Source organism: Triticum aestivum, chromosome 5D, assembly GCF_018294505.1.
Source record: "Triticum aestivum cultivar Chinese Spring chromosome 5D, IWGSC CS RefSeq v2.1, whole genome shotgun sequence".
Lineage (NCBI taxonomy): Eukaryota > Viridiplantae > Streptophyta > Magnoliopsida > Poales > Poaceae > Triticum > Triticum aestivum.
This window is the reverse complement of record NC_057808.1, coordinates 380,089,744-380,161,832: the sequence shown is the minus strand read 5'-3', so window position 1 is coordinate 380,161,832 and position 72,089 is coordinate 380,089,744. Positions and strand designations below refer to the sequence as shown.

At 46.4% G+C, this 72,089-nt stretch overlaps 2 protein-coding genes, 1 long non-coding RNA gene and 1 pseudogene across 3 annotated transcripts in view; 3 read left to right on the top strand and 1 right to left on the bottom strand.

The window, feature by feature from the left end:
• LOC123120675 (F-box/LRR-repeat protein At5g02910-like) overlaps nt 1-119 on the top strand; it is a 2,756-nt gene extending 2,637 nt beyond the window's left edge. The window contains exon 3 of the mRNA XM_044540665.1: nt 1-119. This exon is cut by the window's left edge and continues 856 nt beyond it. Coding sequence (XP_044396600.1) covers nt 1-65 — 65 coding nt within the window. The 3' untranslated portion in view covers nt 66-119.
• Nucleotides 120-8,025: 7,906 nt separating this feature from the next.
• Nucleotides 8,026-9,122, bottom strand: LOC123125010 (uncharacterized). Its single transcript, XR_006461261.1, has 3 exons — nt 9,026-9,122; nt 8,674-8,775; nt 8,026-8,196 (listed from the first exon to the last, which is right to left on the bottom strand). It is a non-coding gene; the product is annotated as an uncharacterized lncRNA (long non-coding RNA).
• Nucleotides 9,123-14,330: 5,208 nt separating this feature from the next.
• Nucleotides 14,331-34,505, top strand: LOC123120674 (cytochrome P450 71A1-like; annotated as a pseudogene).
• Nucleotides 34,506-47,233: 12,728 nt separating this feature from the next.
• Nucleotides 47,234-48,888, top strand: LOC123125009 (uncharacterized). The gene is made up of 2 exons (XM_044545555.1): nt 47,234-47,613; nt 48,197-48,888. Exon 2 carries the CDS (start codon nt 48,246-48,248, stop codon nt 48,639-48,641), a length of 396 nt encoding a protein of 131 aa, XP_044401490.1. The 5' UTR covers nt 47,234-47,613; nt 48,197-48,245; the 3' UTR covers nt 48,642-48,888.
• Nucleotides 48,889-72,089: the final 23,201 nt, after the last annotated feature.

The window sequence follows — 72,089 nt, the reverse complement described above, 5'->3', positions numbered from 1 at the left end:
TTTTTTCGGTTGGTGAGGTATATTCAAAACTTCTTGATTTGATCGTTAGATGCCGGCGTCATTGATATAACAGTACTCATGCACTGGATATAATTACTGCATATCTGTGCAGATGTTCATCGTACCATCAGCACCTCTCAAATTCCTCCACCTCAAACACTTGGATATTTGTCTTGATGTTGAAAGTGAGGCATTTTCCCCAAATTCAGATTATTTTTCTCTTGTCTTTCTTTTGGATGCCTGTCCTATCTTGGAGAATTTCAAGCTGGAAGTAAGTCACTTATCTTGCATATCTCTTACCTATGTGCATAGAAAAAATAATTAATTAAGTATGGTGTTCCTAACTTCCTGTGCAGCTTATGCATGCTCGCATGAAACATGTTTCAGTTCTTGAAGATTCCTCTCATCTGAGGCAGATGCCGGGATTCTGCCATAGCAACATCAACAAGGTGGAGATCATCGGCTTCTGCTCCGCCAAGAGCATGGTCTAGCTAACCTGCTGTATTCTTGAGAATGCAACATCGCCCGAGTGCCTTACATTGGACACCATCGCATGTGGTACTGATATTGGCGATGTAGATGCTTCTATTCAGGATATACACAAACCAGATAATAAATGCCACGGTCAAGTTGAATGTTATTAAGCCCTGCAGCCGTTGTCATTTTGTTAAACAACGGCGACCATCCAAAGCTGGCAACTATCTAGTGTTTAGCTACCATTCTTTCTTGAACTAGCAGAATTGTGCAGAATAGTACAATCACATTTTTTTTAACACAATACAGACACAAGCGCTCATACATACACGTATATACTCACCCATATGAACGCACACACACATCCTATCCCTATGAGCATCTTTGAGAGACTGAGCCGGCATACCATCTTGAGATTTACGAAGTCATTGAGATTTACGAAGTCATCGTAGGCAGGTCGTCGTCGCCGGAAGTCCTGAAAAAAATCCTCCCTCGACGGCGTCCGCGCGCCCGTCCTTGAGAGACTGAACGTACAATCACATTGTTTTCTGTATTGGGTGACATGCGGGACCCACATCTCACAGAGGTGACAAAATCTTCCCACGTCAACAGGGATTTAAAAAATATATTTCGATGGTGTTTTTGAAAAAATCAGGCCACATGGCCCTTCTCTCTGGTCGAGCGGCTGACCGCGGGCCCCATGTGCCTAGTCAGCACATACTCCGTACATAAACGAGATAAGCACCGTATTTGCACGTTAATGTCAAGTTTTTGCACCACTTCAATGTACCCCACAACTTCTAGCACCAAAGTGACCATTTACGCTAAGTTGTAGCACCACCAGTATAATTGACTCTATAACAAATTATACTCCATACTTTCCACGACAACACAATCGGTGGGCATTTCAACTTTCCAGTCACTCCGTCTCTGGCTATCATTTGCTTGGTCAAAGATGAAGGAACAACTGCGCTAATATGATAAATCATGTAAAAATTTCCAACAAGTCAAATACCCCGGCCTCCTGGAACCAATTCCTCTTCCATACGGTGCCTAGAAGGTGCTAACCATGGACTTAATTGATGGTCTTCCACAATCACAGGTTTAACCCCATTCTGGTGGTCGTCAGTAAGTTCACTCGCTATGCATGCTTTCTTCCTTTGAACCATCCCTTCACAACCGCTAAAGTCGTTCACTCATAGACTGGCTAGAATAAAACAAGTTCATGCAGCAGATCCTAAGCAACACATGCACCAGGCGCGTAACATCATGAAAGTGCAAGCCCACAAGAAGCACACCGAGCGTACATTCAACATTGGTGACTCCGTCTTTGTCAAGCTCCAGCGCTACATTCAAGCATCCATTGAAAGACATGTCAACAAGTTATCATTTTGCTACTTCGACCCCTTCAAAAGTCTTCTTACTACTCGTCAAGAAAAGTCTTCTTCCTCCTCCTCCCGCGATGCGTCGCTGGTACGCCCTGATTCCTATGGCCTTTGAGACATGAAGGTGCAGAGGATCTCTATCCCCGTTGGCGCGAGGAACCACGATCTCGTTTTTAGTTAGGCTCAACATCTTTGTTGGGGCTGTGTGGCGGTCGTGATGTCCCTCAGTAGGAATAATGTCTCCCGCGTCCGATCCCCTCCCTGATGATGTGTATAGTATCGTCGGGGGGGGGGGGGGGGCATCTGGAGGTGTGTCTCCATCAAATCTCGCTAGATTCGATTGGTGTGGTCTCCGTTGGATCTATTTGGATCCAGTTTTCGTTCATGTGGTTACAGGTTTGATCTTTTCGATCTACGACTCTTTTCGTCGGTGATGGTTGCTGCTCTGGTGCATTGGTCCTTTGGGGCCTTAGCACGATGATTTCCCGACTGTCTATTGCAACAAGGTTTGCCCGGCTGTAGTGAGGGAGCGGCGATGATGACGGCGCGCCTTTGGCTCGCTCCAGTGCTTGTAGTCATTGCTAGGTGGTCCATGGACCTTGTTCTAATATTACCTCTATTATTCTCTGTACTGCCATGGTTGATAAATGAATAAATCGGAAATTTTTCTCACAAAAAAACATCCATGTACGAGCTTGACCTCCCCAATGAGTCCAAGGTACACCTAGTGTTCCACGTCTCCCATCTGTGCAAATTCCCCGCGCCTGGGATGACGGCTACGACATACCTTCTCGTACCATCATCAACACCAATGAGGCCGGTTGAGATCCTTGACAAGAGATGGTGCCGCACTCCCACTGGTCAACGTGAGCAAGTCCTGATCAGTTGGTTTGATCCATTCATTATCGACACCACCTTGGAAGATACTACAAACCTGTTCAAGCGCTGTCCGGAGCTCTTGACTTGAGGATAAGTTAGCACTCAAGGGTAGGGGGATGTCAAGACCCTAAATGCCTCGACAACCCAAAACGCAGCCATGGCAACCAACGCGGCTGACAGCGAAGCAGAAAAATGCTGCCATGGCAGCCAAAATCTGTGCCATGGCAACCACCGGAACCGATCGTGAGAAGAGGTGCATCACCACAAGGCTAACTAGGCCGGTACAGGAGATACATCGGCTTGGACTTGATTAACAACACCAAGGCTCGAGCCAACACGTCACCCACGACTACTTAAGTGAAGAGGAGTGAAGAGGAGGTCACCCACTTGCGAATCAAACTGCGGGTTTGTCATAAACCTGCTGGATTATACTGAAGAAAATCGTTTTCTCTCTCCCCTGGAACTTTGCCTCCATCACATTCTCATTAAAATCCTCCACCGCATCATCAGGGAGAAAATGATGTACTGGCGGATTCGATCAAAAATCAGATCGACCATCAATGGGGATGAAAACTCTAAGTTCTTCCATGCCTCACCCTCTCATCGGCACCGGCATAAAAAAATCACAACCCTATTACATGATGGGAATTTTCCTCTCACTGCGACAAAATTTCCCTCCTCCCGGCTTTCTATGTAACTCTCCTAGGCACCCCTTCGATTCCTACTTGGAATTTCGTGACGACCTATATTGTCCCCACTCCACCCCTTCAGTCCACCTCGACTCGCCATTCACCGGCCAAGAAATTTACGATGCATTTGCAAATATGAACCAACTGGATAGCCTTGGCCCGGATGGCTTTGCCCCTTTTTCTATGACAAGTTTTGGCCTATTCTTAAACCAAAAATCACAAACCTATTTCATAGCTTTTACAACTCCTCGGCAGACCTCTCCTGCCTCAATCGATCACTCATTGTGCTCATCCCAAAATCAACTACAGCCCCCTCTCCCGACTCCTTTGGGCCCGTCTCTCTTCAAAACTACCCTGCTAAAGCTATTGCTAAACTTATGGCCAATCGTTTAAAAGATGAGATCTCGAACCTTGTCCACCCTGATCAAACTAGCTTCCTTGCAGGCCGCACCATTTCGGAAAAAAATATACGTTGTTGATATCCTCCATGTCTGTGCTAGGACTAAAGCTCCAACATTTGTGGTTAAACTATACTTCTCTAAAGCTTTTGAGTTGGTTGTTGGACATCTCTTCTTGCGATCAAGCGCGCGAAGGGTTTTTCTGGCAGATGGCTACAATGGACTGAATCTCTTCTTCTCTCGGCTCAAACGACAGTCCTTTTAAATGGAGTCCCTAGACCGTGGATTAAATGCAAAAACGGCCTTTGGCAAGGAGATCCTATTTCATCCTTTCTCTTTATCATAGTTGCGGATCTACTACAACGTCTGCTTAATCATGCTTCATCCTCGGGTCTTCTGTGCCACCCTATTAGGAATAATCTGTCATGTCCAGTTCTTCAATACACGGATGGCACCTTGATTATTGTTAAAGATGAACCTCTCACTACTGCAAACCTTCGGAATATCCTTGATGACTTTGCCTTAGCCACTGGTCTTCAAATAAATGTTCTTGAAACAACTTTTGTCCCTCTAAACATTCCATCGGAGCTGGCTGATGCACTGGCACTGCAGATGGGCACATCCATTTTCCTCAAAAATACCTAGGGCTTCCCCTCTCCCTGCATAAATTACCTCCCTCTGTGTTTCAACCTGTTATTGACCATTGTGTCACCTACTTAGCTGGTTGGGTTTCTTTCTTTCTCTCACGCGGTGGCAGACTTGTCCTTCTCTCCTCGATCCTGGATAGCCTCCCCACATACTTCATGCTATGTTTCACTCTACCGAAGAGTATCTTGGAGGAAATAGACAAGCATGTACACGCATTTTTCTGGTCCAATGATGATTCATACTCAGGTGCAAAATGCCTGGTGGCATGGGACCGGGTTTGCTCGCCTCGGTCGGCAGGTGGTATAGGGGTGAAAAACTTACAAGCACAAATGTTTTGCCTTAATTATGTTGAAATTTGCTTACCAATTCCTCCACTCCTCCAACTTGCCTTGGAAAGATTGGATTCTTTGCCATTCCCCCTCCACCTAGGTCTAGGAAAAAACTCATCTTTCCTTGGCAAGGTTATTTTCAAACATTTGGACACCCTTAGAGATATTTCACAAGTCAATATTGGTAATGGCTTATCCACCTTCCTTTGGTTAGATCTTTGGCTGCTCCCTGAGCCTCTATGTACTGCTTTCCCTGCTCTTTTTACACACCATACCAAACCTACAACATGAGTGCATTGAGCCTCTATGTACTGCTTTCCCTGCTCTTTTTACACACCACTAGATGACCCGTTGCGCCAATGGCGCAAAGGCCGAGTGTAATCCAGGTATTGAAAGAGTGTGCATTAAAATATGTAAACAGAAAATAAAATATATATGGAAATAAGTCGCAAAGAGCGGGAGCGAAACAGGCTTTCAAACCGTGAAAGTTAGAATATTTAGAGACCGATGCCTACTTATATTGCCTTATGAATGTTACCATACTATTGAGTTAGGAGTGATAACAGGGTGTATTCTTCTATAGCTCTTTCCCCCCATTCCCTCCTATTTATAAAGGATAAGTAAACATGAGACTGGACATCCCAGATTGAGCATATCACAAGCATATTAGACATGGAAGTGCCATTTTTAGTACATGGCCAGCAAGACAGAGTATTAAAGACTAATATGATCAGCACCCAACAGGCATTGCTATTTAAAATGATAAGCCATATTATCTTGATGGTACATAACAAAAAAGCTCTAGAATTTCCCGCCAGTTATACTACTCCTTGCTCATCAAGCTTCTTGTTCTGGGAGAGATCACACCAAGCAAACACGATTCAGTTGAGCACAGACACGTAAAGATTCATGATCAAGAACAGAGCGCCCATAGCGCAAAAGGCGAGAGCGAGCCAAGTATTCAAACCATGTATATATGACCGATACTTAATAGATAATTGGTACCATGATAGACTAAAAGTAATGAGGTCACTTGATAATAGCATACTATGTAAGTACATTGCTTTTGTCAAGCAAGGTACATAGGTAGAGATGCATCATATAGACACCTTTGAATTTACTATATATGATTGGTAGTCTTATGACAAATATGTAGTAGTACCAATATAATAGAGGGGATACATCAATATTAGGAAGTGCTTGTTTACATTTAGAATACACGGCCACCAAAGGATGTGTGGCACATAGATGATTACGATAGTCTAAGGTCAATACATGTCTTGTTCTCGAGAGCAAGAACAAAAGGGTTGGGATATCACTAAACTAAATCCGGACTACGGTGCACATGAAACCACTAACCACAACTATTAATGAGAATTCAATTCATGTGTGCTATTTTCTAGACTGTGCGCCAAATTAGCAGATTTTAGTACGAGGAGGCATTGGTACCCATTACTACAAATTGATCCACTTCGATGCCCCACTGTAGAGGCAAGAGCATTAAGCACCAATTTTTCAGCGAACCTAGCACCTATCTGAGAAACAGATTATTACTTATATATCCTGTAAAGAAAACAGACTTGTGTTTTCTCACCACACAAAAAACATATCAGTTTTCTCGTTAAAGGTGGTATTGCAATTTAGTTAACAGAAGACAGCATGACAAATTCATAACTAACAGTAGAAGGGGTAAACAATCTTGAGAGCTAAGGAACCATGTAACATCCAGACCAAGCTATTCAGATATAGTTCCAGATCAAACTTCAATTAGGACATTACCGAGGAAAAGACACCATTATTGTAGAAAACGCCTTGGCTCAGATTATATGACCTATATCTGTTTAGGGCATCCACACATGCCCAACATCCAAGGGAAAGCAGTGGGGAGTAATAACAATTGCAGCCTGTACGTACCAAGCTGTAGCTTCTCCATGGTCGTTCCTGCTCCATGTGGCAAAAGAAGGGATATTGGCTGATTTTCCTCTACTTTGGCAAGGTATAATGAAAACCTGAAAGTGGAAATGATTGACACTGAAACACTCTCCAAGTTTGTGTACACTGGGGCGGAGCATCACATCTCAACATCACCATTATTAAGGCACTCTCCAAGTTTGTGCCCAAAGCTTTCTATCCCCAGGTCCACATCTAAGCAAGATCATGAAATAAAAATATATCGTGACCATTACCTACACAGCCTTTGTATATGTTATCCCGATTAACATGTATGGAAACAACAGAAAATACCAGGGGATAATTAAGTAACACCAAGTAAACTGCTAGCAGATCACAAACAATGCAATCTGACAACCAAAGCACAGGGTTGCCAATAGAAAGGCGCACTTACAGAGAGTTCGTCAACCAGATAGCAAGCAGAAAATATAACATAAAACTGAGGCATAATTCCCCTTTGTATTCTGATGTACATGCTTTTTTAGGGCAAACCATTTATCTTCAAAATTTTCCGAAGCATTATATAATTGAATGTATATAAGCTTGAAATGTACAAGACCTTTTTGTTCAGTGGCTTGGCCTTGAACTTGGGGGCTTTCTTCAATTCTTCTAGTTCCAGTTCCTAGTACTTTTCACCCTGTTAAAGCTGATGATGTTAGAGTCGAATATACAAGGTTGCAGCACAGTAAAAGTGATTATTGTTTTCTCAAATAAATGTACCTTGATGGCCTTACACGCAGTGCTGTCTCAAGTTGTGGCGGTTTCGCTTCAGTCAATTTAAGTGGCTTACTACCCTGACTCTATAAGATGTATTTAACATTCAGCAACTGCCACAATGAACATCATAACATGGCAAAACCAGGTGCTAGTATGCTTACCCGCATAGTTCCTACAGAAGAAGCTTCTGAACATGTGTCAGCATGTCGAGACGCTCTTTCCATTGTTTTAAGGTGAAACTCCTGTAGTCAATGCAAAGGCATGACTTGATTAGTGGACGGTCACTCGGTGAATTTGTTATGACAGTCAAATACGTACATTGAAATCGGGAAGCTGTGGAGCTGTCCTTGGAAGAGGAGGGAAAGACGGAGCTTCAGCTATCTAAAAGCAGAAGCAAGAAATTAGTTAGGCTTCATGCTATCTAAAAGCAGAAGCAAGAAATTAGTTAGGCTTCATGCTATCTAAAAGCAGAAGCAAAAAATTAGTTAGGCTTCATGCCCTGAAGCGTGCAATTAATTTAGTTAAACAGAAACACAGGAAACTTTCCCACCTTTTTGTTAAATGGCCATGCTCTGAACTTTGGGATCTTGGCCAGCATTTCCTCCTCTAGTTCTGAAGAGCTTTTCATTCTGACTGCTCGGACCCTGTGGGTAGTCTGAAACTCAGGTTCCTTTGGCCTTGTTAGCATAAGTTTGGGCCTTCTCTGTGAGGCAGTTGTTGCATCCTCCTGCATGGTGAGTCCAAATTACTAATATTTTTTTTCATGTACAAGTATTAAGATGTAATAAATGCGGCAATTCATCAAACTCTGGATTGCTAGTGGAGATATCCATATCATGGCACCAGGAAAAATAAATTAAACAACAGCAATTCACAATGAGCATACAAACTGCAATATGGATGTAAAGCTCCTAATCAACTACTAATACCGTTATCATCATCAAATATTCACAGATGGACGATAAAGGTAATGATTCTTTTTATCAAACTCCGAACTGCTATCAGCCCCAAGAATAACAAAAATTAAGCAACGTACACCGACACGCTATATGGAAAGTACCGTTTTCACCATCAAATATTCACAGATTAATGATAAGGGTATGTTTGTTTTTATCAAACTCCGAACTGCTATCATGCGCCAAAAATAACAAAAAGTAAGCAACATACACCCACATGATATGTGGAAAGGAGTAGTTAAACTTACATTAGACATTGATCTGCTGTAGTGGCTGCCCAAATCTCTAGTCCCTGACTCAAACTTCTCGACCATTTCAGCTGCCAAAATATATGGAGTCACTGTCACTTCCTGAAAAAGGGCAACAATTACAGTAAGTACAAGTTCACAAAATAATAAAATCACATTACACCTGCAGTTTCATATCTCTTCCCACTACGCAACAAAATGAACTTTACTATTTGCATATGTATACAACAAGAGGTGCTTTGCCAGATTCTGAAGCACACATCCATCGATCTAACCATCCATCCACAGATCCATCAATTCCTAAATCTATACATGAAACAAAAAAAGAACAGAGAGGGGGGCCGGTGCTGACCGTGGGTGGGGCGGAGGGGCCGATGGCCACCAGAGGCGGCGGCAGCGTAGGCGAAGACGGGCGAAGGTGCTGCCAACAGCGACCGCGGCCGTAGGTGGTGCCAGACGGCAGCGGCCCTAGGGCTCGAGCCGAGGAGGGAGCGCCATTGGAGGAGGGGTTGGGGAGTTGGAGGAGGGGCGTGGGTGCAGTAGCTCGCCTCCGCACCCGGGGTGGACGAGATGCGAGGGGGGGGGGCGGAGGAGGAGGGGACGACCGTGGGAGGAGGAGGAGGGGGCGGCGATGGGAGGAGGAGGAGGGGGCGGAGGAAGGGGAGAGGCAGCTCCCGTGCAAACCCTAGCCACCCCACCCGTCCCGCTCGCCCCTTGCCAGCCGCTCACCCCGCCGCCCCGCCCGTCCCGCTCGCCGTGGCCGATGACCCGCACTCGCGCCACCTCCCCAACCCTTCTTGCCCCCTCGCGCCGCCACCCTACTCGCCTCGCCTCTTCCCCCCTTTCTCCTCCAGCGTCTCCTCCCCATCTGCTCCGCTCCACCTCTCCACGGACGCGCCCAAGTCCGAGCGCGCCAAGTTCGCCGGCCCCCGCGTGCGCCTGCACCGGCTCCGCTTCGTCTAGCCCGCGCCACGCCGCGTCGCCTCCTCCTGCGCCCCGCGGGCTCCGCCGCCCCCGACCGCGCCCCTGCGCATGCCCCTGCAGCGGCTGCGCGCCCACGGGCCGCCCGCAGCGCCCCCCGCTCGGTCGCCGGCTCCCTCCGGCCGGCTCCGCTTCTGCCCATGCCCGGGGCGGACGAGATGCGAGGGGGGCGGAGGAGGAGGGGACGACCGTGGGAGGAGGAGGAGGGGGCGACGATGGGAGGAGGAGGAGGAGGAGGGGCGGAGGAAGGGGAGAGGGGGCGGCGCGAGTGCGGGAGGAGCAACGGCTAGGTCTTCTCCACTGGAGCGGCTCCCTTTTATACTCCAACGCGTGAAATGACGAAAATGCCCCCAGCGGGGCACCAAATTAACACGTGGTGACATTCGCGATTTAAAGACGACGTGGCCACCTTCCGCCTGCCTAGCGGTTCTCCAGGCTTTATAGGTTAAATACCAAACCTACGACATGAGTGCATTCAGTTATGATGATGGGGAACGATCTATGTTTGCGTAGTCGGCTAACTTTAACAGCCACTCGCGAGCTTGCCTCTTTGCGTTTATTGTTGCAAGATGTCTCACTGGGTCAAGCTCCGGATGCTCGTACACAACTGACTGGCTCCCCTTTCACCACCAAGGGGGCATGTGATGCTCTGAGTTCTCAACTCTCCGCCCCCAGCATGGAGTTTATTTGGTCCTCGCGCGTACCCAGCCGTGTCCATGTCTTTGACTGGTTGTTCTCGCGCGTACCCAACCTTCTTACAGCACGGAAATAGGGGGTGGACGCTGGCTCCGGCAGCCGCTGCAAAATATGACGCGCGCGAGAGCTCCAGCAAGCGCGCTAACTTACAGCGCGCGTGAGTAGTCGGCGCTTGAAAATAAGATTTTATATGTCCATTTTGACAATATGATAATGCTTCAAACATTGAACAAATGTGCAAAATAAAGACATAGCATAGTTCAATTGCACGGCACATCAACAATCATGCCACATCATCATCCAACCAAGTTTAAAATCACCCAACCAAGTTCATGACACACAAAAATTCACACAAACAAATGGCACATGAACAATCATGCCACATCATCATCGTCCTCCTCTTACTCCGATTCTTCATCCTCAATCCGAAGACGATTCGTTCTCCTCCTCTTCATTGTCGCGCGCCGCATCATGCGAAGGTATGTGAGGTTCACTCATGCCACCTGGAGGAGGGGTCGCGGGTGTAGGAAGGGGTTGGGAGGATGCCGGCGCGGCCGTCCATCGGGCGAATTCGCCAGCGGCGGCGCGTGGCGGGGCGGCCGGAGAGGGTAGCGGCAGTGCGGCGCGGGCGCTCGAGTGTGCAGCGCGTGGGAGCGGGCGTATGAAATAAGCGACGCGCGATGCCGTTTCGCTCCGTGCTCTAAACCAAATATACCAGCACGCGTATTTTGCGCGTCCGCTGGAGCGCCCGAAATGGCTGCGCGCGCATAAAAGTCAATTTTTTCAGCGCGGCATTAATATCGCGCGCCTATGCTCTAACAACTTATCAAATCCAGTTATCTGTATGAACTAGTGAATGTGAATGAATGTATCCTTGAGTGACTATTCGCTAAATCGGGTTATCCCCAGCCATCACATCCTTCCTTCCAAACATACGACATCCCCTAAAAATCTGGCTATCCCTATCCCACTGAGGGATAGCTTCAGAACCAAACGCCACCTAGATCGCGTCGGTACCTAACAGTTTTGGACTGCTGGATTTCTCGCGCTAATATTTTGTTTGTTCTTGCCTTGTCTCATCCAATCGGTTCTCCCATAACCACGGCCGGCGCCTACCATGTCGCGTCCCATCACTCTAGCCCACACGTCCTGCCGCCGTACATGACCATCTCTCCGACAACAGGGAAGACATGTGTTTCTTCTTCCGGATCAGAAAAATGCGGCCGCCCACCGTCTAGTAAATGCAAACTGGACTGGCCAGTGGTTGTATCGCTGATTTCGTTGCGTTCTCGCACATGGTACATATCTCCACGCAGACCTCACTGTTCAGCTACGGTTTCGGACCGCCGCAAATCCCTGGCATTCTTCTACGTATAGTTTTTGTTTTTGAAAACCACTTACCACTGGTCCCATCACCATTCATGAGACCAGCATGAATGCACATACGTGAGAATGGTAAAATAACGAGGACACAAACCACGTGTTCGTTGAGCGTTGCATACATCTGCACACCGGCCTGCCTCCACCGACACACCGTCGCACTATTTGCACTACTAGCATTGAGCCAAAATGTCATGACATGAACGTTTGGTTTCCTGGGAGTACATACATTCTATATGAAAAAATAGTAATTAAATAAAAATTTAAAAGTTCTGAAAATATTTTTGCAATAAATTTGACCTTCTATTGTACTCGTAAAAAAGCACAAAGAAAATGCCCGGTGACTTCAGGGCAAAAAAATAATTAAGCTCAAATAGGTGTTAATAGTAACATGTATATATTCGTCAAAAGAAGTAACTTGTACTCCTTCTATAAACTAATATAAGAGCGTTTAGATCACTACGCTCTTATATTAGTTTATGGAGGGAGTATATAGCAATAAATTTTGTTTATGTTTTGCCCAGAAGTCAACGTGGACTTTTCCTTCGAAAAATTTTATATACTAGTGCAAAAGAAAATCAAGTTCATTCCCAAAAAATCTGAGATATTTTTGAATTTTTAGTTTTCACGATATTATTTAAGAAAGTTCCATATCGGGGAGTGCAGCAATTCGGTGCCCAGGCTCATCTGCACCCGGTCCGAAAAAAATTCAAAAACAATACCAGAAAAATTCAAAAACTTCCAAACTTTTTTCCCATGGTAGACAATTTATTGCGTGAGACATCTTAGTAGCTCTCAGCAAAAAAAAACAAATTGGGTCAAAACAGTACATGAACAGTAAACTGTTTTACAGACCCTGAATTTGTCTTTTTTGCCGAGAGTTGCTCAGTTGTCCAAATAATTTGAAAATTAAGGCGGACCTCACGCATCAAATTGTCTACCATGAGAAAAAATTTAGAATTTTTTATTCAACACAGGTGCAGATGAGCCCAGGCTCAGAAAAGGATTTCTCCATATCGGGTATTTATACACTCAAGAACCAAAGGGCATTTCCCCATAATGACATAGATAACATGGGTGTGACGTGTGAACAGATATCATTAGGCCATCTTTAGCCAAACCTTTTAAATTTAATTTTTCAAACACCTCCTCAAACCTTAACTCTTTAATTCTTTTGAGGAGTTAAAAAAAATACGAACCCAACTAATGAACTCTCAAACTTAACTCCTCCAATGAACAAGATCCACATGAAAGCCTCTCTCCCTCTTCTCCCTTCTTCCTTTCACGCGGCTAATGACGACTTTTCTGCACTAAATGATTCCCATGAGCTAGCTAGTACCTAGGATAGATGCTCCGCTCATCGTGCGTGACATAAGCATGTAACGAAGTAGTCGGCAAAGTAATTGAAATATGTCCTCCACGGTCCATGGCTCGGCCTTCTTCGTCCGATTGAGTTCTTCCCCTCATCCTTCTCCTAGTGGCGCAATGGCATATGCACCGGAACGCAAGGATTCATCAGAATCCTCGATGGTGTCAGGCGACCACTTTTCATGTAAGTTTTCTTCATGTATGTGAACTTTTCCTCGGTGTAGATGTTCCTCCGCGTGTGCTGCAACTTTGCTCGTGGTCGGGGACAACAGGTGGAGCGCCGCCGGTCTAGGGCCATGGCTTGATACGACGGGAAATACGTAAAGATGAAGAAAAAATGACCGTGGATTTTCACCGGAATTTGGCGGCTAGAGGTCAGCAAAGTTGCGGGGTGTCAACCAGTGTGCGGGTTGCTCACCGGAGGCAAGGAACACGACGGGGGTGGAGCTGGCGTGCAAGTGGCCGAACTATGGACATTTGAGGAGTTGGTTTTGACTGCTCAAATTTGAAAGAGTTGAAACACTCCTTAAATATTTGAGGAGTTAAAAGTTTTGAGAGTTCGGCTAACTTATCCAAAGAAAATCATGTGCAACGGTTGCAGGGTGTCCCAATCCTATTGGGAAGACAGCGTGAGGTGGCTAGGGTTAGGACAACTGGCTGCGGGCTGCTACGGGCCGAACTGCCTTGGCGAGGCGGGCGGCATCGATAGGCAGCCGGAGCTTGACGAGGAGGACCCGATTGTAGTTTTTAATCTGTGATTTGGGAGCATCTTTGCACATGCCTAATAAACAAAGTACTTTTATTGAGATTTTTTCTAGATTGACATGTGGGCCCATCTGTCATAACGGCCAAGTTAACGATCCAACCTAGCAGAGTTAACTTTTTGTCACGTCAGCCCTGGCGAGTGGGCCATTCCTGTCATCATCGTGATTAGTTTCGGTGTAAATGATAACTAATGCAACTTGGTAGGCCTTTGTGAAAATTTACTTTTTCTCAGAGTACGCAATCGCGTACCTTAGCTCTATAGAAAGCAGAAAGATATGTATAAGATGTGATACAACTAAATTTTGTTAGGTCCCACAAAAGTGATAGTTGTCCGGAACACATGCCCCGGTTGTGATAGTTCATCTCCATGTGTAAATGACCATTTCTTAATCTTCTACACATTTCCACTGGCCTATAAAATGCACCCGGCCACCAGCCAACCTCGCACACTCCCACCATCTCCAATTCTCCATCTGCACTACTCAGAATGGAAACCACTACCACGAAGCCATCCCCCCCACCGCTAGCCCCACTGCACGTCACCATGCCCACGCTAGTCCTCCTGGCCGTCTCATGCATTCTACTGCTGCTAGTGCGTAGCATAACGCGAGCCAGAAAACCTCCCGCGCACCGCCTCCCACCGTCCCCGCGGGGTCTCCCGATCGTCGGTCACCTCCACCAGCTCGGCGCGCTCCCGCACCGCGCCCTGCACGCGCTCGCCGCGGCGCACGGGCCCGTCATGCTGCTCCGCCTCGGCCGCGTGCCCACCCTGGTCGTCTCGTCCGTGGACGCGGCGCGCGAGGTGCTGCAGCTGCAGGACCACGCTTTCGCCAACCGGCCCTCGCTCGCCATCCCGCGGCGGCTCCTCTACGGCTGCACGGACATCGCCTTCGCGCCCCACGGCGCCTACTGGCGCGGCGTGCGCAAGATCGCCGTGCTCTACCTGCTGAGCCCCGCCAGGGTGCGCGCCTACCGCGGCGTGCGCGAGGAGGAGGTCGCGGAGCTTGTCCGGAAGGTGGAGCGGCAGGCACACGCAGGCGGCGGCGTGGTGCGCCTGAGCGAGCTCCTGAGCGGCTTCGCCAAGGACGTGAACGGGCGGATCGTGCTCGGGGTGCGCGCCTCGGGCGGGGCCGGGTGGCGTGCCAAGGTGGACGCGCTGCTCGAGGAGGCCAACGCGCTGCTCGGGGAGTTCCACGTCGGCGACTACATCCCGTGGCTGGCGTGGGTGGCCGCCGTGGACGGGACGGACGCCAAGGTGAGCAGGGCGTTCGAGAGGATCGACCGGATCCTCGAGGAGATCATCGTGGCCGCGAGCGCTGGCACGGGTGCCGCCACGTCGAGGCGTTCGCGCATGTGCTGCTCTCGCTTCAGGGTGGTTCGAGCGGGGCTGGGTGGCGCTTGACCAGAGACAACGTCAAGGCTCTACTTGAGGTACGTAAAACTGCATGCATGGTGCATTCCTGCTGGAGGCTGGACACATACTTTTTTTTTACGGAAAGGCCTTCATGGCTAGCTTTATTAAACTAAATAACAGATACATTGTCTGCCAAGGAATTGGCAATGAAACTTGGTGGTGCCTCGATCTACAGAGACGGATCATTTGCACGGCCATATTCAGCTAGCGCATGAGCTGTTATATTTGACTCTCTATTACAATGCTTAAGAATAACCTTCCCTAAACCTCTTAGTAACTCTCTGCACTCTTCTAAAACGGGGGCAGCCACCATTGATCGTCCTTCATTCAGTTGTAGAGCGTTTACTACAATCAAGTTATCCATCCTCGCCATGATGTTATTGCAACCCATCGAAATAGCTAACTTCAAACCTTCCCGAAGTGCTGCAGCTTCAGCAGAGACTACGTCTGCAACGTGGTCAATACGTGAGGTAGAAGCTGCTATGAAATTCCCTTTGTGGTGTCTTATAATGGCCCCACATGACCCCGAATGATCCTCCTCACGGAAAGATGCATCAACGTTCAAGAGCTGTTGCGACGCCAGAACTATTGGCCAAGAGTTTATCCTCGGTGTTGGCGCGGGAACGGCCATCGCACGGGTGAAATTCAGAGCAAGTGCATGAATGGATTGTCCTGTTCGCGCCGGAGGTTGAACTACCTCCCCTCTAACATGCATCCTTCTCTGCCACCAAATATACCAGCTCGCCGTAGCGATAAGTTCAGGTAGGTCAAGCTGATCCATATACGCCGTCTGATGCACCTGATCACACAATAGAAATTCCAGTACTGCTGCTCCCGATCGGTCCACCAGTAGAGCATTAGATATAGTATTCCAAATCCCCAAAGACGACCAAACTGCTTTGGCTCGCTCACAACTAAAGATGGCGTGCTTAATATCTTCAGCAGCCAAACGACATATTGGGCACTGAGAGACGTGGCCGATGTGCCTGTTTGCTAGGACACCGAAACACGGAATTGCATTATGTAAGCATCTCCAAAAAAGATCTTCACTTTCCCAGGAACTTTCAAACTCCATAATTTCTTCCATACTGGGTGTGGCGCTGTCCCACGAAACAAGTTTGCTTCATTTGCCTCGCCTACATATGAAACCTCCCATTGTTTATAGTAAGCTGATCTGACTGAAAAAATTCCGCTCGTAGTCAGATGCCAAGCAACATAATCTTCTGTTACTTGTTGGTGCAAGGGGATCTGTAGGATGCGTTCTGCATCGGTATGCCAAAAAATTTCACGGATCAGTTGCTCATCCCATTCACCTGTAATCGGGTCTATGAATTCGATTACTTTTGTGAGCATTTGGTTACCCCGGACAGTGACCACTTTCCTTGAAAAACTGTTGGGGATCCAACAGTCACTCCAGATATTAATTTTTGCACCATCGCCAACCCTCCAAATACATCCTTCTTTGAATGTTTGTATGCCCGACCAAATGCTCCTCCAAATATAAGAGGAACCCTTCTTCAGTTCACAATTCAATATGTCGCCAGTGGGATAGTATCTCGCTCTTAATACCCTTGCACACAGGGACTCATTATGCTCAATCAGCCTCCAACACTGCTTGGCCAGCATGGCTAAGTTAAAACTCTGGACATCTCGGAATCCCATACCCCCCTTTTCCTTCGGAATACACATTCTCCACCAAGCAAACCAATGCATCCTTTTATGGTCTTCCTCGTCACCCCACCAATAATGCGACATTGCATCAGTGATCCCCTTGCAAATTTTCTTCGGGAATTTAAATACACTCATCGCATATGTAGGGATGGCTTGGGCCACCGCTTTAATTAGTGTTTCTTTTCCACCATAGGATAAAGTTCTCTCCTTCCACCCATTCACCATTTCCTGGATTCTTTCAATTAGATGTTTGAAACAAGTTACCTTGTCTACTCCAATCATGGATGGCAGCCCCAAATATTTGTCAGACAGCGACTCAGTCATTATATTCAGTATTTGACACACATCGACTTTTGTTTCCACCTCTGTATTGGGGCTGAAAAAGATAGAACACTTGGCCTCACTCACCATTTGGCCTGATGCTGCACAATAGTCATCCAGGATTCTTTTCAAGGTTTGGGCATTCCTACAGTCTGCTTTCATCAAGATGAGGGAGTCGTCAGCAAATAATAAATGTGAGATACGAGGGGAGTCACGGCACACCTGAACTCCTTGTAAATTCCCAAGGTTCTCCTCATGGCAAATAAGTGCAGATAGACCTTCCGCACACAACAGAAGCAAGGAGAGAGGGGATCCCCTTGCCGAAGCCCTCTTGTTGGTGAGAATGGCAAGATTTCATTTGAATTGAACCTTACCTTATACTGCACTGAAGTCACACATGCCATTACCAATTTTATCCATCTTGCATCAAAGCCAAGCTTCCCAAGAATTGCCTCCAAAAACACCCACTCCACTCTATCGTAAGCTTTGTGCATGTCCAGCTTCACCGCACATGTCCCTTGCTTCCCTGTTTTCCTCTTCTTCATTGTATGAAGGCACTCATAAGCAACAATAACGTTGTCGGTAATAAACCTTCCAGGCACGAACGCACTCTGGGTTTCACTGATGATATCTGGAAGTAGTAGTTTCAACCTTGCTGCTAGCATTTTTGATATTACTTTATAGACAACGTTACAAAGACTTATGGGTCTGAACTGGGCAACCGTCTCTGGGTTCTCAACCTTCGGTATGAGCACAATAGTGGTCATGTTCCACCCTTCAGGAATGATTCCCGTGTTTACTGCCTGCAGCACTTCTTTTACTAGTTCATCGCCCAATATTGGCCAGAATTTCTTATAAAAAATTGCGTGTAGTCCATCTGGACCGGGTGCCTTCAAATCCCCAATACTGAACAATGCACGCTTAACCTCCTCGGCAGTGTACGGTGCCAATAAAGCTTGGTTCATATAATCTGTAACAAAGTGTTTCACTTTATTCAAAACATGTACATTAGGAAGAGCAACTTCAGATGAGAATAAATGCTGAAAGTATTATGCTATCATAACCCTCATTGACTCATTATCCTCCACCCACACCCCACTATCATCCTTCAGTTTGCGGATATGGTTCCTCTTCTTCCAGGCAGTAGCAAAATTGGTGAAAAAGTGTGTGTTACGATCACCGAATTTAAGCCAGTTTGCCCTACTCCTCTGTACCCAGTAGATCTCCTCCTTTTCTAAGTTTCTTCAATTGCAATCAGCAAAGCATGTTGCCGATCCACCAACTCATTAGTGAGAGGGCCCGACCGCAAGCTTTCCAACTCCTCCTTAAGCTCTTTCAGGCGTCTGTGGGGCGCCTTCAAGATTTCCCTATCCCATACATGCATCTCTGCATGTACCGCAGCAGTACGTTCTGCCAATGTTGCATGTGGATTAGTTCTGTTCCATGCATCAGATACAAGCTGCTCCACATCGTCCTCCTTCAACCATCTCGCTTCAAATTGCTTGATTTTTGCTCTGAAATGATCGCTCGCCAAGTCACCATATGTGTCCAAAAGGACCGGTCTATGATCTGATTTAGTATGCCCTGTGTTGGTGATCTTTGCATTAGGGAAAAGACCTAGAAACTGTCCATTGCATACAACTCTATCCAGCCTCTCCCGTATTCTTCGTCGCCGCCATGTGAATTGGTCGCCGGTGAAGCCCATATCCTCAAGTTCACTATCGACCAAGCCGTCCCTGAATCTCTGCATCATATTTGTTGGTCGCGGCGCTCCACCTTCCTTCTCATGAGAATACAGAATCTCGTTAAAATCGCCTGCCACTACCCATGGTGCACGCGCTTGCTGATACAGACTATGGATGTACCCCCATGAAAGGTGCTTATCCTCCCACTTAGGTTCTCCATAGAAACCTGTAAACCTCCAAGTTTCATCCACTGAACCTCCCACGACCACATCAATGAAATTCTTTGATTTGTCTTTCACTTGTATTTCCACCGGGTTCCGCCAGTAGAGGATCAGGCCTCCACTAGCTCCCACACTCTCGACAACCTCCATCTTATCCATATTTATTTTCCTTCGAACCTTCTCTGCCTTAGCTGTATTCAGGTGTGTTTTAGACAGAAAAAACACATCTAGCCCAAACTGCTTCTGGACATCCAGAAGCGATCTCACTGCCGCGGTACTGGCCAAACCACGACAGTTCCAACATAGTATTTTCATTGATCCCGGCGAACACCCTCGAGGGGAGTCGCCGATGTGCTTGATGTTGGATCCTCACCCACACTTGTGGGCCTCATTCTCTTGTTGTCATGTATCTTTTGAGGGGTACTCAGCTTACTCTTATCAACTGGCTCCTCCTGACCACTCTCTAGCAAGCTCACTTTATCGTTGACAAATCCTACTGGTGGCATCAGCGAGGACACCACTCTTCCACTCCCCTGACTAGCCACCAAGCCATCTTGGTTCATCAATCTCTTCCGTACCATTGGAATCATTGCACCAGGGTTACGCTCTAGCTCCTCCCCAATGATCATATCACTTTCCTCTTCTTGGTTCGGGGCACCTGGGTTTCCTCTACCCCGTCCAAAGCCTCCTCCTCTACCCGAGTTGTTGCGTCCCAGGGCTCCCCCTCTGCCTGTCTTTGTTCTGCCCATGGGCGGATCAAATTTCACAAGGAGCCACTCCCCCCATTCACAAGATTCTGCACTGTGTATACCATCGCCACATTCAGTCACAACGTGCCCAATCAACCCACAAAAATCACAGAAATCCGGTAGCTTCTCATACTGGTATTTTTTGCTCTCCTTCAGAGTCAACGGGACAAAACACACTAGAGGCATATCAAGCTTTACGAACACCCGCGCTCTTAGGTATCTAGTTGGGTTGATGCGTCCTTCATTGACGATCACCGTAAGCGGCGATACAGCCACTTTCCTCGCTATCTTCTCTGCAGTCTCTCTCTTTTTCATCAGTCCATCAGGGACACCAATGATTCGTGCCCAAACCGGGATTCGATCTAGCTTATATTCTTGCACATCTGTAATTCCATCATATTCCTCTAGCACCACCGCAGCTTTACGGAAGAGCCATGCCCCCCCGTTCATGATTCGATTCCAGTCGACCAAACACATCACTTGGGCTAAAAAGAGATTCTCCCCTACCGGCTTGAAAGTCATCCTCTGCGATGCTATCCAGGCGTTCCGCAGGGATTTATATAGTGAAACATAACTGTAGGGTTTCTGGGTATGAACCCTAAATATTCTGATCCATCTCGTCTCCTCAATCAGTTCTTCAATCTCACCCGACAAGTCGAGCTCCTCCTCCTCTTCCCCATGCAGGTTTAGTCCCGCGAATCGATCCGCTAAAATTCCATCAGCACCTCCTTCCTGTCTCCTTGCATTGCCCGATCCAGATCCGTCGTCCGCCGGCGAGCCCCTGTGAACTCCGTCAGCCATGCAATCTCCTCCTCGAGGAAGCCGATCACTTGGAATCACGTCCAGATCGCCCCGTGGGGAGATCGACGTGAGATCGGTATCGAAATCGTCACGATAGTTGGGAACCCTGACGTCGCCGCCAAGGGAAGTTGGGAACCCTAGGAGACCTAGGGGAAGCTTTAATTAGGCTGGACACATACTTTCTCAACGCGTCGAAACAAGAGCAGTGCTACATCCACGGGGATGTCACTCATAGCTTAAAAACGATTGAAACGGAGGGAGTACGTTTTACGGTGGCTAGAACAGTTGGTAAGGGCGTGTTTGGTTGCCTGCATCAAGCCCAACCAGGCCCTCGCGGTGCAGCATCTTTTTTGGCCTCGGATGCTTGGTTGCCTGCAAACACTGTTCAGCCTGCATAGCACGGTTCTTAAAGCACCCCTAGGCCTGGCCCGTTGGGCACGGCCGAATCGGCAATTTCCCAAGAGCCAGGCCCGAGCGATGCTTTCAGGCGCACGTGGGTGGCTCTCTGGAGACGTGTGTCTCGAGTTAACCCCCCTCTCTCTCCCTAATCCTCAATCCCCTCTCTCTCCCTCCATGGCCTGCTTGTTCTTCTCCTCCGCGGCTAGCGCCACCCGCAGCTCGCCGCTGACCCGCTGCATGTCGTGGTCAAAGCGGCCCCTCGGCTTGGCGGCAGCGACAGCGAAGACGCTAGCCTCGACCACCCGAAGATGGCAGAGCTGGAGGCGGGCGGACGCGGCTGGTGCCGCGATGTCGGATACCAGCGCGGCCGGGGGCGGAACTGTTGGGAATAGTAGCATAATTTAAAATTTTCCTACGCTCACCAAGATGCATCTATGGAGTCTACTAGCGACGAGGGGAAAGGAGTGCATCTACATACCCTTGTAGATCGCGAGCGTAAGCGTTCCAATGAACGTGGATGACGGAGTCGTACTCGCCGTGATCCAAATCACCGATGACCGAGTGCCGAACGGACAGCACCTCCGCGTTCAACACACGTACGGTGCAGCAACGTCTCCTCCTTCTTGATCCAGCAAGGGTGAAGGAGAGGTTGATGGAGATCCAACAGCACGACGGCGTGGTGGTGGATGTAGCGGGTCTCCGGCAGGGCTTCGCCGAGCTTCTGCGAGAGAGAGAGAGAGAGGTGTTGCAGGGGAGGAGGGAGGCGCCCAAGGCTGTAGGTTGCTGCCCTCCCTCCCCCCCTTTATATAGGCCCCTTGGGAGGGGGGCCGGCCAAAACCCATCTAGGGTTGGGGGGGCGGCGGCCAAGGGGTGGAAAGGGGTGCCTTGCCCCCCAAGGCAAGGGGGAAGCTCCCCCCCTAGGGTTCCCAACCCTAGGCGCATGGGGGGAGGCCCAAGGGGGGCGCCCCAGCCCACTAAGGGCTGGTTCCCTTCCACTTTCAGCCCACGGGGCCCTCCGGGATAGGTGGCCCCACCCGGTGGACCCCCGGGACCCTTCCGGTGGTCCCGGTACAATACCGGTAACCCCCGAAACTTTCCCGGTGGCCGAAACTTGACTTCCTATATATAATTCTTCACCTCCGGACCATTCCGGAACCTCTCGTGACGTCCGGGATCTCATCCGGGACTCCGAACAACTTTCGGGTTTCCGCATACATATATCTCTACAACCCTAGCGTCACCGGACCTTAAGTGTGTAGACCCTACGGGTTCGGGAGACATGCAGACATGACCGAGACGCCTCTCCGGTCAATAACCAACAGCGGGATCTGGATACCCATGTTGGCTCCCACATGTTCCACGATGATCTCATCGGATGAACCACGGTGTCGAGGATTCAATCAATCCGTATGCAATTCCCTTTGTCAATCGGTATGTTACTTGCCCGAGATTCGATCGTCGGTATCCCAATACCTTGTTCAATCTCGTTACCGGCAAGTCTCTTTACTCGTACCGCAATGCATGATCCCGTGACTAACGCCTTAGTCACATTGAGCTCATTATGATGATGCATTACCGAGTGGGCCCAGAGATACCTCTCCGTCACACGGAGTGACAAATCCCAGTCTCGATCCGTGCCAACCCAACAGACACTTTCGGAGATACCCGTAGTGCACCTTTATAGTCACCCAGTTACGTTGTGACGTTTGGCACACCCAAAGCACTCCTACGGTATCCGGGAGTTGCACGATCTCATGGTCTAAGGAAAAGATACTTGACATTGGAAAAGCTCTAGCAAACGAAACTACACGATCTTTTATGCTATGCTTAGGATTGGGTCTTGTCCATCACATCATTCTCCTAATGATGTGATCCCGTTATCAATGACATCCAATGTCCATAGTCAGGAAACCATGACTATCTGTTGATCAACGAGCTAGTCAACTAGAGGCTTACTAGGGACACGTTGTGGTCTATGTATTCACACATGTATTACGATTTCCGGACAATACAATTATAGCATGAATAATAGACAATTACCATGAACAAAGAAATATAATAATAACCATTTATTATTGCCTCTAGGGCATATTTCCAACAGTCTCCCACTTGCACTAGAGTCAATAATCTAGTTACATTGTGATGAATCGAACACCCATTGCGTCCTGGTGTTGATCATGTTTTGCCCTAGGGAGAGGTTTAGTCAACGGATCTGCTACATTCAGGTCCGTGTGTACTTTACAAATATCTATGTCTCCATTTTGAACACTTTCACGAATGGAGTTGAAGCGACGCTTGATATGCCTGGTCTTCCTGTGAAACCTGGGCTCCTTCGCAAGGGCAATAGCTCCAGTGTTGTCACAGAAGAGAGTCATTGGGCCCGACGCATTGGGAATCACCCCTAGGTCGGTAATGAACTCCTTCATCCAGACTGCTTCCTGTGCTGCCTCCGAGGCTGCCATGTACTCCGCTTCACATGTAGATCCCGCCACGACGCTTTGCTTGCAACTGCACCAGCTTACTGCTCCTCCATTCAAAATATACACGTATCCGGTCTGTGACTTCGAGTCATCCAGATCTGTGTCGAAGCTAGCGTCGACGTAACCCTTTACGACGAGCTCTTCGTCACCTCCATAAACGAGAAACATATCCTTAGTCCTCTTCAGGTACTTCAGGATATTCTTGACCGCTGTCCAGTGTTCCTTGCCGGGATTACTTTGGTACCTTCCTACCAAACTTACGGCAAGGTTTACATCAGGTCTGGTACACAGCATGGCATACATAATAGACCCTATGGCCGAGGCATAGGGGATGACACTCATCTCTTCTATATCTTCTGCCGTGGTCGGGCATTGAGCCGTGCTCAATTGCACACCTTGCAATACAGGCAAGAACCCCTTCTTGGACTGATCCATACTGAACTTCTTCAATATCTTGTCAAGGTATGTACTCTGTGAAAGACCAATGAGGCGTCTTGATCTATCTCTATAGATCTTGATGCCTAATATATAAGCAGCTTCTCCAAGGTCCTTCATTGAAAAACACTTATTCAAATAGGCCTTTATACTTTCCAAGAATTCTATATCATTTCCCATCAATAGTATGTCATCCACATATAATATGAGAAATGCTACAGAGCTCCCACTCACTTTCTTGTAAACACAGGCTTCTCCATAAGTCTGTGTAAACCCAAACGCTTTGATCATCTCATCAAAGCGAATGTTCCAACTCCGAGATGCTTGCACCAGCCCATAGATTGAGCGCTGGAGCTTGCATACTTTGTTAGCATTCTTAGGATCGACAAAACCTTCCGGCTGCATCATATACAACTCTTCCTTAAGGAAGCCGTTAAGGAATGCCGTTTTGACGTCCATCTGCCATATCTCATAATCATAGTATGCGGCAATTGCTAACATGATTCGGACGGACTTCAGCTTCGCTACGGGTGAGAAAGTCTCATCGTAGTCAACCCCTTGAACTTGTCGATAACCCTTAGCGACAAGTCGAGCTTTGTAGATGGTCACATTACCATCCGCGTCCGTCTTCTTCTTAAAGATCCATTTGTTTTCTATGGCTCGCCGCTCATCGGGCAAGTCAGTCAAAGTCCATACTTTGTTTTCATACATGGATTCTATCTCGGATTTCATGGCTTCTAGCCATTTGTCGGAATCCGGGCCCGCCATCGCTTCTTCATAGTTCGAAGGTTCACCGTTGTCTAACAACATGATTTCCAGGACAGGGTTGCCGTACCACTCTGGTGCGGAACGTGTCCTTGTGGACCTACGAAGTTCAGTAACTTGATCCGAAGCTTCATGATCATCATCATTAACTTCCTCCCCAGTCGGTGTAGGCACCACAGGAACATTTTCCCGCGCTGCGCTACTTTCCGGTTCGGAAGGGGTGACTATCACCTCATCAAGTTCCACTTTCCTCCCACTCAATTCTTTCGAGAGAAACTCCTTCTCTAGAAAGGACCCGTTCTTGGCAACGAAGATCTTGCCTTCGGATCTGAGGTAGAAGGTATACCCAATAGTTTCCTTAGGGTATCCTATGAAGACGCATTTTTCCGATTTGGGTTCGAGCTTTTCAGGTTGAAGTTTCTTGACATAAGCATCGCATCCCCAAACTTTTAGAAACGACAGCTTAGGTTTCTTCCCAAACCATAATTCATACGGTGTCGTCTCAACGGATTTCGACGGAGCCCTATTTAAAGTGAATGCGGCAGTCTCTAAAGCATAACCCCAAAATGAGAGCGGTAAATCGGTAAGAGACATCATAGATCGCACCATATCCAATAGAGTGCGATTACGACGTTCGGACACACCATTTCTCTGAGGTGTTCCAGGCGGCGTGAGTTGTGAAACTATTCCACATTTCCTTAAGTGTGCACCAAACTCGTGACTTAAATATTCTCCACCACGATCTGATCGTAGGAATTTTATTCTCCTGTCACGTTGATTCTCAACCTCACTCTGAAATTCTTTGAACTTTTCAAAGGTTTCAGACTTGTGTTTCATCAGGTAGACATACCCATATCTACTTAAATCATCAGTGAGAGTGAGAACATAACGATATCCTCCGCGAGCCTCAACACTCATTGGACCACACACATCGGTATGTATGATTTCCAATAAGTTGGTTGCTCGCTCCATTGTTCCGGAGAACGGAGTCTTGGTCATCTTACCCATGAGGCATGGTTCGCACGTGTCAAATGATTCGTAATCAAGAGACTCCAAAAGTCCATCTGCATGGAGCTTCTTCATGCGCTTGACACCAATGTGACCAAGGCGGCAGTGCCACAAGTATGTGGGACTATCGTTATCAACTTTACATCTTTTGGTATTCACACTATGAACATGTGTAACATCACGTTCGAGATTCATCAAAAATAAACCATTGACCAGCGGGGCATGACCATAAAACATATCTCTCAAATAAATAGAACAACCATTATTCTCGGATTTAAATGAGTAGCCATCTCGAATTAAACGAGATCCAGATACAATGTTCATGCTCAAAGCTGGCACTAAATAACAATTATTGAGGTTTAAAACTAATCCCGTGGGTAGATGCAGAGGTAGCGTGCCGACGGCGATCACATCGACCTTGGAACCATTCCCGACGCGCATCGTCACCTCGTCCTTTGCCAGTCTCCGTTTATTCCGTAGTTCCTGCTTTGAGTTACAAATATGAGCAACCGCACCGGTATCAAATACCCAGGAGCTACTACGAGTACTGGTAAGGTACACATCAATTACTTGTATATCACATATACCTTGGGTGTTGCCGGCCTTCTTCTTGTCCGCTAAATATTTGGGGCAGTTCCGCTTCCAGTGACCACTTCCCTTGCAATAAAAGCACTCAGTCCCGGGCTTGGGTCCATTCTTTGACTTCTTCCCAGTAACTGGTTTACCGGGCGCGGCAACTCCCTTGCCGTCCTTCTTGAAGTTCTTCTTACCCTTGCCCTTCTTGAACTTGGTGGTTTTATTCACCATCAACACTTGATGTTCTTTTCTGATCTCCCCTTCCGCTGATTTCAGCATTGAATATACCTCGGGAATGGTCTTTTCCATCCCCTGCATATTGTAGTTCATCACAAAGCTCTTGTAGCTTGGTGGAAGCGACTGGAGGATTCTGTCAATGACCGCGTCATCCGGGAGATTAACTCCCAGCTGAGACAAGCGGTTGTGCAACCCAGACATTCTGAGTATGTGCTCACTAACAGAACTGTTCTCCTCCATTTTACAGCTGAAGAACTTGTCGGAGACATCATATCTCTCGACCCGGGCATGAGCTTGAAAAACCAGTTTCAGCTCCTCGAACATCTCATATGCTCCATGTTTCTCAAAACGCTTTTGGAGACCCGGTTCTAAGCTGTAAAGCATGCCGCACTGAACGAGGGAGTAATCATCAGCACGTGATTGCCAAGCGTTCATAACGTCTTGGTTCTGTGGGATTGGTGCATCACCTAGCGGTGCTTCTAAGACATAATCTTTCTTGGCTACTATGAGGATGAGCCTCAGGTTCCGGACCCAGTCCGTATAGTTGCTGCCATCATCTTTCAGCTTGGTTTTCTCTAGGAACGCGTTGAAATTGAGGACAACGTTGGCCATTTGATCTACAAGACATAGTGTAAAGATTTTAGACTAAGTTCATGATAATTGAGTTCATCTAATCAAATTATTTAATGAACTCCCACTCAGATAGACATCCCTCTAGTCATCTAAGTGAAACATGATCCGAGTTTAACTAGGCCGTGTCCGATCATCACGTGAGACGGACTAGTCAAGATCGGTGAACATCTCCATGTTGATCGTATCTTCTATACGACTCATGCTCGACCTTTCGGTCCTCCGTGTTCCGAGGCCATGTCTGTACATGCTAGGCTCGTCAAGTCAACCTAAGTGTATTGCGTGTGTTCCGAGGCCATGTCTGTACATGCTAGGCTCGTCAACACCCGTTGTATTCGAACGTTAGAATCTATCACACCCGATCATCACGTGGTGCTTCGAAACAACGAACCTTCGCAACGGTGCACAGTTAGGGTGAACACTTTCTTGAAATTATTATAAGGGATCATCCTACTTGCTACCGTCGTTCTAAGCAAATAAGATGCAAAAACATGATAAACATCACATGCAATCAAATAGTGACATGATATGGCCAATATCATTATGCTCCTTTGATCTCCATCTTCGGGGCACCATGATCATCTTCGTCACCGGCATGACACCATGATCTCCATCATCATGATCTCCATCATTGTGTCTTCATGAAGTCGTCACGCCAACGATTACTTCTACTTCTATGGCTAACGCGTTTAGCAACAAAGTAAAGTAATTTACATGGCGTTATTCAATGACACGCAGGTCATACAAAATAATAAAGACAACTCCTATGGCTCCTGCCGGTTGTCATACTCATCGACATGCAAGTCGTGATTCCTATTACAAGAATATGATCAATCTCATACATCACATATATCATTCATCACATCTTCTGGCCATATCACATCACATAGCACTTGCTGCAAAAACAAGTTAGACGTCCTCTAATTGTTGTTGCAAGTTTTTACGTGGTTTGTAGGTTTCTAGCAAGAACGTTTCTTACCTACGTATGACCACAACGTGATTTGCCAATTTCTATTTACCCTTCATAAGGACCCTTTTCATCGAATCCGTTCCGACTAAAGTAGGAGAGACAGACACCCGCTAGCCACCTTATGCAACTAGTGCATGTCAGTCGGTGGAACCTGTCTCACGTAAGTGTACGTGTAAGGTCGGTCCGGGCCGCTTCATCCTACAATGCCGCCGAAACAAGAAAAGACTAGTAGCGGCAAGAAGAATTGGCAAACTCAACGCCCACAACTGCTTTGTGTTCTACTCGTGCATAGTAACTACGCATAGGCCTGGCTCATGATGCCACTGTTGGGAATCGTAGCATAATTTAAAATTTTCCTACGCTCACCAAGATGCATCTATGGAGTCTACTAGCAACGAGGGGAAAGGAGTGCATCTACATACCCTTGTAGATCGCGAGCGGAAGCGTTCCAATGAACGTGGATGACGGAGTCGTACTCGCCGTGATCCAAATCACCGATGACCGAGTGCCGAACGGACGGCACCTCCGCGTTCAACACACGTACGGTGCAGCGACGTCTCCTCCTTCTTGATCCAGCAAGGGGGAAGGAGAGGTTGATGGAGATCCAACAGCACGACGGCGTGGTGGTGGATGTAGCGGGTCTCCGGCAGGGCTTCGCCGAGCTTCTGCGAGAGAGAGAGAGGTGTTGCAGGGGAGGAGGGAGGCGCCCAAGGCTGTAGGTTGCTGCCCTCCCTCCCCCCCTTTATATAGGCCCCCTTGGGAGGGGGGGCCGGCCAAAACCCATCTAGGGTTGGGGGGCGGCGGCCAAGGGGTGGAAAGGGGTGCCTTGCCCCCCAAGGCAAGGGGGAAGCTCCCCCCCTAGGGTTCCCAACCCTAGGCGCATGGGGGGAGGCCCAAGGGGGGCGCCCCAGCCCACTAAGGGCTGGTTCCCTTCCACTTTCAGCCCACGGGGCCCTCCGGGACAGGTGGCCCCACCCGGTGGACCCCCGGGACCCTTCCGGTGGTCCCGGTACAATACCGGTAACCCCCGAAACTTTCCCGGTGGCCGAAACTTGACTTCCTATATATAATTCTTCACCTCCGGACCATTCCGGAACCTCTCGTGACGTCCGGGATCTCATCCGGGACTCCGAACAACTTTCGGGTTTCCGCATACATATATCTCTACAACCCTAGCGTCACCGGACCTTAAGTGTGTAGACCCTACGGGTTCGGGAGACATGCAGACATGACCGAGACGCCTCTCCGGTCAATAACCAACAGCGGGATCTGGATACCCATGTTGGCTCCCACATGTTCCACGATGATCTCATCGGATGAACCACGGTGTCGAGGATTCAATCAATCCGTATGCAATTCCCTTTGTCAATCGGTATGTTACTTGCCCGAGATTCGATCGTCGGTATCCCAATACCTTGTTCAATCTCGTTACCGGCAAGTCTCTTTACTCGTACCGCAATGCATGATCCCGTGACTAACGCCTTAGTCACATTGAGCTCATTATGATGATGCATTACCGAGTGGGCCCAGAGATACCTCTCCGTCACACGGAGTGACAAATCCCAGTCTCGATCCGTGCCAACCCAACAGACACTTTCGGAGATACCCGTAATGCACCTTTATAGTCACCCAGTTACGTTGTGACGTTTGGCACACCCAAAGCACTCCTACGGTATCCGGGAGTTGCACGATCTCATGGTCTAAGGAAAAGATACTTGACATTGGAAAAGCTCTAGCAAACGAAACTACACGATCTTTTATGCTATGCTTAAGATTGGGTCTTGTCCATCACATCATTCTCCTAATGATGTGATCCCGTTATCAATGACATCCAATGTCCATAGTCAGGAAACCATGACTATCTGTTGATCAACGAGCTAGTCAACTAGAGGCTTACTAGGGACAGGTTGTGGTCTATGTATTCACACATGTATTACGATTTCCGGACAATACAATTATAGCATGAATAATAGACAATTACCATGAACAAATAAATATAATAATAACCATTTATTATTGCCTCTAGGGCATATTTCCAACAGGAACAACCGCCGACCAGCCGGAACAGCCGCCGCCGACCACCACCACCACCGCCTAGCAGCAGCAGGAGGGAGCCGAGCAGTCCCAGCAAGCGGAGGACGAAGACGTGAAGGTGGCCCCGCTGATCCAGCCACATGAGGTCACGGCGCCGACGCCCGCCGCGAGCAGCAACTGCTCTGTTTCCCCTGCCCGGGGCATCTCGTCGTCCTACTCCTCCTCGTCGGCGGCGTCTGGTCTGGAGGCAGCGGAGTGGCCGGAGCCCATGTACCTCCTCGGCTTGGGCGGCATCATGGACGTCGGCTTCGTTGTCCCCGGCGGACTGGGCGTCGACCCATTCGACCACTACTACCCGGACCCCACGTGGCCGGCGCAGCATGTGTGTAGGCGGAGGCGACCGACGGGTGCGAAGAGGCGGCTTGGAAGAAGGCAGCAGGCGGCGCGAGGCGCCCGACCCGGCCGGCAGCGGACGCGCGCGAGGCACAGAGGAGCGGAGCGGACGGCAGCGGCTGGGTGCACGGCGGGGCGAGCCCGACGCGGCGCGGCAGGCGGAGATGGCGTAGCGGCGCGGCGAGCTGGCCCACGAGACGGTGTAGCTCGGCGTAGCTCGTCTGGATCACCTCCGGCGTGCCGCCCTTGAAGTTCGACACCTTCTACGGCAGCGTCGGCCCCTGGAAGGCCGGCGTCATCGCGGCCGCGGTTGCGTCGCTGCTGGTCGTCCTCGACTGCTTCACGCCCAGGAGCGGCTCCTCGTCTACGTGCTCCTCCCATGCGGCAGCCTCGACGCCCCACCTCTTCCTCCCTCTCCCCGGCAACCTCTCCGGCCAGGCCGAAGCCCATTACACAACCGCGGTGAGCCGGACGCGGCCACTCCGGCGCGCTCAAAGTGTTTGACGAAATGTCAAGCCCAATCTGTTGGCTGTTAAGTTTTGTTGTTAACGCTGCTAATCATGTGCATGTATGCAACCAAACGCCAGGTGAAAATTGCATCTCGATGACAAGACCCCCTAATACAGGCAACCAATCAACTGGTCATCTACGTTTTTGACCCTGTTTTTGCTAACCCAGACCCTGCTAAGCCTGGCTCGTTTTCTCCCTCTGAGCCAGGCCCGGCAGCGAAAGCAACCAAACACGCCCTAAGATTTATTGGAAAGAAGGGGGAAGGAGAGGCCCACCCCGGTGAAATTCAGGCGGGCGGGGGCGATAGAATTAATAGGCAGGTTACGTAGCTCTTCGTAAGGGCTTCGTAGGTGTAGGATTATTGTCGAAACAAACTGGTTTTGCTAAACCTTATGTGCCTCAAATTATTCTTAGTGCCAGTCACTTATTTCTTTTCTCGAGCGGGCGAGATGGGAGGGTCGGATCTTGCCATAAATGCAGCAGCCTCACAATCTATCTTAGGGATGTGGGGTGCAGGTTCATCGTGATGCGGGGGGTTACCGGAGTTGTTCACTGGTGCAGGGCTTAGAGAGATGGTCAGGCGGCGGCCAGCATAACGGTGGGGGAGGTCCAGGGAAGGGCGGGCGGCGAGGCGGCAATGGTCACGATTGCAGGAGACAGGGGTGGAGGTTGACGGTTAGGGCTTGGTTGGTTGGCAGCTACGCGAGGAAGAAGAAGCAGAGGTTGAAGATGAACAGTGACCTGATCTATTTTCAGCCGTTGGAGGAAGATGTAATGGCCCTTAATGAAAGTGACTGATGCAACATATTATTTCAGGCACTTGACGTATAGGCTATCCCCAAACAAACTCATAACCCAATGAAAATCACATCGGTGCACTTTCTCAAAGGAGTTTGCTAAACCTACGGCCCACCGTGAAATACGAGGGTTGTGTTTGGTTAAGGAGGTAAAGAGGTTTCGTAGCCCATGCAAAAGGTTTGCATAGGCTTAGCATTTTTGTTTGCGGAGTCGGGATATTTGTTTACAGCTAACCCTATAGTATTTTGTCTTCTACCCACCACAAAAGAAAATAGCAACTTTTTTCATCAAAAGGAGGCTAGATTGCGTCTGTAAGGAGAACTGTTTTTTTAGAAGTCACAACTGAAGCAGTGAAAGAAGTCCTACTACTCCTTAGTAGATACCGGTATCCTCTAAGCATTAAACATTCAATAATCCGACATCTACGATGGGTTACCAAAGTTTTTACGTAATTTTCAGTGGGTGGGATGGCCCGGTCCTTGCCGCTAGTCTCAATCATAAACTGCCAACTAGCTACCCACGTAAAATTTACGTAAATCTGTTCGTAGGTGTAGCATTGATCTTAAACATTGGACTAGGCTCGTGGAATCTCAGTCCCGTTCCATGCATGTGCGCTAAACGTACCGCTCGCTCGTTGTCGCACATGCCGTTTGCCTACACGTCGGTAGGTCCCGAAATGCAGTGGGCTCATGGGACTTGTTGATGTGTCTTAATCTGGAAATTACGAGCTATTAATACCACTGCCGTTCGTCCATTGTCGTCTTCAACTCTCTTTTTTGACGTCGTGTTCAACTTCAAGAGCCTTTGCACTATTGGCGCTCATCGCGTACTACCTCCTTGGTCTCGAAAGGCAGTGGGCCCGTACGTGGGACATGATGTGTCTTAATCTGGAAATTACGAGCTATAATGCCTAACTTTTGTAATCAACATACCTCGCAAAAAACAACTTTTGTAATCAACATCTTCCGTGCATTGCTTTCTTTTCAAGAGCTTATGTACGATTGGAGCTCATCGTGTATCTACCTGGTTTCTTTTGTCCTCTCTTCATGAGGCCGCCTTCAGTGGCGGAGACAGGGGGGTGCCAGCCAGGGCCCTGCCCCCCCCCCCCCCCCCCCCTAACATCAGTGATTTAAGCCTATAATGAATAGTAATAGTGATTTGCTTTTGCTAAAATTGGTGTTTTTTCATGGATTAGCCCTCCCTAACAAGATTTAACAGTAGTTGGCCCCCCTTGTCTGAATTTTCTGGCTCCGCCACTGGCCTTCTTTGTGTTCCCTTACAACATCTACAGCTGGATTCATCAAATCAGGCCCCTTAAACATTTGTGGACTGTTCAGACATGTCCACAGAAAGTGACCGGTCAAATTTTTGTCTCCACAATCGAGTATATCATTTAGCAAACCTCAAATCCACATAACCACATGCATTTTAAACTATCTTCACGATGCAAGCAACCGTCTAGATTGACTTTTTCTTTTACCGGTCAATGACTGGACCGTCTGCCGGGGATTGGAGGCTTGGGACTGCACACGGAGCAACCCCAAAAGGATGCAGGCAAACGAGTCCGCAAAGATGGTGAACGTTCGCGTTAATTCTTTTTGCGGCATGGTTATTAAAGCAACAAAAAATAGAGTAGCTTATTTTTATTTTCACGGACAGACACACCCACTTGTATCCCTATTTAGGACAACTGTAATTTTGTGTGCAACAATAACTGTGTACTTGTTTTTTCTTTACTTTGTATGAATCATTTGTGACATGTTCTCCGGTAACCGGTTGTTCCTTTTTTGAGAAATAGAGGAAATTTTAGTCTCCCAACATTACTTTGCACCATTACCAATCTAGCTTGTCACCATAATTGAGGACGACATCCACATGCCTTCTTGTTTCTGTGATGCCACATTCATTTCAATAATTTTCACAGGACCTATTCGGAGCAGGGACAGACTCGACCATAATCGTTCTGGAATGGGTTATGGCCGAACTACTCCGCAACAAGGAAGCGATGCAAAAGCTACAACAAGAGATCCGACGCCACTGCACGAAGAGTCACTCCCGCATCATCACCGAGCAGGACCTCCAAGCAATGGAGTACCTTAGGGCCGTCATCAAGGAGACGATGCGGCTGCATCCGCCGGGGCCTCTCCTTGTCCCTCGCGAGTCCATGCAGCACGCAAAGGTCCACGTCTACGACGTCCCACGTGGGACAAGAATCATTGTGAACGCATGGGCTGTAGGCAGGGACCCGACGGTATGGGATAATGCCGGCGAGTTTCGTCCAGAGCGGTTCATCGATAGCGAGGTGGACTTCCGTGGGCGGCATCCTCAACTCATACCATTTGGCGCCGGGAGTAGGATGTGCCCTGGGATCGGGTTCACGACATCCGTCGTCGAGCTGGCACTAGCGAACCTGTTGGGACATTTCAATTGGACGGTTCCTATGTTGGAGAATAAGGAGCCGGGGGTGATCGACATGGAGGAGGCCTCTGGGATCACATCACGGAAGAGGGTGCCGCTGTGCGCCGTAGCGACACGGCCGACATAGTTGCATGGGTATTATTTAGCAATAACATTGGGCTATAGTATGTGTTGTCAGGTTTTGTTCTAAAGGACGTGTTGTCGATGTAATTTGTTTTTTTACATACTCCCTCGGCTCCTAAATCTAATACGCTCCATGTGCAATGCACCCCAGCCACACACACTTCCGCATGCAGAGGAGGCTGTGCCACACCCATGTCCAGCCACAGGGCTACTTGTGTCCAAACAAGCAACTGCGAACTACAATTCGGAATATGGGCAAAAAACTTATACACACTATAAAGTGGAACAGAGGGAGTAGTACATATGCAGACGCTTGTATATACGAACATACACTCACCCCTATTAACGCAGGCATGCACGCACACACTCTATCTCTATGGGCACATCATCTTGAGATTCATAAAGTCACCACAAACGCCTTCTTAGTCGACGGGAACGTCACCCCCCACTAAACGCACATCGTCGGAAGGCCTGAAATAAATCCAGGAAAACACGAGCATCAGTGTCAAATTTAGGACTTAAACTCTGATGAACTGTGAATACCACTGTTCTCCTAAACATCCAACCACAGGTTAGATCGCGTCTGTGTAATTTGCCGAAACAACGTTTATTGTGCTGGTTATGTTGGATGCTAATGCTAGTGTGATGACTAGTGACTATCATTGGAGATTGTTGACAATCTGTTTGAGTCACGACCTTTTGGAAGCCGTTAGCAGCTGTCATCGTCATAGCGTCCCCACAGGCAACTAACTCAATTGCAAATGGATTGGTTGGCAGTCATCTTATCACAGAGATGTGATCTTAGAGCATCTCTAACCGAAGCTCGGAAGGGGTCTAACTTCTCGGAAGACAACTAAATTCATATTTGTTTTAGCTGCTCAAATTGTTGAGGAGAAGTCTCCGCGGACCCTCAATATTGGGCGTGAGTTATCAGCAAAAGATCCCCTTCCCTTCCTCGCGCGGCTGCCTCTCCCCTGCCCGTGCATCCACGCCGGCCACCGCCCACTCATGTCGACACCCTGTAGCCCCCGCCGACATCCCGCTCGACTTTAGTTCGTTCCGTAGCCGTCTCCGGAATCGATGCATCTAGACTCTGATCCGCCGCCGTCGCGAACTCGTTGACAAGAAAGGCCACTGCAGAGCCACGTTTTGTCCGTAATGGAACCACATAGCCACCCCAAGCTAGGGCCCACACAGCCTTCAAAGCTTCTTACAGTATGTCCTCGTCCTCTTGGCGCTCGCTCCTCCTGTCAGCATGTCCTCATCCGGCGCTCGATCAGGCTTAAAAATGTGCTCATGTATTTGAAAATTGTTCAACGCATACCAAAAACAAGTTATGCATGTATACGAAAGATGTAGAGCATGCATTGAAAAAACTAGACATGGATTGACAAAAAGAAAGAAAAAACAACAACGGAACCGAAGAAAAATGATAAGAAAAACACATAGAAAAGCGAGAAAAAAACACGAAAGCTTCTAAACCCGGACCAAACAGGTTCATAGAAGCTTCCTAAAACTGTTCCTAGAAGCTACAGTATTGGGCCGACCCACTATCCTCGCGCCAGAGATGAGACAGATGGTTCTCTCGGTACCAGCTTAGCCCAAGGGGGTACTGAGGCCCCTTTGACGGGTGAATCTTATTTTGTACAGTGTAATTCCTACGTGGCGCAAACTCCCTCTACAACACATCTAGCATATCATACCGGCGGGAGCTACCCCCGATTTTTAGGAGAGTCCACCAATTTTTTTCCTTTTCAGTTGTTTTTATGCGGTTTTTTTATTCTTATCCTTTTTATTTTTCTTTCTTTAAAAAACTTAAGATTTTTTCAAATGCATGAACTTTCTTCAGAATCCCGAACTTCTTTCAAATGCATGAGTTGTTGACAAGAGTGCAACTAATTATTTAATTCACAAACATGTTTTAATTTGAGAACATTTTTCGTGAATATTTTTAAAATTTTGTGGACATATTTCAAATTCGTGATTTTTAAAAACTTGTGAACATTTTTTACGTATTCGCAAACATCTTAAAATGCATGAATAATTATCAAATTCACGATATTCTTTCTAATCCATGACCTTATTGTGAATCTGTGAGCATTTTTTCACATCCATGATCTTTTTTTTTCAAATTCATGCACTTTTTCCGAATCCACAGATTTTTATTCAAATTCAGGAATTTTTCTTGTATCCATGAAATTTTGTCAAATTCATTATTCTTTTCCTAATCCATGAGCAGTTTTCAAATTAATGAAATTTCTCCAAATGCACAAAGTTTTGAATAGTTTTTCAAATATGTGAACAATTTTTTTTGTATCGATGAACATTTTTTTCAAATTCATGAACCAAAAAAATGATGCTGGTTTTTCTTAAACCATTAACAGAGGGAGGAAAAACCCAATTGAGCCAACCGGGGGTTTGAAGCGAACTTGCCAAGAAATATCTAGTCGAAAGAGCAATACAGAGCGATATCCATTTTTCATGCCTCGGCCTATGTAAGCATTCATGCGAGCAGTACCTTTTCGAACCGGCGATTAGGAGGTCTCCCTTTAATGACATCATCCAAAGTACCCCTCTCGTTCTTTGGGCCAAGTCGCTACAGAGACACGCAGTTCTGGCACGTTCTTATGACCCTTTCAGGCGCGGCTACGTCTCGCTTATTGCGAGACGGTAGCTCGCGTCACCTCAAGGGAACCCATTAGTGGTCGGACCGGTACTGGTACGTTACCTTTACTCGCTATTTAGTTGGTCCATTTTATCCCTTTTTTTTCTTTGGTTTATATTTTTTGAGATACTATAAATACATCTTAAAAAAATTCTTTAAATTTCAAAAACTTTCATCACACATTTACAAACTGTTCATGCATTTCAAAAATATATTCATGACAGTTTTAAAAAATACAATGTAAAAAAACGCATGTGTATTTTAGAAAATTATTAGTGATTTATTTTTTTAAAAAAGTGTTCGTGCGTTTAAAAAAATATGTTCGTGCCATATTCAGAAAAGATTTACATGCATAAGAAAATAGCCGTGTTATTTATAAAAATGTTTTGTACCATCCAAAAAATGTGCATGTCATTTAAAAACTATTCTGACAATTAGCAAATGTTCGTACGTTTTAATAATTTTTTTGGCATTTATCAGTAATGTTGAATGTATGTTAAAAACGTATTCACCGTGTATTAAAAAATGTTGAACATGTATCTGGGAAAAGTTTAACATGTATTATAAAATTCTTGAGCGTGTACTAAAAAATGTTCAGTGTATATGTGAAAAATGTTAAACTTATATATGAAATATGTTAAACTTGTATTTAGATAAAGCTCGGAATGTATTTTTAAAATTAATAAAAAAGGAAAAAGGCAAAGAGTGAAACAAATGAAAATCGGAAATAAGCAGAAAACCAGAAGAAAAGTAGAATAAAAAACAAACAAAGACCCAAAAGAAAATCCATGAAGATACATAGGAAAACACAAACAAAAACAAAAAGGGTGAAAACCCGCGCGAAGGTAGAAAACCGATTGGCAGCAGTACACATACAAGGTTTCCAAACCGTGTGGTTGGACCGGCCCACTCAGATAAACTGCCTGAGGCGAGGATATCTTCCGAATTAGGCGAGATAAAGCGGACCTTTCGGCGCCTCCATCCAGTCCAGTCCACGCACGACCGACCAAACGGTCCACGCGGACCGCAGCAGAGCAGAGTGGCAGCAGCAAACACGCGACACGCTTCCGCTTTCCTCCTCGTGACCACGAAGCGGACAAAAGGCTGACGCTCGAGTTCGAGACCACCGTCGTGGCGACCGGGCCGCCGGTGGAAGGATCATTGAAGCCTTGACCGGCGACCGCCCGTTAACTTCCCCCGGCCGGCTGTCTTCTGAGCACACGGGCAGGCGGCGGCCACGAGGGAGTACCACATACGGCAGCACGCGTGTGCAGACCGCGGAAGGGATGGGTCATGGGTGGACGGTGAGTTAATTTGCTACCACGAAAGGGGCGGAAGCAGCGGGGCGCATGCGTTGGCGCAAGGCTGCCTGCCGGCGCATGCAGACGCCCCCGATGCCGCCTGCCGCGCCGGGCCGAGCGCCGACCCGATGCACTCGGCTCCCGTCGGGGAACGTGCCGTACTCGCTGGCACGTCTTCCATGTCGTCGTAGGCACAGCTGGACGTGGCTGCGCAGTGCTACTGCGCGCAGCACCGGCCGAGCTTAATTTCTTGCTGTCTAGTGCGCGTCAGAGATGGTAGGAGGAACCCATGCACGGCGCCCGGCCGCGTTCACGCTTGTGCGGGAAGCTGGCCACCGCCAGCCACACCGCGTGATGATGGTCGAGCCTTTGGTGCGCCTTCCGTCAGTTCCACGCCATCTCCATGGCCGCCCCGGTCGCTGGCAGCCGCTCCAATCGGCGTCCCCCTTTTGCATGAGTTTTTTTCCTTCGCTAGGGGTGGTTGGCCGAGTTGGATACAAGTGGTTTAGTTTTGTTGGGATCTCTTCTCCAAGGGATCCGGCTTGCCTGCTCCCTTTCCATGCTCCCATCCGTGCTTCCATTTCATTCTACGGCTGTTTTTTTTCCTTTTTTTCCTTTCTAATCTAATCATCTCCCCCCGATTTTAAGGAGGTGAGGCCAGCCTTATTTTGTTCCAATCAAATGAAGCCACGTATGCGGAAGCACGGATGGGCGCACGCGTGGGGAGCAAGCAAGTATCGTCCGCGTGTTTTCTACCGAAAATGCTAAACTCATGGGCATTTTACTTGCTTTTACGAGGCCTTTCCTTAATTCTCTAGAACCCCCCTGAGTTTCAGGTGGATGGGGCCCGTTTCTCTCCCTTTTAATCCAATGACAACTCGCCAACTAATGATCACCCCGTAACACCCCCGTAAAAGCCCGTTGATGTAGCATTACTGGTTTTCTACGGGTCGACTACACTATTTTTGCTCTTCACATGGACAGATCAACCGCTCGAAGCCGGGTTTTTTTTTCATATTGAGGCACTTCGGTTCTAAAAATATGTAAAGATCGTCTTAATTATCTAGCTTAAATATCAAATATTATGCCCTGGGCCTATCTACACCATCAACCCACGCAATCCGGCCGAAGAACAAAGACGGTGTGAGGCGTTATCTTATTGATCTATACACGTTGCTAAAAAAACAATCTATACACGAGTATCACGCGCTGATTGGGTCACCGCTTAGTACGTACCTTTGGTGGGAAAGAAGATTAGAGCTCAAACAGCGAACTTTGTTCCTTCTTTGACTCCAAAGACAACCATTAAGGTAGAAGGAGGACATCGTTCACCTTTGATAATTGATACCCCCCCAACACACACCCCGCATCGTCTCCTCTAAGGCAACTCGGGGGCAAACCCTAGCCGCCGTCTTCGTTCCCCCTCTCCCTCTCATGTCCGCCGCCACCAGAGGTGGCCTCCGACGCGATCACGTGGCACTGATGAAGGTGGCGGCGGGGAATTGGCGGCTCCACCCCTCATGGAGGGCCTTAGATCCCAAGGTGGCGGCCCTGGCCGGAGGCGCTCGGTGTGGCTTGAGCAGCAGGCTGCGCTGGCGGGTGCAAATGGGTCGTCCCTCGGCTGTGCAGGCAGCGGTCATCGGCTGCGTGGGCGGTGGTTCCTCACTGGCCTCCCCCGATTCCCGGTGTTGCTTTTCCCATCGCTCGATCTACTTCGCTCCAAGCCATCTCCTGCTCCCGGCTGCCGTGGTCGTATTCCTCATGCACTGGCTCTACGGATCTGGTGGGAGGACGCGAATCCGGAGGAAACTTCTCGTCGGCGAGGCGGCCAGATGGAAGTCGACACCTTTTGGTGATGATCCCCTTCCTGGAGGCTCCGGTGGGGATCCTCCCCTGCCCACCCCCATCCTTGAGCATGGGTGAAAGGCGTTGGTCCCCTATTCTGGACGACGACGGCGCCGTGGTGTCATGCTCCTTTTCTGAAGGTGTCGGTCGGGACCTGCTAGGCGGTGGGGGAGTAGTGGTGGCTTAGTGGCGGTGTTGTTGGCTTGTTCTCATCTCCGACAACTTGCTTGACTTCGGTTGGTGCTTGGTATTGCCCCTTTCGGCCTGCTCCATGGATTGCGCCTGCGATCAATAGCTCTCGCCAGGCGTGGTGCCTTTTCGATGCCGATGACGATGCCCATGTGACAGGTTACTCTGTGCTTGTAGTTTTGTTTCTGTTGTTCTCCTTTGTCAGCTTGCGAACCATGGCTCTTGGTTCTGGGGAGCCATTCTACCGACCACCAGCGTAGCACCCATCAAGCCTGGGTGAAGGGTAGTAGCCCTTTGCAGCGGTGGACATTGGCATCGGTGCTTCGAGCTCTCGCCCGGTTTGTCACTACCTTTGAGTTTGTGTTGTATTGTACCTTGTATCATTTTATCCGTTTCATTTTTATTTTCTTTGTATTGTGTTGCTTTTGTAATCATGGCCGGTTGATGGCTTTGTTATTCAAAGCCAGGAAAGGTTCGAGCCTTCTCTCGGGCTCGGTCTTCGCCTTTTCTCTAAAAAGGGTGGAAGGATGGTTCAAGCCACCTGTTTGGTCTGTGACGTGGGCCTCCCTCATCAGCGGCGACGAGAGCAATGACTATGGGATCTATTCTTGCGCACGTCACTGGCTACCCAATGTTTGACTCCGTTCGTTCGTTCGTGTATGGAGCGGGACGCTCTGACGAGTGGGGGATGGAAGGATGTGGTGCTGCGGTGTGTTCCACGGCGTCCGGCATCGCCAGCCCACACAATGGCTACCCATCCCACCCCTGCTTGGCTTCAGGGTACATGTTGTGGAGATCCTTTTCGGAGCTCTTGTATTTAGAGAATGGTCACCGTGCACGCGAGTGCCACAATTTTTGGCGTCCACCTAGCTCGTTGTCATGCCTTTCGTGTCATTCATGTCCCGCCTCGGCATCTAGCACCGCCAGGCTCTGGTTTCATGCGAGGGACCGATGAAATCTGCACTCCCCTCTAAGGTGCTTCGTTGATGGTTGTGGGTAGCAGTCACCTCTGGTACTGCTCGCTTGGGATCCCCGTCTGATGTGGTGCTGCGGTTTTTGCTCTAGTAGATCAGCCCGAGCTAGCGAGGCTGGCTGGCATGGGCTGGGAACTTTCTAGAGTAGGCAGAGGTTGCTCTGAGCAGGATCTTCCTTGTGTCGGCTATGTTGCAAAGCACTGACGTCGTCTCCTCCTATCATGTCTGGTGTTGGCTCCGCAGAAGACAGAGGGACGGAGCTATATGGTTGTTTCCCCCCTTATGTTGGGGATAATTCACCGTCAATGTCTGCCTTGCCCCCTGTGTTGTCTACCTCTAAGGGCGAGTCTGTCACCGTCCTCGTGGCTCCGGTGCAGCAAACCATGCCTGAACATCGGGAGCTATATTTGAGTCCTATGATGGTGCATTCGGTAGTGACCTCGTGCGAGGGACATGATTCACCTCTGTTATGTGAGCAACTAAAGGCACCCGAGTCCATCGTGTCGGTAGTATGTGTGGTTGATGGTGTTGTTGCGGTCGGTGTGTTGGCACCTACTCCTGAGAAGCTCTAGAGCTAAGCTTGGGGGAGCTGACACGTCTCAAACATATTTGCTTTCTCAAACACTTTTGCTACTATTTGACCCCTAATTTGTATGATTTGGATGAAACTAACCCGGACTGACGCGTTTTCAGTAGAATTTCCATGATGTTATTTTTGCGCAGAAATAAAACTGCTCCAAATTGGACGGGGAATTATTTTAGAAAATAAGAAGATTTACGGAGCTGAGATGGACCATATGGGCCCCACCAGGCCTCCTCATGGCTTGGTGGTGAGACCATCCGTCGGCCGCGCCTGGTGGCCATATGGGCCCCCCGATCACCGCCTTTCGACGACTCTTTCGCCCAAAAATCCTATATATACCAAAAAACGCAGAAAATCAGCGGCGCATTTTATGATACGGAGCTGCTATCACCCCATGTTCTTCCTCTCGAGATCCGATCTAGAGTATGATTTAGGCTTCAGAGAGGGGGATTTTGCGCCATCGTCATCGCCACCTCTTCTCCAACAACAATTTCAAGAAGCTCTCATCCATGTGTAAGTCATTTGTAAGCACATGGAGGTAGATGGGGATTGGATGAGATTTCTTATGTACTCCCTCTGTACTGAAATATATGTGGCTGGAGTAGCTGAAGGTACAGAGGGAGTACTCGATATCCGATTTGGTATGGCTTGATGTCTAGTATCAACTATGTTCTGAGATTGATGGTGTTATGACTTTGCTATGTTTAATGCTTGACACTAGGGTCGAATGCCATGGTTTAGATCTGAACTCTCTATGTTTTCATTAATATATTTGTTTCTTGATCTTATCTGCAAGTTTTATACACCTCTTATTGTTCTGAACCCGTGACCCTAAGGTGACAATAATTAGGATATCAATGATTTATTGATTGTTAATGTTTTGGTCTGGTTCTCTACTAAAAGAAGCACATTAATTACCCCAAATTTTCATTAGGACCCCGCTGCCATGGGAGGGTTGGAAAGAAGATGTTGTGTAAGTTCTTATCATAAACACGTACAACCACATATAAAATACATGCTTACATATGATTGATGAATTGAAGCTAGTTCATTATCGCTCTATGTTACGACTATTACATAATGAATCTCGTCGAAACAAAACCCACTGTCTACTTTCATGCCTACGCTTTTCATTACTGTTGCTCTCTCTCTAAAATTACTATTGCTGCAGTCTACTACTCCCTCCGTCCATAGTTATAAGATGTTCCAATGTCTTTTCTGATTCGGACATATTTAGACGCATTTTAGTGTTCTTGTTCAATCATTTCAATTCGTATGTAGTCGATATTGAAATATCCAAAATGGAGTACTTTTCTGCATTACTGTTTTTGTTACTCCCTCCATTCCTTTATATAAGGTGTATTTTATTTTCAAATGTCAAATGAGTTCATGTTTGACTTGGTTTTTAGAAAAATATATCAACATCCACGATAAGAAATTTATATCATTTGATCCATGTGAAAAGTAGTTTCATATTTTATCTACTAGGTATTGCAGATGTTGTTATTTTATTCTATAATCTTAGTCAAACATTCAATAGTTGACTTGCATAGAAATCAATACACCTTATATTCTGGACCGGAGGGAGTACTATTTTGTTGCTATTATCATCATATTACCGTGCTACTAATTTTTTTTGCCAAGCAAGTTATCTATCCAGATATTGTTGAATTGACAACTCAAAAGCTAAGGCTTACAAGTATTCTTTGGATCCCTTTGTGTTGAATCAATAAATTTGGATTCAAATACTTTCTTCGAAGACTGTTGCGATCCCTACACTTGTGGGTCATCAGTCGTCGCCACAACTCGAAGAAAGACGTCACCGAGGATGATCACCTGCAATGAGGCAGGCCAGCAAAGTGCTAGCCCGGCCACATGAGATGTGCCTACATTGAGGACCGCAGTAGCACACACAACAAGAGGAGCTGGGCTACGCCGTCGGGGGAGGGGGCCTGCAGGGGAGTAGCAACCAAGGCCGAGGCCATGCCATGCCGATTCGCACGCCGGACCAGCAAGGGGAGCAGCAGCCGGAAAGGAGCTCTCGAGCCGCATCGAGAGTGGATCTTAGGGGAGGAAGACGCAACACGCCGAGAGGGACGAATCTAGACCTGTGCATGGGCAGCCCGGCCCGGAGGCCCGAGCCTGAAAGCCCGGCATCCGGGCCGGGCTCCATTTTCCCGCCCGAAGCCCGGCCCAAAAGCCCAAAAATGCCCGAAACAGTCATAAATCTATATTTTATTCGAAATATAGGTATAGTTTATTATTGTAATACCCCGAATATAATTATTTTAATTGAAAAATGGCACTGTTCATGTGCTTCGGGCCGGGCCCGGGCTTGGGATTTTTTGCTTCGGGCTTTACAAAGCCCGGCCCGGGGTTTGATCAGGTTTAGACGAATCCGTCCTGCCGCCACCCTCCCCAGGCTCAACACTCCTTCGCCGGTGAACCCTCCAGTGGCGGCAATGCGAGGGGGTGTAGGGTTTCCGCGTTGCGCCTTGGGGAGGAGTGTGTGTGTGTGTGTGCGCGCGCGCGCGGTGGGGGGGTGCAGGATACATCTTGTCAGCACTGAAGCTGATGGTCGTTTTCAGTTGGCTTGCCATAGGCTTAAACTGAAACCAAACAGTCGATAGTACAATCCTTGGAGGCCGGGGGGTGCACGGGACGGCCATAACTACGGGCGCGTTTGGTTACCTGCATCGGTTTTACCACTTTGCATACTTGTCCCAGTTGGGCCTGACTGAGCATATACAGGCTAAAAACCAACATCTGCATGTTGATTGGTTGCTTGCATTCCCTCTAGCCTGAATGTGCTAAAACGAAAGGCCTGCTGTTTGGTTGCGGACTTGTTTGAGGGGAAACATAAGTCCGATTGTTTGGTTACATCCAGGACAGTTGTGTGGTAACCTCCTACTCGATGTGGTGAGGTTACCAAAGTCACACATGAACTAGTAAGAACTAAACTAGTAGCGAAAGAACAATCTTAGGTACAAACATAAGTCTTAACCACGCAGAACAAGTTTTAAACCAACATAGTACGATAAGTTCTAAACGAAACCGAAGCAGCAAGAACAACCAAGGACTGGACCATAGGAGCTCAGGCGGTCGCGGCGAAGGCATTGCCGTGCTCCTTGCACTTGTGATCACCTCCACGCCCTCGTCGTTGAAGACGATCACCTTCATGGTGTCAGGGGACATCAACTTGAACATCAGCATGTACCCGATCATGATCTGGTGAACGACGGTGAAGGTGGCCCAACCCTGATCAAGGGTGACCCTGCCATAGATCACCCTCACCGTCACCCTCCATGCGCAGCCGGTGTTCGTCTTCAGCTTGAACTCTGTAGGGATGGCGGGGAAGTGCTTTGTGAAGTCTAGAGGCAATGACAGACTCTCCAGCCTAGGAGCAAGGATAACCTTGCAGAAGTGGTTTGGTCCTGACTCCTGATGAAAGTGGCCATAGTTCCTCTGCTTGGGGCTTGGGTGATCCGGCACTTGCACTTCGTCCAATGGAGGCACAACCTCCTTGTCCTTCTCCAATGGTGGCACGACATCCTTGCCCTTGTCCATCTGCATTATGAACAATACGCAGTTCAATGGTCAGCATTCATTCATATCGGCCTAACGCTCCTATATTAATCCACCCTACTAACTCAGCACCGCACTCAAACCCCCTCTGTTTCACCACCTCTCCCTCGCCATGAACTCCCACTCCAACCCCAACCCTTTCCCCTGGGGCATTGGATGGAGGGACCTTCTTCCTTGGGTGCTCGCTCGGTGACCGCAAGAAGTTCGAGCAGACCACATAAGTGTGCTCGAACTTCAGCAGCATCGATGACATGCACAAGGAGGCTGATGTTGTGATGAAGAAGGCTACGCCGGACGAGCTGAAAACACTGGTTCGACCCAGCCAAGGGCGCGATGTCAGTGGACATGCTGTGCTGGGCCATGAATCAGGCAGACTCCAGCAACACTCGATGGGCCAAGTACAGTCAGTACAAGGCGCCTCAAGACCAGCGTGCCGCGGCGTACTGGAGTAGTACGTTCGGGTCGCCGGAGTTCGACAACGACGAGGTGCAGATGGTGGCCAGGGTGCCGACGTCAGGCGACCGTGCAAGACCCATCGTTCTTGACGAAGACGATGAGGACGAAGCCAGTGAGGAAGAAAATAAGAATAAGATGACTACGCCCCCCCCCCCCCCGCTCGACACGACTCCAGGGTCGCCGCGGCTAGACAATCCAATCCCTGCCCCCGATGTAATCGAAAAATAACCTATGAGCTGTAGATGCAGAATCGGTTGATGTCAATCCCTACGCCCGATGTGTTAAATCCCCCCTAACTCTTCAATGGCGTGCTCTAATTGAATCTAGCCCGAGTCGAAAGCAGTGAATGTACAGAGAGGACGAGGTCTTACCGCCATGGCCGATGTGCTCCAGTACAGGTCTGCAGTCACTCCGGTGGTTGCCGCCGCCGTCTTGGATCGATTCGCAGTAGAGCTCAGGTGGTCGCCGCCGCCGGTGTGAGTGGGAAGAGGGGAGAGAGCGGTGAGGAGGGGGAGATGAGGGTAATTTATGACGACGCGTCTGGAAACAACAAGACTTCTCGGGACCGCACCCACGCGTGCAACCGCCCACGCCCACGTGCCGAGGGTTGCATCGCTCGGGCCTGGCTGAGGAAAAACGGTCGATTTGAGCGTTCCCAGAGATGCAGGCTCAGAGGTGCTTTAATTTTCATGCTATACAGGCCTAATAGTGAATGCGGGCAACCAATGGCGTCCTAAGTGAAGAACAACAACATCACTCGAGTCGTCCAAGTTGTTGGTTCGTCCTCCGTGCAGAGGACACGGCCGAGTTTGGTGTTTTCCGCCAAGATGGTAAATCCCTTGTCTCTTCCAGCATTTTTCATCCCTCTGCGCATTTCCCTCCAAAACTATAAACAGGGAATCATCAGTGCATCCACGTACACTGCTTCGTCAGGGGACATTTCACATTGGCCTTGTCTCGTCTCTCACGTTGCATGTCCCCGCCGTCCTCAGTGGCCAAGTGTAAACCACAAGCAAAAGCGAGAAGAAATGGGTGGTTTTACCGTGACGCTGCCCCCAGGATGCCCTGCGGGTACATTCCTGCCTGTGCCTCCACGTTGTTACTGCGGTCCATGGGCGGTATAGCAACTCCTCTCTCTCTCTCTCTCTCTCTCTCTCTCTCTGGAGAATAGTGTGACCAGTTCTCCTCTGCCTCTTGGTTCTCTTCTCTTCTCTGTGTGCGCACAATCTTCCACAAAACCTCAGACGCTCCCCACCCACCGTCCGTATCTGCTGCCCATAGTCCATTTGCCCAACAGCATCACCCTGTGCCTCCTCTGTTCTCCGTCTTGTTCTTGCCCGAGAGCAACCGTAGATCAGTCCAGACAAACCATCAAAAAGGCCATAGATCAGTCCAGACAAACCAGCAAGCCTCTGAAGATCTCCTCTTGCTGCAAGAATCCAAGAGAGGGGAGTTTTGCTAGAACAAGTTCGTCGCCTGCCTTGCCTTGCCAGCCAGCCTCTGCGTCGTTGCAGGTTCTTCGTCGTTTCTTTCTCTGTTCTTCTGTTAATCAATCCCTAGTTGGACCTGGGGTGATGATTTGGAGTTCTTGATAGCGCTCCACTAGTAGATATGAGGTTGCTCGCGGTTCTTGCCTTCTGTTTTTGGTTGTTGGATTTAGATGGTACAGTGGTTAGGTTGCTTTGTAGCTGGTTCTCCTTGGATCCCCACCAAGCAAGCAAGCTTTCATTCCCACCTGAAATGTGCCGGAGTCCTTTGATGCTCCTGGTTCTACAGACTGATTTGTGGTGAAATCATCGGAACTCTGGAAGATCTTTTGTGTATTTTACCCCCAACAGCAGATGGCATGCATCTGTAAGAAGGGAGACATCGTTAGATAGCCGAGCTTTTAAACCAACAGCTGCTTAATCTGAACCTTCTCTTAGCCATTTACAGTAGCAGATTTTCAGATGCTGACTGAAAGTCTGAAACCGTCTTCTGCTCTCTTTGTTGACTGAAAATCATGTCTCTTTATACATCAGTTATTTGGTTGATTCTTTCCAAGGAAGGCACCGAGAGGAAAGATGGTCTCACTCGATTTATTTCTGCTACTTGCAGCTCTGCGATTAGAGCTATTGGCTCAGGCTGCGGGCTGCCTGGATCCTGGATGGGCAGGCCTAGAGGTGGGAAGGCCAAGGAATCGATGGAAGCTGCGAAGAACGAGGACGCGGGTAGCGCGGGTGAGGAGGTGATCCCAGCCTACAAGAGGAGGGGACGGCCACAGAAGCTTTTCAAGCACGACGTCGATGAGGAAGAGGATGTCGCCAAGGTTGAAGACGACGGCGACGGCACAAAAGAAGAGATTGCGCCACGCAGGGAGTCGACGGGCGCAGCTGGGAACGGAGGGAAGAAGAGGCGGCGACAGTCGAAGCGCGGCTCGGCGTCAGCGACGGAGGAGAAGGGCGGCGCGCCAGCGAGGGCACCGACCGGATTCCGGCAGAATGGGAGCCGGCGGAAGAACACCCCGCGGAGAGCTGCGGAGGCGGGGGTGGAGAGCAAGTGAGGCTCTGAAGACTGAAGAAGTGTGTGACGTAATGAGGAACTGCAAATGTGACGTAACGAGGAACTGCATAATTGCAGTAGGTTGTTATGTACTAGCTTGAAAATTGCACTATTAGTGGTAGCTTTTAGGTTTATGAGTTACTGTGACATTATGGATTTTAGGGGTTTATGTCAGTTAATTCTATGGACAGTGCTAGTGACTGGCATATGGATTAAAACTTTCTGAGAGAAACTCCATTTACAGTGCACTAATTGCTTCGTTTTTTATGAGAAACTTCCAATCTATTCATCTTCAATCATGGCAGTATAAAGAACAACAGAGATAATAAAAATTACAACCATGTTCGTTAACCATCTAGCGACGACTACAAACACTGGATCGAGCTGAAGACGTGTTGTTGTCATCTCCCCTTCGTCACTGGAGCCGGACAAACCTTATTGTAGTAGTCAGTCGGAAAGTCCGTCGTGCTAAGGCTCCATAGGACCAGCGCACTAGAGCAACAACCATTGCCGATGAAGAAAGGCGTAGGTCAGAAGGATCAAACATGTAAACACTCAAACGAAGATGAACGAAGACCGGATGAAAACAGATCCACCGAAGACCAGCACCGACCAAATCCCGCGAGATCCGATGAAGAAACACCTTTACACTCCCTCTGACGATGCTAGACGCACCATCGAGACAGTGATAGAACGTGGGAGATGTTATTCCTACTAAGTACATCGCCGCTGCCACACAACTCAACCAAGACACTGATTCTAACAAGAACGAGAACGGGTCCCTCCCGCCGTCGGGCGGCCGAGATCCTCTGCACCTCCATGGCTTCGAGGCCATCAGAGATAGGGCGGACCGGCGGCAGCGCCGACGAAAGGAGAAGGGGCTTTTCTTGTGGAGGAGGAAGGAGATACAACAACGCTTAGCCCTATCCACCGTACTATGCTTTCCTGTTCATGACATGCCTGACTAAACTAGCAATTACAGTTTTGTTTTATTCTTAAAGACTTTTTATTGAAAAACTTCTGATTTATTCATCGATAGTCATGGCAATACATAGAACATCACAAGTAACAAAGATTACATCCGTGTTCAGGAGCAAGCGGAAGACGTGCCCCCGTCATCGCCCCTCCCTTAGTAGAAAGTCAGAAAGTCGCTGCGCTAAGGCCCCATAGGACCAACGCACTAGAACATCAACAATCTCCGATGAAGAGAAGTGTAGATTGAAAGTATCTAACCTATAGACACACGAACACAGACGGACAAATATTGAATCCAAGTAGATCCATCGAAAACAAACTCTGGCTGAATCCCGCAAGTTCCCTAGAGACACACCTCCATAGGCCCTTGGACGATGCTAGATGGACCACCAGGATGAGGGCTAGACGGGGAGAATCTTATTCCATCACTAGAGAGTCGTTGTCCTCTTCTTCGTGAGCAGGACACAAACCCTAAATGAACACAAAAAGACACCTAAAAATGGAGTAGGGGCCCTCTCACTGGCAAGACCTGGGGTCCACCGTGCCTCCATGTCTTAAGGCCACATAAAGCCAGGCAGACACGTGACGACGCCGACAGGACACGAGGGATCCCTGAGACGTCTCAAACATATTTATAATATTTGATTGATTCATACTACTACATTATCACTTTTTTATACATTTTATGCCAATTTATATTATTTTCTGGACTAACCTATTAATTCACTGCCTAGTGTGACTTGTTATTTTCTGTATTTTTTTAATTTACAGAAAAATCGAGGTCAAAAGCCCCTGAGGATTAAATACGATTTTTATGGGCACAAAGGTTTTAGGAAGTATCGGAGGGGAACGGGAGGAGCTAAAGGGGCCCCAAACAGCCACCTGGCACGGCTAGGGCCTTGGTCGCGCCCCTAGGTCATATGGGCCCCCTATCCACCGCCTTACATCCATTCCACTGACTAAAAATCTTATAAATAGCAAAAACCTTCAGAAGATTTTTATCCAAAAAAATTTGCCACTGCAAACTTCTATTCCGAGGAGATCCAATCTGGAAGCCTATTCTGGTACTCTGTCGGAGGAGGAATCCATCGTCGGAGACTTCTTCATCAACCTTACTACCTCCGTGACCATGTGCGAGTAGTTCCCTTAAGACCTTAGGATCCATAGTAGCATCTAGATGACTCTCTCTCTCTCTCCCTCTCTCTGATCTTCAATACCAAGTTCCCGTGAGATACCTCACATGCTTGAGATCCATCTGATGTAATTCATGGATGTGTTTATTGGGATATGATGAATTGACTCTTGATGATCAAATTGTTCATTGCATTCAATTGAATCTTTTGAGTCTTCTTGCTGTATAATTGAATAACTTTGTGTGCTCTCCGATCTATCTATCATTTTTGGCCAAGTTTGACGGGTTTATCTTCAGAGTGATTTGTGCTTTGTAGGATAAAAGTTGGTGTCTCTTCATATTGATTGATGTTTTACTGTCCAAATTATGCCATCATACTTATTGCAATGCTCTATTTCTTATAAACTTAATACCTTGAGATGCATGTTGAATATCGTTCTTGGGATGGATTATTAGCAGTAGATGCAGTTGGATTAACGGTCTACTTATCACAGACGTAATGCATATATGATATTATACCATTAATGATCATAGTCATAAATAAAAAAATTGCAATTTAATCACTACCCAATCGTAATTTGTTCACGACACCACACTTGTATCCTTGAGAGAGATGTCACTAGTGAATCTATGCCCCTGAATCTATTCTCCTTTACTGATAGCTTTAAAAAATTACTATTTTTATTGTACTATTTTACCTCCCTACCCATTATCATTACCACTTGCAAGTTAATCTTGTAACTAGCAAGACAAGAATCTTGACGACCTTCTTCTTGTGTTGGGGACAAGCTTGTTTGGTTTTGTGTGTACAGATACCAATGATTTTTTTGTTGGGGAACGCAGTAATTTCAATAAAATTCCTACGCACACGCAAGATCCATCTAGGTGATGCGTAGCAACGAGCGGGGAGAGTGTGTCCATGTACCCTCGTGGACCGAAAGCGGAAGCGTTTAGTAATGCAGTTGATGTAGTCGAACGTCTTCGCGATCCAACTGATCCAAGTACCGAACGGACAACACCTCCGCGATCTGCACACGTTCAGCTCGGTGACGTCCCTTGTACTCTTGATCCAGCTGAGGCCGAGGGAGAGTTTCGTCAGCATGACGACGTGGTGACGGTGATGATGAAGTTACCGACGCAGGGCTTCGCCTAAGCTCTACAATGATATGTCCGAGGTGGAAATCTGTGGAGGGGGCACCGCACACGGCTAAGACAACTATCAACTTGTGTGTCTATGGGGTGCCCCCTCCCCCGTATATAAAGGAGGGGAGGTAATACGTCTCTGTCGTATCTACTTTTCCAAACACTTTTGCCCTTGTTTTGGACTCTAACTTGCATGATTTGAATGGAACTAACCCGGACTGACGCTGTTTTCAGAAGAATTGCCATGGTGTTATTTATGTGCAGAAACAAAAGTTCTCGGAATGATTGAAACTCCATGGAACTTATTTTTGGAAAATATTAAAAATACTGGAAGAAGAATCCACGTCAGGGGGGCCACCACCTGTCCACGAGGGTGGGGGGCGCGCCCCCTTCCTCGTGGGCCCCCTGTTGCTCCACCGACCTCAACTCCAACTCCATATATTCGTGTTCGGGGAGAAAAAAAAATCAGAGAGAAGGATTCATCGCGTTTTACGATACGGAGCCGCCGCCAAGCCCTAAAACCTCTCGGGAGGGCTGATCTGGAGTCCGTTCGGGGCTCCGGAGAGGGGAATCCGTCGCCGTCGTCATCATCAACCATTCTCCATCACCAATTTCATGATGCTCACCGCCGTGCGTGAGTAATTCCATTGTAGGCTTGCTGGACGGTGATGGGTTGGATGAGATTTATCATGTAATCGAGTTAGTTTTGTTAGGGTTTGATCCCTAGTATCCACTATGTTCTGAGATTGATGTTGATATGACTTTGCTATGCTTAATGCTTGTCACTAGGGCCCGAGTGCCATGATTTCAGATCTGAACCTATTATGTTTTCATGAATATATGTGAGTTCTTGATCCTATCTTGCAAGTCTATAGTCACCTACTATGTGTTATGATCCGGCAACCCCGAAGTGACAATAATCGGGACCACTCCCGATGATGACCGTAGTTTGAGGAGTTCATGTATTCACTATGTGTTAATGCTTTGGTCTGGTACTCTATTAAAAGGAGGCCTTAATATCCCTTAGTTTCCGCTAGGACCCTGCTGCCACGGGAGGGTAGGACAAAAGATGTCATGCAAGTTCTTTTCCATAAGCACGTATGACTATATTCGGAATACATGCCTACATTACATTGATGAATTGGAGCTAGTTCTGTGTCACCCTATGTTATGATTGTTACATGATGAACCGCATCCGGGATAATTCTCCATCACCGATCCAATGCCTACGAGCTTTTCATATATTGTTCTTCGCTTATTTACTTTTCCGTTGCTACTGTTACAATCACTACAAAACCCAAAAATATTACTTTTGCTACCGTTACCGTTACTTCCATATTACTTTGCTACTAAATACTTTGCTGCAGATATTAAGTTATCCAGGTGTGGTTGAATTGACAACTCAACTACTAATACTGGAGAATATTCTTTGGCTCCCCTTGTGTCGAATCAATAAATTTGGGTTGAATACTCTACCCTCGAAAACTGTTGCGATCCCCTATACTTGTGGGTTATCAAGACTATTTCCTGGCGCCGTTGCCGGGGAGCATAGCTCTATTCTTTGAGTCACTTGGGATTTATATCCGCTGGTCACTATGAAGAACTTGAAAGACGCAAAAACAACAATTTATCCCTCAACTACGAGGGAAGGTAAGGAACTGCCATCTAGCTCTGCACTTGATTCACCTTCTGTTTTGAGTAAGCTTGCAACACCTAAACCTGCTTCTGCTATTAATTCTAATATGTCGCATGTTATTGATGATGCCACTCCTGCTATGCATGATACTTATGATGAAACTACTTCTATGCTTGATACTACTGTGCCACTTGGTGAATTTCTTGATGAACAACTTGCTAGGGCTAGAGAGAATGAAATTATTGAAACTGATAATATTGATGATAGTGATGATGAAGACTCTGCCCCTAATAAATATGAATTACCTGTTGTTCCTGAGGGTTATGATATGGATGAAGAAGGTGCTAGAGCTATTTTAGCTTGTAATGATAGATATGATCTTAAGAAGTTATTAGCTAAATGGAAGCAGCAATCTCTTAATGCTAGAATGAAACCTGCCCCTGCTTTTGCTACTTCACCTATCTGTGTTACTGATAAGGATTATGAATTCTCCATTGATCTTGATATAATTAATTTGGTTGAATCTGATCCTTTTTATGGCTATGAATCTGAAACTGTAGTGGCACATCTTACTAAATTAAATGATATAGCCACCCTGTTCACTAATGATGAGTGAACTCGCTACTTTTATATCCTTAAAATATTTCCGTTCTCATTAAAGGGTGATGCTAAGATATGTTTTAATTCTCTTGATCCTGGTTGTGTGCGTAGTCCCCAGGATATGATTTATTACTTCTCTACTAAATATTTCCCTGCTCATAAGAAACAAGCTGCTTTAAGGGAAATATATAATTTTGTGCAAATTGAAGAAGAGAGTCTCCCACAAGCTTGGGGGAGGCTTCTCCAATTACTTAATGCTTTGCCTGATCATCCTCTCAAGAAAAATGAAATACTTGATATCTTTTATAATGGACTAACCGATGCTTCCAGAGATTACTTGGATAGTTGTGCTGGTTCTGTTTTCAGGGAAAGAACACCGGATGAAGCTGAGATTCTATTGAATAATATGTTGACAAATGAAAATAATTGGACACTTCCGAGCCAACTCCTGAGCCTATTCCTAAACCAACTCCGAAGAAAAGGGGAGTTCTATTTCTCAGTCCTGAAGATATGCAAGAGGCAAAGAAATCTATGAAAGAAAAAGGTATAAAAGCTGAAGATGTTAAGAATTTACCACCTATTAAAGAAATACATGGTCTTAATTTACCTATTTTGTCCAAACTTCACTCCCTGAAATATCATTATCCTTTCCATGGGTCAAGTATTCTTCACAGGGTACTACCACCCTTAAATGAAATTCACAAATCCATCCATAGACCATATTTCTCATATCCTCGAAACTGGTCCAAAATCTTTGTTCATAGAGTAAAAACTCACATAATACAACATATGAAATCATAACACATTAACTTTATTGATTTCATGAATTCATTACAATCTCTGAGCACCCATTACATAACTCAACTCATCGAACTTATGAAAATAAGATTGCTTTCTACCACTCTTATTATCCATATCAAAATCTCAACTACTCAGCTCCAGCTTTCTTCTGATTTGAACATTCCCTAGAAAAATGTCCTGCTTCCTTGCAGCGAAAACAAATGTCTCGGGGCTTCTTTGTGATTATGTAGGCTCCTTGGATTCTAGGCTTCTTCTCTGGACATTTATTGGCATAGTGACCTAAGGTCTTGCACTTGTAACAAGTGATCTGACTCAGGTCCTTTCTTGCAGAAATTGGGGTGTTCTGGGTATGCCTTCGTTTTCTCTTTCTAGATTTCTCTGTAATGATCAGAGCTTCTATTTCCTGAGGGTCAAACTTCACTTCTATTATCGGGAAGTCTCTGAGATACTCTTGGCTTTCCTTCATGCAATACTCTGAAAAATGTCCTTCTTCTCCACATGAATAGCAAGCTTGGGCGAAAAATCTGTTTAGGCCTTCACCATTAGGGTCTTCAATAACTTCCTTCATCGCAGGTTCTTCTGAATTTTCCCTGAGGGTTTCTTTCATGGCTACTTCCTGCTGCTTGGTAATTTCTTGTACCTTGGGGTAAATATGACACTGAGCCGGGAAATGAGTAATTCCTTCACACAGGAAACAAGTAACCTGCCCAGTCGGGCATTCTTCGGTTGGGTGATTCTCCTCACAATGAGGGCATCCATCCTTGTGTTCCTCCTGGGTGTGTCCTATTTCTCTGCAAATCTTGCATGCACAAGGTTTCTTCTTCGGGTTATCATCGTGCTTCCGGATAAGACGAGATCTTGTCAGAGTCTTCTTGCAAGTCTTTGCTCCATTGCATCCTTGTATGGCTTGATGCATTTTCCACCAGGTTGCAGCACTCTCGGTAAAATACTGAATAGCATCTTGAACCTCGTACTTCCTTGAAATCATTTTTTCCCCGAAGTGATCCTCCATGTTTTTAATCCATAGCTCTGCCTTCGGCTGAGTCATCGGTCCAAAGAATACTAGTCCTTCTTCCTTCCTCATCTATTGGGTCCAAGGGCTTTGGGGTGAGATAAGAGAGAGGTGGGGAGGGATACACACAATACAAACAATAGTTTTGAAGAAACCGGTTTTATTTTTTGTGGCTGTCGGAAAAACATCAAACAAATGACAGCTCACAAATCGTCGCATCTAACGTAAGTATATAACAGGAGTTTGGTCTTCTAAAGGTCAAATAAATCTTTAGTCTTCAAATTCTTCGAGTCTTCGAAGTCTTCAAATGATGAAATCCTCTTTACTCTGAAGTGGTTATCAGTTGTCCGATATCTAGTCCTTCATGGAGTGGCTTCAGCTGATCCTCCGAGTGGTCAAAAGGGGATGTGGTATGTTCTAACTATTTGAGGTAAGAGGGACTATTTGATAAAATCAGAAAAGGTGAGAAGTAAGGGTCTTTTTGAAAGCAAAGTTTTAGATATATCCTGTCATAGGGGCTTTCCGATTTCTAGGGTCACGTCCTACAGTCAACATGTGCTCTGATACCATATCTGTAGCGACCCGACCTCAGACGGTCAAGTCTCTGTGTATCTGTGCCATCCCTGGATCAACATGCTGGCACACACAGTACATCAATGTATATATCAAAGTGCAATCACATGTATAAATAACGTAAAACTGATATATACCTCATAATACTCAGCGGAAACAATTAAACAGGTGTGGAGTCCCATCAACGCCATCGGCAGGTTGAGTGTAGACCGTAACCCTGTACCGTACTCTTACTCGTCGGAAGAAAGTATCTGCAACATGATACGTTGCAGCCGTGTAGGTTAGTACATTGAATGTACCGGCAAGATCACTGTAATAAAAACAGATGATAAACTATACTATATGCAATATGGCTTTGTGGCTCTGTATCTGAATTTTGTTTGCGTAAAAGCTGGTTTTATTTTCCCTACATCAAAGGAATTAACCGGAGTCTGTACTACGGAGTTTCCTATCATGACATGGTTCCGCCAACCGATGTCTCATGGCCCAAATCATCATAAGTTGCCCACAATTATGTTATCAGTCCGATGTTGAGAGTTCCGAGATAGATCCAAGTCCAGAGGCTCAAATTGTCCGTAACCGGGGACACGGCTAATCGATTAGGTTTTAAACCCTCTGCAGAGGTTTGTACACTTTCCCCGCAAGATTCGATCCCTCTTTTTACGTTCTCGCACTTCAGGGTGTTTGAGAACAAGATGACCGAAACATGGTCTTCCAAAGAGTTCCTCTGACCACTGTCCGGTGCTCATCCAATCCTACCGTAGTTCTACATCTGCTAGCACCGTCCCAGCCAGAGTCACAACTAAGGTCAACCAAGCCAGAGCCCATAGTGACTTGCGGTTGCACAGGTAAGCTTCCGGGCATGAAGTATTCTTCCGTCTCTTTGAGTCTGGGTGAAGCTTTCCGCAAGATGTCATGGCGCTTCTCCATGCATCCCGGCCATCCACTGGTTTCTCCAGGGTGCCCGTCAACCGTCCTTCACCCAGTAGTGTGTATTGAATTCTTGTCTCGAGTCTTGAAGTCTTAAGGCCTTGAAGATGCAGTCCTTGCAGATGCCATCATGGAGTTGTCGTCATTGACGTAGAGTCCTCCTTCTTCACACCACTCTCGTGCACTCATACCAAACCCCGTCTACTATAGCGTAGCATTAAAATAAATAACGTCCCGGGCTTGGTAACAGGGTGATGGGTTCCTACCTCATGCATACTACTCAACTACAAGAATTCAATATTACTACTGGAGGGTTGTTGCAAAGATGCCACTAAATGCAGTAAAAACATAGGTATGAAAGCATGGTCCAAGTGAACTTGCCTGGTATTACTTGATGAAGATAACAAAGCTCTCAGAATAATGACTTGGTAGAACTATTCGTCACTCCGTTGAAAATCTATATAGTCAAACATAGCATTCATATAAGCAAACATACTAGCAAACAATTCTAACACTCATAATGAAACCAACAAATAAATTGCAAAACAACAAGGGACACCGAATGAGAACAAAGGACAACTACACAACAAAACTAATAAAGAAAACTCTAAGACATAACACAAAATAGTTTTGTCCTAAGTAAAAACTTAACAACAATTAAAACACTAAACTTATAAATTAACAGAAAATACAAAGTAAAACAACTAAGTTAACAGAAGGTATTTTTCATAAAATTTTATTTGCAAAAAGAAACAAATAAAAAGCTTTTATGAAACAGTAACTATGACCTAAACAAGTTTTCATACAAAACTAAATAAAATAATTTTTTGAAATAAAAATAAAATTTTCTTTGGTTGACAAACAGAAACAAAACTAAATTTGTCAAAAGTGACAAAAAGAAATAATTTAAAACTAATAAAAACAATAAAGAAAAGACTAAAACAACACTATAACTAAAACAGTACTGTTTTGCTAAAACATTAATTTAAAATAAACTAAAAATAAATCACTATATGCTACTGGATAGACAAAACTATAACAAAACAGTAGCAAAAAGAATCAATCAAAAATATTTTATAAAACCCAAGATACGACCAAATTGGTGATTTGAACAAATTTCATCAAATTCAATTTTAAACAACTCAAATATGAAATCCAATTGCACTAGCAGAAACTTCAAGAAATTATAAAACTAATGCAAAAAGAAACACTAAATTTGGATCTAAAACATAAAAGTTATAAGCAATATAGAATCAGAACTATTCTGTTTTTAAAACAGAAACGAAAATCAAAACAAAAAAAATCGGCCACTAGCTACGTGGCCTACTGCTATCGGGCCAGGGAGGTGGGCGATCTGAACTATCTAGCGCTCGGTCGTAAAATAACACAAACGTGTACGGGCTAAAACAGAAAGACCGGTCGGCTAAACCGACTAGACTTGAACCGATCTAAACCGAATAAAAACCGTAACAAACCGGAACTAAACCGATCTAATTTTAAAAAACGTAACCGTTCGTTAGATCTAACCTATGCCGTCAATAACAGATCGGACGGTGGAGGTTGCTTACAGCGGTGGTGGCGTCTCCGGCGAGGTCGTCGTCGGCGGTGGCGGTGGCGCTCCGGTCGTCCGCGATGAAGGTGGAGGGGTCGGCGCGATGTAGCGGGCGACGACGAGTCCAACGGTGGTCGTGGAGTCGGAGGAGATGGTCGGAGGTGGTTGACGGCGAGCTCGAGGCGGCGGATGGCGTCGGTGATCAACGACGATGGCAATCCGGTGGTTTTGCGGCTTAGGCGAGTTGTTGGGAAGGTGTAGTCGAGGGAGGGGATCACGATGGTGGTGGCTGCGGGTCTCGGGGAGGTCGGAGGCGGGCTCTAGGGCATCAATGGTGCGGCGGCGGTGCTCGGCTCCGGCGAGAGATTACGGGCGAGGCAAGGGGTTTCGGTGAGGGGAAAGGAGGGGAACGGGTCGAGGGAGAGGGGTATTTATAGGGGGAGGAGTTCTTGGAGGAGGGGCGAGGGGATTCGTGATCCCGAGAAGATCGGGATTCCGGCGGCGGCGGCGCGACTTGGCGTGGGGAGGAAGAAGACGGCGGGCGAGGGCGATCGGGCAGTGGGGCCCAGCGGTCAGTGGCACAAGGGCGAGAGAGAGGAGCGGGCGACCGAGGCGGAGGCGTTTCGGGCGTGCGCGTAGCTATGGGCTGAAAGGCCAATGGGCCGTGCGGTGTGGGAAGAGAGAGAGGGGAACAGTGCTGGGCTTCGGCCTGGTACTGTTCGAGGATTTTCTTTTTATTCTTTTCACAGACAACAAAATAAAAAGAAACAACAAATAATAATAAAAAGTATATAGGCATATAATATATCAAAATTTTCAGAAAAACATTTCCTAAAACATGAACTATTTTCCAGGTTCAAATAAAATACTAAAAAAAGGCAAACAGTGCTACTATTGCAATAAAACTCAACAAAAAATCATTTTTAAAATACCAAAATTATTTCAAAATTATTTTCTCCTAATTTTCCATTAAAGGGAATCATTTTACCCTTATTTCCATTTATTTATTTTTAGGAGAAAAATAATTTTGAATAAAATCCAAATAATTCCAAATTTGAAAGGGAGTTTCAAAATACTTTCAAATGACTTTCAATTTGATTCTTTTTAACTTCCAACTCATATTTCATATAATTGAAGAAGTCATTTTATCTTCTCTCCTGAAAATCATTGAGTTGCATAAAGTTTTCGAATTTGAAATATTTCCAAATGGAATTCAAATCTTTTCAAAACTTTTTTTTTCATTTATTTAAATGGAAGAAGTCATATCATCTTCACTCTAGGGTTTTGTGATGAAATAATTTGAATTCATGGAGATCATAAATGCAAGGGTGAAAGTTTGGGAAAGTCATTTCATTCCCTCTCATTCAACTTTCAAAATTTTCAAATTTCACTCAATTTCACACAATCAGTCACACAACAATCAAACAAACAAGCATAAATATTTATTTAATATAACATTCCAAAATTTAGAATTTTGGGATGTTACAAGGAACCTTTGTATCCTAAAGGCCACCCTAAGAGAATTGAGCAGGATTCTCAAAAAAATAATTTAGATGCACCTAGACCTTCTAAAAAGAAGAAAAATAAAAATGATAGGACTTTGCATGCTTCTAGTGAACCTATTGCTGAACCACCTGAGAATCCAAATGATATTTCTATTTCTGATGCTGAAACACAATCTGGTAATGAACATGAACCTAATGAAAATGTTAATGATGATGTTCATGATGATGCTCAACCTAGTAATGATAATGATATAGAAATTCAACCTGCTGTTGATCTTGATAACCCACAATCAAAGAATCAACGTTATGATAAGAGAGACTTTGTTGCTAGGAAGCACGGTAAGGAAAGTGAACCATGGGTTCAGAAACCCATGCCTTTTCCTCCCAAACCATCCAAGATAAAGGATGATGAGGATTTTGAGTGCTTTGCTGAAATGATTAGACCTATCTTTTTGAAGGAAATATGCCCTAGAGGCAATAATAAAGTTATTATTTATTTCCTTATATCATGATAAATGTTTATTATTCATGCTAGAATTGTATTAACCGGAAACATGATACATGTGTGAATACATAGACAAACAGAGTGTCACTAGTATGCCTCTACTTGACTAGCTCGTTGATCAAAGATGGTTATGTTTCCTAGCCATAGACATGAGTTGTCATTTGATTAACGGGATCACATCATTAGGAGAATGATGTGATTGACTTGACCCATTCCGTTAGCTTAGCACTCGGTCATTTAGTATGTTGCTATTGCTTTCTTCATAACTTATACATGTTCCTATGACTATGAGATTATGCAACTCCCGTTTACCGGAGGAACACTTTGTGTGCTACCAAACGTCACAATGTAACTGGGTGATTATAAAGGTGCTCTACATGTGTATCCAAAGGTACTTGTTGGGTTGGCGTATTTCGAGATTAGGATTTGTCACTCCGATTGTCGGAGAGGTATCTCTGGGCCCTCTCGGTAATGCACATCACCTAAGCCTTGCAAGCATTGCAACTAATGAGTTAGTTGTGGGATGATGTATTACGGAACGAGTAAAGAGACTTGCCGGTAATGAGATTGAACTAGGTATTGAGATACCGACGATCGAATCTCAGGCAAGTAACATACCGATGACAAAGGGAACAACGTATGTTGTTATGCGGTCTGACCGATAAAGATCTTCGTAGAATATGTGGGAGCCAATATGAGCATCCAGGTTTCGCTATTGGTTATTAACCGGAGACATGTCTCGGTCATGTCTACATAGTTCTCGAACCCGTAGGGTCCGCACGCTTAACGTTTCGATGATAGTTATATTATGAGTTTATATGTTTTTATGTACCGAAGGTTGTTCGGAGTCCCGGATGTGATCACGGACATGACGAGGAGTCTCGAAATGGTCAAGACATGAAGATTGATATATTGGATGACTATATTCGGATACCGGAATGGTTCCGGGGGTTATCGGATAAACCGGAGTACCGGGGGGTTACCGGAACCCCCCCGGAGGCTATTGGGCCTCATGGGCCCAATTGGTGGAAGAGGAGAGGCGGCCAAGGGGAAGCCGCACACCCCTCCCCCCCAAGTCCGAATTGGACAAGGAGGGGGGTGGCGCCCCCCCCCCCTTTCCTTTCCCCCTCTCTCCTTCCCTCTCCTCTCCTAGTCCAACAAGGAAGGGAGGGAGTCCTACTCCCGGTGGGAGTAGGACTCCTCCTGGCGCGCCTCCTCCTGGCCGGCCGCACCTCCCCCTTGCTCCTTTATATACGGGGGCAGGGGGCACCCCAAAGAGACAACAATTGATCGTTTGATCTTTTAGCCGTGTGCGGTGCCCCCCTCCACCATAGTCCACCTCGATAATACTGTAGCGGTGCTTAGGCGAAGCCCTGCATCAGTAGAACATCATCATCGTCACCACGCCGTCGTGCTAACGAAACTCTCCCTCAACACTCGGCTGGGTCGGAGTTCGAGGGACGTCATCGGGCTGAACGTGTGCTGAACTCGGAGGTGCCGTGCGTTCGGTACTTGATCGGTCGGATCGTGAAGACGTACGACTACATCAACCGCGTTGCGCTAACGCTTCCGCTTTCGGTCTAGGAGGGTACGTGGACAACACTCTCCCCTCTCGTTGCTATGCATCACCATGATCTTGTGTGTGCGTAGGATTTTTTTTGAAATTACTACGTTCCCCAACAGTGGCATCCGAGCCTGGTTTTATGCGTTGATGTTATATGCACGAGTAGAACACAGGTGAGTTGTGGGCGATATAAGTCATACTGCTTACCAGCATGTCATACTTTGGTTCGGCGGTATTGTTGGATGAAGCGGCCCGGACCGACATTACGCGTACGCTTACGTGAGATTGGTTCTACCGACGTGCTTTGCACACAGGTGGCTGGCGGGTGTCAGTTTCTCCAACTTTAGTTGAACCGAGTGTGGCTACGCCCGGTCCTTGCGAAGGTTAAAACAGCACCAACTTGACAAACTATCGTTGTGGTTTTGATGCGTAGGTAAGAACGGTTCTTGCTAAGCCCGTAGCAGCCACGTAAAATTTGCAACAACAAAGTAGAGGACGTCTAACTTGTTTTTGCAGCGCATGTTGTGATGTGATATGGTCAAGACATGATGCTAAATTCTATTGTATGAGATGATCATGTTTTGTAACCGAGTTATCGGCAACTGGCAGGAGCCATATGGTTGTCGCTTTATTGTATGCAATGCAATCGCCTTGTAATGCTTTACTTTATCACTAAGCGGTAGCGATAGTCGTAGAAGCATAAGATTGGCGAGACGACAACGATGCTACGATGAAGATCAAGGTGTCACGCCGGTGACGATGGTGATCATGACGGTGCTTCGGAGATGGAGATCACAAGCACAAGATGATGATGGCCATATCATATCACTTATATTGATTGCATGTGATATTTATCTTTTATGCATCTTATCTTGCTTTGATTGACGGTAGCATTATAAGATGATCCCTCACTAAATTATCAATGTATAAGTGTTATCCCTGAGTATGCATCGTTGCGAAAGTTCTTCGTGCTGAGACACCACGTGATGATCGGGTGTGATAGGCTCTACGTTCAAATACAACGGGTGCAAAACAGTTGCACACGCGGAATACTCAGGTTAAACTTGACGAGCCTAGCATATAACAAATATGGCCTCGGAACACTGAGACCGAAAGGTCGAGCGTGAATCATATAGTACATATGATCAACATAGTGATGTTCACCACTGAAACTACTCCATCTCACGTGATGATCGGATATGGTTTAGTTGATATGGATCACGTGATCACTTAGAAGATTAGAGGGATGTCTATCTAAGTGGGAGTTCTTAAGTAATATGATTAATTGAACTTTAATTTATCATGAACTTAGTCCTGGTAGTATTAGCATATCTATGTTATAGATCAATAGCTCGCGTTGTTGCTTCCCTATGTTTTATATATGTTCCTAGAGAAAACTAAGTTGAAAAATGATAGTAGCAATGATGTAGACTGGGTCCGTCATCTGAGGTTTATCCTCATTGCTGCACAGAAGAATTATGTCCTTGATGCACCGCTAGGTGACAGACCTATTGCAGGAGCAGATGCAGACGTTATGAATGTTTGGCTAGCTCAATATGATGACTACTTGATAGTTTAGTGCACCATGCTTAACGGCTTAGAATCGGGACTTCAAAGACGTTTTGAACGTCATGGACCATATGAGATGTTCCAGGAGTTGAAGTTAATATTTCAAGCAAATACCCGAGTTGAGAGATATGAAGTCTCCAACAAGTTCTACAGCTAAAAGATGGAGGAGAATAGCTCAAGCAGTGAGCATGTGCTCAGATTGTCTGGGTACTACAACCGCTTGGATAAAGTGGGAGTTAATCTTCCAGATAAGATAGTGATTGACAGAATTCTCTAGTCACCATCACCAAGTTAGTAGAACTTTGTGATGAACTATAATATGCAAGGGATAACAGAAACAATTCCCAAGCTCTTCGTGATGCTGAAATCGACGAAGGTAGAAATCAAGAAAAACATCAAGTGTTGATGGTTGATGAGACCACTAGTTTCAAGAAAAGGGCAAAGGGAAGAAGGGGAACTTCAAGAAGAACGACAAGCAAGTTGCTGCTCAAGTGAAGAAGCCCAAGACTGGTCCTAAGCCTGAGACTAAGTGCTTCTACTGCAAAGGGACTGGTCACTTGAAGCAGAACTACCCCAAGTATTTGGTGGATAAGAAGGATGGCAAAGTGAACAAAGGTATATTGGATATACATGTTATTGATGTGTACTTTACTAGTGTTTATAGCAACCCCTTGGCATTTGATACTGGTTCAATTGCTAAGAGTAGTAACTCGAAACGGGAGTTGCAGAATAAACATAAACGAGTAAAAGGCGAGGTGACGATGTGTGTTGGAAGTAGTTCCAAGATTGATATGATCATCATCGCACACTCCCTATACTTTCGGGATTAGTGTTGAAACTAAATAAGTGTTATTTGGTGTTTGCGTTGAGCATGAATATGATTTGATCATGTTTGTTGCAATTAGAGAATAATTGTTGTTCTGTTTACATGAATAAAACCTTCTATGGTCATACACCCAATAAAATGGTTTGTTGGATCTCGACCATAGTGATACACATATTCATAATAATGAAGCCAAAAGATGCAAAGTTAATAATGATAGTGCAACTTATTTGTGGCACTGCCGTTTAGGTCATATTGGTGTAAAGCGCATGAAGAAACTCCATACTGATGGGATTTTGGAATCACTTGATGCTTGCGAACCATGCCTCTTGGGCAAGATGACTAAAACGCCGTTCTCCGGAACAATGGAGCAAGCAACAGATTTGTTGGAAATCATACATACTGATGTATGTGGTCCAATGAATATTAAGGCTTGCGGTGGGTATCATTATTTTTTGACATTCACAGATGATTTGAGCAGATATGGGTATATCTACTTGATGAAACACAAGTCTGAAACATTTGAAAAGTTCAAAGAATTTCAGAGTGAAGTGGAGAATCATCGTAACAAAAATAAAAGTTTCTACGATATGATCGCAGAGGTGAAATATTTGAGTTACGAGTTTGGCCTTCAGTTAAAACAATGTGAAATAGTTTCACTACTCACGCCACCTGGAACACCACAGTGTAATGGTGTGTCCGAACGTCGTAACCGTACTTTATTAGATATGGTGCGATCTATGATGTCTCTTACCGATCTACCACTATCGTTTTAGGGTTATGCATTAGAGACAGCTACATTCACGTTAAATAGGGCACCATCTAAATCCGTTGAGACGACACCGTATGAACTATGGTTTGGCAAGAAACCTAAGCTGTCGTTTCTTAAAGTTTGAGGTTGCAATGCTTATGTGAAAAGGTTTCAACCTGATAAGCTCAAACCCAAATCAGAGAAATGCGTCTTCATAGGATACCCAAAAGAAAATGTTGGGTACACCTTCTATCATAGATCCGAAGGCAAGATATTCATTGCTGAAAATGGATCCTTTCTAGAGAAGGAGTTTCTCTCGAAAGAAGTGAGTGGGAGGAAAGTAGAACTTGATGAGGTAACTGTACCAGCTCCCTTATTGGAAAGTAGTTCATCAGAGAAACCGGTTCCTCTAACACCTACACCAATTAATGAGGAAGCTAATGATGATGATCATGAAACTTAAGATCAAATTACTACCGAACCTCGTAGGTCAACCGGAGTAAGATCCGCACCAGAGTGGTACGGTAATCCTGTTCTGGAGGTCATGTTACTTGACCATGACGAACCTACGAACTATGAGGAAGCGATGATGAGCCCAGATTCCGCAAAATGGCTTGAGGCCGAGATGGGATCCATGTGTGAGAACAAAGTATGGACTTTGATTGACTTGCCCAATGATCGGCGAGCCATTGAGATTAAATGGATCTTAAAGAGGAAGACAGACACTGATAGTAGTGTTACTATCTACAAAGCTAGAATTGTCGCAAAAGGTTTTCGACAAGTTCATGGTGTTGAGTACGATGAGAGTTTCTCACTCGTATCTATGCTTAAGTCTGTCCTAATCATGTTAGCAATTGCCGCATTTTATGAAATCTGGCGAATGGATAAACAAAATTGCATTCTTTAATGGATTTATTAAAGAAGAGTTGTATATGATGCAACCAGAAGGTTTTGTCAATCCTAAAAGTGCTAACAAAATATGCAAGCTCCAGCGATCCATCTATGGACTGGTGCAAGCATCTCGGAGTTGGAATATACGCTTTGATAACTTGATCAAAGCATATAGTTTTATACAGACTTGCGGTGAAGCCTGTATTTACAAGAAAGTGAGTGGGGGCACTACAATATTTCTGATAAGTATATGTGAGTGACATATTGTTGATCGGAAATAATGTAGAATTATTCTGCAAAGCATAAAGGAGTGTTTGAAAGGAGTTTTTCAAAGAAAGACCTCGGTGAAGCTGCTTACATGTTGAGCATCAAGATCTATAGAGATAGATCAAGACGCTTGATAAGTTTTTTTCAATGAGTACATACCTTGACAGGATTTTGAAATAGTTCAAAATGGAATAGTCAAAGAAAGAGTTCTTGCCTGTGTTACAAGGTGTGAAGTTGAGTAAAGACTCAAAACCCGACCACGGCAGAAAAATAGAAAGAGAATGAAGAGTCATTCCCTATGCCTCAGTCATAGGTTCTATCAAGTATGCTATGCTGAGTACCAGACCTATTGTGTACCTCACCATAAGTTTGGCAAGGGAGTACAATAGTGATCTAGGAGTAGATGACTGGACAACGGTCAAAATTATCCTTAGCGGAATAAGGATATATTTATCGGTTATGGAGGTGATAAGGAGTTCGTCGTAAAGAGTTACGTCGATGCAAGCTTTGACACCGATCTGGATGACTCTAAGTCACAATCCAGATACATATTGAAAAGTGGGAGCAATTAGCTAAAGTAGCTCCGTGCAGAGCATTGTAAACATAGAAACTTGCAAAATACTTACGGATCTGAATGTGACAGACCCGTTGACTAAAATCATCTCACAAGCAAAACATGATCGCACCTTAGTACTCTTTGGGTGTTAATCACATAGCGATGTGAACTAGATTACTGACTCTAGTAAACCCTTTGGGTGTTGGTCACATGTCGATGTGAACTATGGGTGTTAACCACATAAAGATGTGAACCATTGATTTTAAATCACATAGCGATGTGAACTAGATTATTGACTCTAGTGCAAGTGGGAGACTGATGGAAATATGCCCTAGAGGCAATAATAAAGTTATTATTATTTTCCTTATATCATAATAAATGTTTATTATTCATGCTAGAATTGTATTAACCGGAAACATGATACATGTGTGAATACATAGACAAACAGAGTGTCACTAGTATGCCTCTACTTGACTAGCTCGTTGATCAAAGATGGTTATGTTTCCTAGCCATAGACATGAGTTGTCATTTGATTAACGGGATCACATCATTAGGAGAATGATGTGATTGACTTGACCCATTCCGTTAGCTTAGCACTCGATCGTTTAGTATGTTGCTATTGCTTTCTTCATGACTTATACATGTTCCTATGACTATGAGATTATGCAACTCCCGTTTACCGGAGGAACACTTTGTGTGCTACCAAACGTCACAACGTAACTGGGTGATTATAAAGGTGCTCTACAGGTGTCTCCAAAGGTACTTGTTGGGTTGGCGTATTTCGAGATTAGGATTTGTCACTCCGATTGTCGGAGAGGTATCTCTGGGCCCTCTCGGTAATGCACATCACTTAAGCCTTGCAAGCATTGCAAATAATGAGTTAGTTGTGGGATGATGTATTACGGACGAGTAAAGAGACTTGCCGGTAACGAGATTGAACTAGGTATTGAGATACCGACGATCAAATCTCGGGCAAGTAACATACCGATGACAAAGGGAACAACGTATGTTGTTATGCGGTCTGACCGATAAATATCTTCGTAGAATATGTGGGAGCCAATATGAGCATCCAGGTTCCGCTATTGGTTATTGACCGGAGACGTGTCTCGGTCATGTCTACATAGTTCTCGAACCCGTAGGGTCCGCACGCTTAACATTTCGATGACAGTTATATTATCAGTTTATATGTTTTGATGTACCGAAGGTTGTTCGGAGTCCCGGATGTGATCACGGACATGACGAGGAGTCTCGAAATGGTCGAGACATGAAGATCGATATACTGGATGACTATATTTGGACACCGGAATGGTTCCGGGGGTTATCGGATATATACCGGAGTACCGGGGGGTTACCGGAACCCCCCGGAGGCTATTGGGCCTCATGGGCCCAATTGGTGGAAGAGGAGAGGCGGCCAAGGGGCAGCCCCGCGCCCCTCCCCCCCCCAAGTCCGAATTGGACAAGGAGGGGGGCGGCGCCCCCCTTTCCTTTCCCCCTCTCTCCTTCCCTCTCCTCTCCTAGTCCAACAAGGAAGGGAGGGAGTCCTACTCCCGGTGGGAGTAGGACTCCTCCTGGCATGCCTCCTCCTGGCCGGCCGCACCTCCCCCCTTGCTCCTTTATATACGGGGGCAGGGGGGCATCCCAAAGAGACAACAATAGATCGTTTGATCTTTTAGCCGTGTGCGGTGCCCCCCTCCACCATAGTCCACCTCGATAATACTATAGCGGTGCTTAGGCGAAGCCCTGCATCGGTAGAACATCATCATCGTCACCACGCCGTCGTGCTGACGAAACTCTCCCTCAACACTCGGCTGGATCGGAGTTCGAGGGACGTCATCGGGCTGAACGTGTGCTGAACTCGGAGGTGCCGTGCGTTCGGTACTTGATCAGTCGGATCGTGAAGACGTACGACTACATCAACCGCGTTGTGCTAACGCTTCCGCTTTTGGTCTACGAGGGTACATGGACAACACTCTTCCCTCTCGTTGCTATGCATCACCATGATCTTGCATGTGCGTAGGAATTTTTTTGAAATTACTACGTTCCCCAACACTTTTTGCGTATGCAATTAACTGATATGCTCAAAATGAATCCTTATGCTAAGTATATGAAAGAAATTGTTACTAACAAAAGGAAGATACCGGAAGCTGAAATTTCCACCATGCTAGCTAATTACACTTTCAAGGGTGGAATACCTAAGAAACTAGGAGATCCAGGAGTACCCACTATACCATGCTCCATTAAAAGAAACTATGTTAAAACTGCTTTGTGTGATCTTGGAGCCGGTGTTAGTGTTATGTCTCTCTCTTTATATCGTAGACTTGATTTGAATAAGTTGACACCTACTGAAATATCTTTGCAAATGGCTGATAAATCAACTGCTATACCTATCGGTGTTTGTGAGGATGTGCCTGTTGTGGTTGCAAACGTTACTATTTTAATGGACTTTGTTATTCTTGATATTCCCGAGGACGATAGTATTATTCTTGGAAGACCCTTTTTGAATACTGCAGGGGCTGTTATTGATTGCAACAAAGGCAATGTCACTTTCCATGTTAATGGCAATGAGCATACGGTACACTTTCCGAGGAAACAACCTCAAGTCTACAGTATCAATTCTATTGGAAAAATTCCATCGATTATTTTTGGAGGTTTTGAATTTCCTCTACCTACTGTCAAGAAGAAATATGATATTCTTATTATTGGGGATGTGCATATCCCCGTTGAGGTAACATAGTGTTATTCGAAATTTCTCTGGTTCCATGTTAGTCGGAATGAGTTTGTTAACAAGACTTGATCAACCTTGTTAGTGGATTCCTTTTGATGAGCATGAGATGGATGAAGTTACAAGGCACAACCTTCTGTACCCTCCTTTTACTTTCTGTTATTTAGTTGAAATAAAGTAAAAATAGTATTTTTCTGTCTGTTTTCTGAATTATCCATGTAATATAAAAATACCTCGAAAATAAAAGTTCTCCAAATGCCCTGAAACTGGAATATGATTTTTTCTGGAATATTTGAGAATATCTGGCACTGAGAACACAGCAGGGGAGCAAGCACCTGGCCACGAGGGTCCAGGGCGCGCCCACCCCTACAGGGTGCGCCCCCTGCCTCGTGGGCCCATGGTGGCTCCCCCCACTTATTCCTGCACCCACACGCTTCTTCTTCCTCCCAAAAAAATCACCATCCAGCTCAAGCACGAGTTCTAGCTCATTTTGCTGCTATTTTCGATCTCCTTGCTCAAAGCACCTCTCACAAAACTGCTTTAGGGGATTGTTCCTTGGTATGTGACTCCTCCATTGGTCCAATTAGTTTTTGTTCTAGTGCTTTATTCATTGCAAATTTGTGCTGCCTAGGTGACCATGTTCTTGAGCTTGCATGTCAAATTTATATGGTTCTAAGTAGTTCTAATGCATGATATAGTCTCTAGGCACTTGTAGGAGTAGTTGCTATCAATTTTGTTGAGCTTGGTTCACTTTTATTTGAAGTTACTAGAAATTTTTCAGAGGAAGAAATATGTTTAGGAAAATGTACCAAGGTGGCCCTTCAAGGAAGCAAGGACCCAGGCTCGCAATGCGCGATGCCGATGATGAGCCACCAAGGAACGCTCCAGTGCGGCCTTGTGAATGGCCTTCAGAAGACTTTATGGATCAAGAGGGAATCAAGGAAGAATTTAACGCGTATTTGCGTAACGCTGATCTTGTGAGCTTCGAGGAGGAAAAGTGCCGCCAGTACCACTATCTCACTAGTTCCCTTGTGAGGAGGTTTGAATTTTCATCCTCACGCAATTCTCAAACTGTCCTGTTTGATCTTTATGAAAAATCTTATACTATGGACTTAGAGGATTTTACCACTGCTTGCAAGCTTCCACAATGGGGTAGCCCTCGTGAACCTCGCAAATATGAATTTAGAGATTTTCTTGCGAGTATAACTGTGGGTGAATCTAGAGACATAACACAAGCTACAATAGGGAGTATTCATTTTCCTGCTATACATTATTTTGCTCTCTTCATAGGTAGGTGCATAAATGGTAAAGATGAAGCATGTCACATGTGTGTCCCTGACCTCAGTATTCTTAGAAGTGCTGTGTTAGGAGATAAATCTTATAATTTGGGAGCCATTGTTGCACGTAGGTTGCATCACAATAGATTTAATGGAGATTTCTTTGGTGGAATTTATGCAACCCGCTTAGCTGATTTTCTTGGTGTAGCCATATGTGATGATGATATTGAGTTTCCTCCTACTTATCTAGACTTTAATGCTATGGTTCACCATCAGTCTGTTGAGAGGAATGAACCACCTCTCTAGTACCGACTAATCTTTGACAGGCATCACGCTGTCAATATTGTCCTCCCTGCTCCTTCTTTCTTTGACTTTTAGGAAAAAGGGAGACATTACATAACCAGAGAGGAGGCAGAGGAGTATAAGAGGAGGGCTGAGATAGCTCGCGTCCAAGCTGCAGCACACGATGCGATGACCGCTGCATCTCAGTATGACCCCAGTACAACTTTGGATATCCGCCAGGCCATCCGTGGCAATAAACCAACTTAGGCCAAAAGCCTAAGCTTGGGGGAGTACGTATTTCTCACCGACATTACATTTATGTTCACACACTCATTGCTAGATGTCGGTGCTCATACTTTTTCATTGTATTATCCATGCTAGTT

What these genes read in the sequence shown, in the direction of transcription:
- LOC123125009 (XM_044545555.1), top strand. Translation starts at nt 48,246, where the DNA reads ATGGGCAGGCCTAGAGGTGGGAAGGCCAAGGAATCGATGGAAGCTGCG.